The 72,089-nt window shown below is 42.0% G+C and overlaps 1 protein-coding gene and 1 long non-coding RNA gene across 4 annotated transcripts; one reads left to right on the forward strand and one right to left on the reverse strand.

Annotated features, from left to right (window-relative positions):
- Positions 1-4,921: 4,921 nt before the first annotated feature.
- Positions 4,922-34,423, forward strand: pcdh10a (protocadherin 10a). Of its 3 annotated transcripts, none has more exons than XM_037765058.1 (5): positions 4,922-8,125; positions 9,734-9,792; positions 10,785-10,891; positions 29,105-29,488; positions 32,697-34,423. In XM_037765058.1, exons 1-5 carry the CDS (start codon positions 5,552-5,554, stop codon positions 32,714-32,716), a joined length of 3,144 nt encoding a protein of 1,047 aa, XP_037620986.1. In that variant the 5' UTR covers positions 4,922-5,551; the 3' UTR covers positions 32,717-34,423. The 3 variants fall into 3 exon arrangements, with proteins under 3 accessions (XP_037620986.1, XP_037620987.1, XP_037620985.1); XM_037765059.1 differs by having other exon boundaries at positions 29,105-29,265; XM_037765057.1 differs by lacking the exon at positions 32,697-34,423 and having other exon boundaries at positions 29,105-30,499.
- A 1,457-nt stretch (positions 34,424-35,880) lies between these two features.
- LOC119484536 lies at positions 35,881-42,852 on the reverse strand. Its single transcript, XR_005206039.1, has 3 exons — positions 42,814-42,852; positions 40,261-40,262; positions 35,881-35,891 (listed from the first exon to the last, which is right to left on the reverse strand). It is a non-coding gene; the product is annotated as an uncharacterized LOC119484536 (long non-coding RNA).
- Positions 42,853-72,089: the final 29,237 nt, after the last annotated feature.

Raw genomic sequence — 72,089 nt, forward strand, 5'->3', positions numbered from 1 at the left:
GAACATTTTCCAAGAACCCCCTCATAATCGTAACACTGATTAAGCATATTGGTTATTATCATTTGTACTCTTAGGTGCCATTGGAACTATTTGTATTCTAAAACTTTCCAACCTAAATATGTCAGACCTGTTTCATAGTGATAAACAGAAACAGATTTCAATTTGAATCATGTTAATACCACTTTGTCTTGCCCTGACATTCCGGGTGCTTTTTTTTAATCAAATATCACTTTAGCTTAGTCGGCTTCATGGCTTCGTTCGCTAGCACCTGAAGACACATGACGCATTTTAGTCTCTCGTCACTGTTCTGGATATAACCAAACTTGATGTAACTTTCGTCATATTTTCTCAATTTAGCTAGCTTGGGCTTAGCGTAACTTGACGAAGTGGACTGACTCAAATATTTCTCTGTGCTCGCCAGCTAGTTGGCTAATAAGCTAAGCTAAGTAGCAGCAGGAACGGTTTGTTGCTCCCAGAGTGAAGTGACTGATTCATGACTTGACATGATGTGTCACAATCTTATCAGAGTTTCTATTGGCCCTAAGCTAACATGCGTGGGAGTAATGTAAAAAAAAAATGTTTTATTGGCGCAAATGGTCCCCATCTGTAAAAATGCAGTTTTTAATACAGAACAATTTAATAATTTATGGCAAATTATCCCACGGACCCCCTGACAGATTGCCATTGACCCCTTGAGAATCACTGCTTTAATGAGATAGCTCAACATTTGTATTAGCATTTGAGTTCTTGCCGAGAATTACATGAGAGTATCGATACCACTCTCATATCTGTACGTTAAATATGCTACAGCCAGCAGCCGGTTAGCTTAGCATAGCATAAAGACAGAAAACAGCTTAGCCTTGCTCTGTCCAAATGCAAAACACTCTGCCTACCAGCACCTGTGAAGCTCACTAATGCACCTTTTTTCACAGTAGACATGTTTGCTTGTCATAGCAGAAAAAGCACAGGTGCTACTTGATAACTTCAAAAAGGACTGCATTCCATTTAGGTGAACTCGTTCCAGGATTGCTGTCACGGTCAACGCTTATTGGGACAAACCGAAATGCAACGGTCTACCAAACAAAGTTGTTCTATATACTACAAGTGTTGCGGGAGTTTTTACCTCTTATTACCGGGCAGGGTGGTCTCATACACCGTTCGTAGGTATAACTATGAAAAGTAATGCACTTTAATTTGTGTACATGCCACAAAACCGATTTGTGTGTAATTCACGTAATCGTGAACCAGGATGTATGAAGAACGGCGAAGAGAGGAGGTCGGGGTGGATGGGTGGGTCAAAAAATACTGGACTTTCGCCCAGCAGACTGGCGTTCGTGTCCCCTGTGAAACCAGAAGTCAACGTTTATGTATTTGTCACGTCACTGACCTACTTAAGTAACGCCACTTTCACAGTTATTCTAAGCCAGAACCCAATCTTTTCCTAAACCTAACTAAGTCGTTTTTATTGCTTAATCCTAACCAAGTCGATCTTTTTCTAAACCTAAGTAGTTTTCTTGCTTAAACCTAACTAAATCAATCTTTTCCTAAGCCTAACTAAATAGCGTTCTTGCTAAACCTAAGGAAGTTGTTTCCTGTGAAGACAGAAGTTTATTTTGAAAAGACTGTGTGCATGTAACAAGCGGAAATTGCCACATGTTGCTGGACATTTGTAGGAAAATGAACAAAAAAGTATACAAACCGTTGGAGAATGTGTACTAAAACTAAAAATATCTGCTGTAAAAAAGGGTCCATTAACATGCTGGTAGGCAGATTTTTTCCTCGCTTCCTTTATGCTAATTAAGCTAAGCTAACTTGCTCCAGGCTAAAGCTTAATTTTTAACAGACAGATATGAGAGTGGTGTCAATCATCTCATCTAACTCTCATTAACTATGCAAATAAGTGTATTCACCAACATTTAAAATGGTTTCTTTAAGTGTGTAAACCAATAATGTGAAAGGACTACAGTTGGTTATTTGTTAATATAGTGTCTATTTCAGTGTTCTGTTTACATATCTTTCTTTTTTTAACATAACTGTGAACAGTCTTAAAAGCCCCGCACACTCACAGTACACCCACACAGGTGTTTCCACATATTTCGGTTGATTAGATGTCCTCTCAGGACTGTGTACAGACTGTTGTTGATTGACATGTCCTTCACTTTGCCTGGGAAATATTACACCTTTATTATTCTTATAGGGCTTTTTAATTGAAGCCATTTTGACATGTCACAGTAGAAGAAGAAAAAAACAGGTTTAGGTAATAAAATTAACAACGACTGAATTCCATTTAGCTGCTTCGTATTTCACAGTGCTTGCTCCCTGCCACGCTGTCACCGAGACATTGTTAATGCTATTAGTAACACCTGTGCTTTTCCCACTATTAACTCGACATGTCTGCTGTGAAAAAGGCGCTGTTTGTTCAAAGAGTTTGGTGACGTAATTCCCAGTGTAGCTCCACCTAAAATCAATCTGAGCCAAGGTCTAACCGGCCACAGTGATTGAGAACGCCTGCGGGCGAGGGCAGGGCCTTTTTACCACACGTGTACACTGCGAAAAAGTACAACTAGAGGTTACGAATAACAAGCGCACATATTTATATATTAGCTAAATTTTTTTCAGAGTGTGCAGGCTCAACTTATTAGAAGGTAATTAGTGTCAGAGGTTGTGCACAAAAACAGAACAATTAAACACCATCAAAATAGGCCATAGCTACCACCAAGGACACCAAAGTCACATCATCTGCAGTTTATCTGATATTTTTGTTATTTTAACGACCTGAGGAGGAGTGTACAATCTACAGTTACAGACAAGTGTATGCATATGTATGCATGTATATGTATATGTATATGCATATGTAGGTATATATACATACATACAGTACATACATACATACATACACTACACTTACATTATTAAAAATAGATTTAATTTACTAAAACAAATACATATTTAAATATCTATATTTTTTATAAATTATACTTTATATTTCATTTCTGTTTTTGTAATATTTGTTCTCTTTTGGCATATATATATATATATATACTTATATACTTATATACGTGTATATACATACATTTACATTATATTTACAATATTTAATTTATTAAAATAAATACAAATTAAAATATCTTATATAAATTAAATTAAATTTATGTATAAAAATGTATGTATAAAAACAAAAAAATATACTTTACATATTTTTTCTGTTTTTGTAATATTATTTTTTCTCTTTCAGACTTGTTGATGTACACTGGTGGAAGAAGTATTCAGAAGCAATTTAGTGTATGAATGTACAAAAAAAGAACCTAAATGAGAACTAAGTAACGTCATAACTATTTAACATGCTGTGTTTTTTGTCAACTGAAATTAGCTCTTGCACTGATGAGTGTCAAAAGCAGTATCGAAGTTCTCTCTCTTCATCTCCAGGAATTTGGGAAAAAAGAGAGAGAGAGGGCAGACGCGAGGGGGCGACGTTGGTCTCTGTAACACCCTAACGGAGAGAGAGAGAGAGAGAGAGAGAGAGAGAGAAAGACAGAGTCACAGAGTCAGAGAGAGAGAGAGGAGCTGCTGCTGTGCGCTCTGCTCTGCTCTGCTCTGAGATCCGACTCCAGTGTCAGCTCCATTCAGTCACACAGCTCCGGCTCAGACACGGGCTGGAAATTCATCTAACGTCTCCTCTTTGTTTCTTCTGACTTGTATGGCGAGATGCAGAATCGCGGATCGCTCGCTGTTTAATCCGCCGCACAATGGCCACGTCGCTTTGCATTACGGCCGATATTGTTGCGCACCCGTCTATTACATTTGGAATTTAGAGACTTATGCTAATTACCTTCAATTACGCTCTTTTTCATCTTTTTGTCATCATCCTCCAAAGCACTTAGACCCCCACTATTTGCGTCTCTCCCCTCACTCGCAAACTATCTACCACATTTGCATGTTTTAATTTATGCGTTATGAATTAAATTAGCGCATGATGCAACTAACTGCGGTATATACAGTGGAGGCCGGGCATGCGAGGGGGTTAATGATAAGAATGAGGAAAGATAGGAGGAAACTAATAGACTCCAGGCTATTAGCAACACGGTAGGACTGAAAGTATGACGCTTCATTACACTGAATTAAAGTAGCTCATGTGTGATCCTGCTCTGATGGAACCCTTGGATCACACTGATGCTCACCACCAAACAACACTGGAGATATTACTTTATTTAAAATGCTTTCCCCCCCCCCTCCCTATTGTGGGTTCATCAGAGAGAGATGGAGAGAGAGACAGAGAGAGAGAGAGAGAGAGATGAGAGGATGGCCATGGCACGGTGGGGGTATTGCGTCACTAGCTATCTGTACTTGCGCAGGCTCTTTTTACATGGTGGTCTTTGGCTGTGGGCATCCTTGTGTTCATTTCTGACTCATGCATTGCTATCAGAGCAGAGATTTTAATACCATACTGTTTAAATAATTGCTTCAAGGGCAACCTCATGAGGGTCATGGTGCTTTTTTTTGTTGCATGTTGATGTCACTCTGGGGGGTGAAAAAGAAAGGAAAAAAAATCCTGATCATAATAAATAAAGTCAGTTTCCCCACCCCAATAGGATATTTCAGAAATACCAGCACTACTCCACAGCTGCAATCTTATCTGCGCAGAGCTCCAACTGTCACCCACTATTTATTCGACTTTCTTAATTCACTGGATGTGTAAAAACATTTAATTTCCCTGCTACAACTGAGGCTGGGCCTGGAGGAGAGATGGGGAGAAGAGAAGAAGAGGAGAGGAGCGCAGCGGCACTTAACTGGTTTTGTTATGAGGGCCCGATTGTGTGCTCGTGGCTGGCGTCGCGGAGCCCCAATCAGGTGCCATTACACCCGGTGTTTGAGAATACCATTGGCTGGTGGGGAAAGGAGCTGTGCGCAAAACCAACCCCGCTGCTCACACTCGCCTTACAGAAGCCGAGCTGCAAACATCATCCGCTTTGAGCGCTTAGGCGCAGTGATTACATCCTCTCAGAGAGAGAAGAGAGAGAAAGTCCTGTTATTCGCACCGGTTCTTTATTTATAAGAAGTTGCGTTTGTGGTCGATTCCGCCTGCGCGTAAAAGAGGACTTTTTTTTTTTGCTGCCTCCTTTTTTTTCTTGTGGAATTTCTTATGTTGTTTTTGGTGACTTTGTGTGCTGAAGAAAGGGGCTGTCTGTTCTGAGCACAGAGGAGTGTGTTGGCTGGCTGTCTATGCGTCCTGGCTCCTCCAGCAGCCTTGCAATGTTTGCGCTGACGCCAAAAACTCACAGACGACCGGTGCAGAATTGATTAAAAACAAGAGAGAAAGCTCGGGATCAAATGGCTGTGCTTCTCACAGCTGAAACGACACAATGTTCCACTGACCCGAGGCAGAGGAGAGGAATTTCACAATCGGGTGTTGCTGTTTATTTCACTGCCTTTTTACGGACAGAGGAAATGGGAAATGATAATTTCTTGTAAGAAAAAGGAATAACACTTTTTTTTATTTTTTTTTAATTTTATCATCATCTTTGAAGTGCACTTTTAGCGGAGAGGAGAGGAGATGATTTGGTTAATATTCCTGCTGCTCTCCATCCTGCTGGATGGAGCGGTCTCTCAGCTCCACTACTCCGTGCCAGAGGAGCAGGAGCCCGGCTCAGTGGTTGGGAATATCGCTGAGGATCTGGGTCTGGACATTACTAAACTTTCCGCTCGCCGCTTCCAGACGGTGCCCAGCTCGCGGACACCTTACCTGGAGGTGAACCTGGAGAACGGCGCGCTCGTGGTGAAGGAGAAAATCGACCGAGAAGAGATCTGCAAGCAGACCATCCCGTGCCTACTGCACCTGGAGGTGTTTCTGGAGAACCCGCTGGAGCTTTTCCGCGTCGAAATCGAGGTGATGGATATCAACGACAACCCGCCCGGTTTCCCCGAGACCGACATCTCCGTGGAGATATCCGAGAGCGCCATCCCCGGGACCCGGTTCCCGGTGGAGAACGCCTTCGACCCGGACGTGGGCACCAACGCGCTCAGCACCTACGCCATCACCAACAACAACTACTTCTACCTGGACGTGCAGACGCAGAGCGACGGGAACAAATTCGCGGAGCTGGTGCTGGAGAAGCCGCTGGACCGGGAGCAGCAGGCGGTGCACCGGTACGTGCTCACGGCGGTGGACGGCGGGGTCCCGCAGAGGACCGGCACGGCTCTCCTGGTCGTTAAAGTCCTGGACTCGAACGACAACGCGCCCACTTTTGACCAGTCCGTGTACTCCGTTAACCTGAGAGAAAACTCTCCAGTGGGCACTCTGGTCATCCAGCTCAACGCTACGGATGTCGACGAGGGACAAAACGGGGAAATAGTTTATTCTTTCAGCTCCCACAACACCCCGCGCGTAAAGGACTTATTCAATATCGACGCCAGGACCGGGAGAATAGAGGTGGCGGGTGAGGTGGACTACGAGGAGAGCAACACGCACCAGATATACGTCCAGGCTAAAGATTTAGGTGCCAACGCGGTGCCAGCGCACTGCAAAGTGCTCGTGAAACTCGTGGACGTGAACGACAACACGCCGGAGATCGGGTTCAGCACCGTGACCGAGTCCGTGAGTGAGCAGGACGCTCCCGGCACCGTCATCGCACTTTTCAGCGTCTCCGACCGGGACTCTGGCGAGAACGGCCACATGAGCTGCGAGATTCTCGGAGACGTTCCTTTCAAGCTCAAATCGTCCTTTAAGAACTACTACACCATCGTGACGGACGCACCGCTGGACCGAGAGAACACGGACTCCTACACCGTCACCGTGGTGGCCAAAGACAAAGGTCAGCCGTCGCTCGCCACCAGCAAGTCCATCAAAGTGCACGTCTCCGACGAGAACGACAACGCGCCCCGCTTTACGCAGACGGTTTACGACGTATACGTGACCGAAAACAACGTGCCCGGTGCTTTCATTCACGCCGTGAGCGCTCTGGACCCCGATATAGGACAAAACGCTCTCATTACCTACTCCATATTGGAGTGTGACATCCAGGGCATGTCCGTGGACACGTATGTGTCCATAAACCAGGACACCGGCTACCTTTACGCGCTGCGCTCTTTCGACTACGAGCAGCTGAAGGAGTTTAACTTCATGGTCCAGGCTAAGGACTCCGGTGCTGTTGAGCTCTTCTCCAACGCCACCGTAAATGTCATCATAGTGGACCAAAATGACAACGCGCCCTCTGTAATAGCCCCAATTGGGAAGAACGGCACAGCCAAAGAGCACCTGCCGCGCTCCGCTGAGCCGGGCTACCTGGTGACGCGCGTCGTTGCTATGGACGCGGATGATGGAGAGAACGCGCGGCTGTCCTACAGCATCCTGCGGGGCAACGAGATGGGGATGTTCAGAATGGACTGGAGGACTGGGGAGCTGAGGACGGCGCGCAGGATCTCACCCAAGAGGGACCCGCAGGGCTACTACGACCTGCTGATCGAGGTGAGGGACCACGGGCAGCCTCCTCTGTCCTCCTCTGCGAGCGTGAGCGTGATGTTAGTGGACAGCGTGGTGGAAGGCCGCAGCAGTGGAGACCGCGGCTCGGCCTCCTCCAAGGCCAAGGAGACCTCCCTGGACCTCACCCTCATCCTCATCATCGCCCTGGGCTCCGTGTCCTTCGTTTTCCTCCTGGCCATGATCGTGCTGGCCGTGCGCTGCCAGAAGGACAAGAAGCTCAACCTGTACACGTGCCTGATGTCGGGCGACTGCTGCCTTTGCTGCAGCTCGTGCTGCAGCAGGCAGGCGCGCGGGAGGAAACAGAAGAAGCTGAGCAAGTCCGACATCATGTTGGTTCAGAGCACCAACGTGACGTCAGGGGTCGGGCCCGTGGGGCAGGTGCCCGTGGAGGAGTCTGGAGTGGGAGGAGTGGGTGTGGGTGGTGTGGGGGGGTTCGGTTCACATCATCACCACCAGAACCAGAACTCCTACTGCTACCAGGTGTGTCTGACACCGGAGTCGGCCAAAACGGATCTGATGTTCCTGAAGCCGTGCAGCCCGTCACGCAGCACCGACGCGGATCACAGCAACCCCTGCGGCGCCATAGTCACGGGTTATAGTGACCAACAACCGGACATCATATCCAACGGCAGCATTCTCTCTAACGAGGTAAGAAGGAGGCCGGAATAAAGCTGCAGGGCTCCACTTCAGATGCATTAATAATAAAAAAAAAGTGCACAAATGGTAAATGGATTTGCGTTTATATAGCAGCTTTTCTAGTCTTCCGACCACTCAAAGCGCTTTTTACACTACATGTCAGCATTCACATATTCACACACACATTCATACACTGATGGCAGAGGCTGCTAAGGTGCCAACTTTGCCCATCAGGATCTAATCTAAATAATCATTCGCACACCGATGGTTAAGCCTTCGGGAGCAATTTGGGGTTAAGTGTCTTGCTCAAGGACACATCGACATGTGACCCGGAGGAGCCGGGGATCGAACCACCAACCTTCCGATTGGTGGACAAACCTGCTCTACACTCTGAGCCACAGCCCCCCACAAAGCCGTGATTTAAAGGGTTAACCTCATAAATCAGCAGCTGTGCCTGCTCCACGTCAAAAGTATATGTTATCCACCCCGGTCACGCGCAACACACAAAGTCCCCGAGAGGATGGATGGAATTGGTATCTGCTGCTATTGACTCGGCTGTTCTGCTCAGTGGCCTTTTAATCATCGTCAAGCGTGTAATGCTGATTGAACGTGTCAATTGTTGAATCTCATGTGGGTTTCTTTTTTTAGTTTCGTTTTTATTCACAACAAACAGACCGCTATCAGATAAACCTTCAGATTGTGCGCACATATTTACACAGTAAGAGTGAGTGACAAGGATTTTGACTTTGGGGCGTATAAAGTGCTTTTCATTTCCACAGTGAAACCACGAAAGTTGGAAGACACTGGGTGATATTTATCTGACTCGAGTTATTCATCCGGAGATTTTTAATCAGCAGCTTTTGAATATTTGAGTTACCTGGAAGGAAAAGGTGTGGCTCCTATCATAGTAAGTCCAAATTATAATCACAGTGAACACAAGAAATACATAAATGCATCAGAGACTTTGTAGAAAACGCCCACCAAAGAGAGCATTTCCCGTGCGTAAAAGTCACACCAGCAGCCTTCTTACGCACAGAAAAACCTTCTTCAGCACAGATAATGTGAGTTGATTCATCCTTATTATAAAGTCTGGGTGCCAAACATTAAAAAAATATCAGGAGAAGAAGGTAGGAGGTGACATTGACGGCCCTCTGTTTTGGAGAAGCTGTGGATTAGTTTGGTGGCCCTATTTTCTGTTGATTGCGGTGTGTGTGTGTGTGTGTGTGTGCCGTTCTGGAGCGGAGCCAGACAGCCAGTCACAGCCTTGCATTTGCTGCGCGTTAAGTATTCCACGCACGGCCAGGCACGGCAGCACCGTGAACAAAGGTTGTTCAGTTTCAGCATCGGGCGGCTCAATCATTTACGCATTCAATCGCCTCCCTAACCCACTCTCCTCTCCACTGCTCTACTCTCTCGCCCACTCACTCACTCACCGAGTGGATGCGCGCACTGTCGATTCCCCCTTTGCCTCGTGCTGCCTCTTCTATTACAGTTGACATGTTGACAACCAATGTATATGAATATGTTATCAGTTATGTTATCCTCCTTCTTGTGCATTCATTAATGCGCCTGTTTAGCATTAAGACATGATCAAATTGTGTGTTTCTGTGGCTTTTCTAGACAAAACACCAACGACAAGAACTCAGCTATCTGGTGGACAGACCCAGACGTGTCAACAGGTACACACACACACACACACACACACACCTCAGCACTATCTCACACACACACTTCCTTCCTTCCTTAGTCCTTGTTGCGCCTGGTGGCACATAGGGCAAGGACTAAGGATCTCCACTCATCTCTGTTGTTTGCTTTCTTCATTTATCCTTTGATGGTTCGCCTCCAGGTTGTTTTGGGCCTCCCTCTTTTGCGTTTTCCCCTCTGGTGTCCAACGCAATACCACTTTTGTCATGTCATCAGATGGTTTCCTTAATACATGTCCAAGCCATCTCCATCTTCTTCTTATCAATATTGTTTCCATGTCCAAGCACACTGTCGTTTTGTGTAGTTCACGGTTTGTGATCTTCCTAAAGGCCAGAATATCCTCATGACCTTTCTGAGGCGGGTATTGTGAAAGCTGGAAAGCTTGCCTATGTCTCTTTATTCAGTCATTATCTCTCTCTCACACACACACACACACACACACACACACTCACCATATTATTACCAATGTGCAAAGCCTAGTGAGCCGCACACCATCCACCATCAGAGGACCTGTAACATCTAAATAGGCCTCATGGAACCAAGGTTATTCACACATCTATAAAAACTGAATATTGCATCCATCAGTGTGTGAGTCTCGTATATTCCGCGCCGTTAATCGTGGCTTCGAGAGGCTACACGGTTCCCAATGTATCCATAACGCTCATCTTCAATTTGGCATCAGGCCCATAACTGGCAGAGCAGCGCCTATTACAGCTCCTAATGCTGGATTTCATTACATGCCATGTGTAACATCCAATTTAGCCTCTTGACGGCCACCGTGACTGTATTAACGCGGTGTTGATTCCTGATTCTTCTTTCTCTTTCTCTCTCTGTGTCTCATTTAATCCTCCTCTCCTCTCTGTCTCCCCCCCTTCTCAATATTGCACCTCGACCTCTCTCTCTGACCCCCTTCCATTATTTTCGTCTCCTTTTCTGTGCACACTCCCTCTCTCCCTGCCTCTCACAGCTCGGCATTCCAAGAGGCAGACATCGTCAGCTCCAAAGACAGTGGTCATGGCGACAGCGAGCAGGGCGACAGTGACCACGATGCCACCAACCGGGGTCATTCTGCCGGTGAGTCCCTCTCCACCACCACCACCACCACCACATCACATAATTACACTGTCCTTTCAGTGCTCACACACCACCCCTTCAATCCCCTGTTTCCATAGTGTGTGTGTTTGCGATTGTGAATGGGATAATGCTGAATTGTTGGTGCGGACTGGTGACTTTTAATTTCCTTAATTTGAGAGTGTGCGGAGGCCCGGGCTTCGGTGTTGCTGGCTGGCTGGCTGGCATGAGCAGGGCCCCAGAGGTGTTGATTGTATTTCACACCCGGGTGAAAGGGAGGAATATTTGGGGGGTGAAATCGCTTTTCTTTCCCTGCCTTCTCGCTGTTCTCCCTCCCCTCCTTCTAACGCCGAGCGGTGCTGAAAGGACAGCGACTCGCAGCAGAGGCAGTTTGAGGCCTATAGTGCTTTAGTGGCACAAATCAATAGGTTCACTCAAGTGAGAGGGAAAAGGCACGGGAGCTAAATTGATATAATGAGATGCATTTCAATCAGCCTCGCAGTCGGTGTATTGTACTGCATTTGTCGGTTATAGATCCAGCCGATCAAGGACGTTAGCAGCTTTTGCAATTCTTTGTTTTTGTCGGCCAAATCTTTGTAGTTAAAGGGGATGTATCATGCTCAGTTCCAGGTTCATATTTGTATTTTGGGTTTTCTACTAGAACATGTTTACATGCTTTAATGTTGAGAAAACACGTTATTTTTCTCATACTGTCTGTCTGAATATGGAACCCGGGATCACGCAAAAGCATGTGACTTACCACGTCTGTCCACCAGAGGACAATGTGTCAGTGTCACGTTTTACCTCATAGCAACGTGCATATCACACACCTGTATCAACATGCAGCACCTGCAGGGGACAACAAAGCCACTCACTTAGGTTCAGGCAAGAAAACCATTTAGTTAGGTTAAGGGAAAACGTCATGGTTAGGCTTTAAATAAGTACTGTATGTAAACTAAGTAAAACACGTACGGAAACAATATGACGCCGGTACGCAAAATCATTAATGTAACTTGCAAACCAAAACACTGGTCTCGAACACGAGTTTCCTGGTTGAAAGTCATGTGTTTGTCATTTTTTTCATACTGTCTGTCTGAATATAGAATCCCGGTATCACCCCAAAGCTTGTAATAGACCCGCCTGTCCACCAGAGGATAGCGTGTCAGTGTCACGTTTTGCCTCGCAGAGATGTAAATATTACACACCTGTATGAACGTGCAGTACCAGCAGGGGGCAACAAAGCCACTGATTTAGGTTAAAAAAAACACTTAGTTAGGTTAAGGAGAAACGTAATGGTTAAGCTTGAAGTAAGTACGTAAACTAAGTAAAACACGTACAGAAACAATGTAACGTCAGTACGGAAAACACGTGACAACCTCCACTGCAAAACATGTGACAAACGTTATTAACGTAACTTGCAAAACAAAACACCAGTCTCGAACACGGATGTCCCAGTTGAAAGTCCTGTTTGTTGGACCCATCCACCTAAGTACGTAAACTAAGTAAAACACGTCTGGTAACAACGTAACGTCAATACGGAAAACTCGTGACTACCGTCACTACAAAACAAGATCGACAAGATCGTCACAGACATGTGACAAACGTCATTAACATAACTTGCAAAACAAAACACCGGTCTCAAACACGGATCTCCCGGCTGAAAGTCGTGTTTGTTGACTTAAAATAAGTATGTAAACTAAGTAAAACTAATACAGAAACAACGTAATGTCTGTAGAGAAAACACGTGATAACTGTCACTACAAAACACGTGATAAATGTCATTAACGTAACTTGCAAGCCAAAACACCGGTCTCAAACACGGGTCTCCCGGTTGAAAGTCCTGTTTGTTGGACCCATTCAATTAAGTACGTAAACTATTCAAAACACGTCCGGTAACAATGTAACGTCAGTACGGAAAACACGTGATAACCGTCACGTGGAGATGGGGGGCGGGATATTGTAATGAGTCTGCATGTGACATAGGAAGAGGAGCCTAATTTGAATGGCTTGTTGAATCAAATGTTTTCCGATCCAGGCAGCCCACAAAAAACTGACTGGGTTGTCTTATTTCAAAGTTTCTGGGTTGGTAGGCGCTCCAGATACCCACATTTATGTATACAAACACTGGCAAAGTGTGTTTTTCAAGATCCGTCCCCTTTAAGGCAAGAATTAGAGAACATTTCCCTTCACTTCAGCTTTATTTACCGGCTCTTATCTCTTTTCTGCATTTTACAGTGCAGTAGATTTTTTTAGACAAGGCTTTAGGTCTTATCATAAGCCTTGGCTTGTTCTCTCTCAAATTCCATTAGGTTAGTACCTGTTTATTGATCAAAGTGGAGTCAGACAAAAAGTGGAGCGATACAAAATCTCATTTCATATTGAATTGCCCTTTCCTTCTGAGGGATTGTTCCACGCGGCTCGTGTAAGACCCCTGTCTAGACCGGGGCCTGCCAAATATCATATCAGTGCTGGGAATACAAATAGAGCAGATTAGATAGGTGTTGTAGGATAGTGAATGATCCTCATCAGGCTCCACGGTGTTTGGCATTATTAATGAACAGAGCCAAAATAGAGAGCCAATATGCAGCAGTGGTGGTGTCACTGCCAGACCCCCGCTGATGAAACGGGCTGGGAAGGTCAATCTGTGCGAGACTAAAATGCAGAACTGGATAAAATCCAAAGGCTCACTTCTTTATTTGTCAAGAATGCATTGTGTTTTGAGATAAATATTAATGTTTAAACTTACATTCTGAGTTGGATGTGTATGAGTTGTTCTTTAAACTTTTTTTTTTTTATTAAATCCTACTCAAGAGACCAGAGATAGATATACAAGAAAGAGGAGGAATAACAAGGAACATGGATTTTATGAATATGTGAAGGCTTTTCTCATACAACATTCGTAGCAATACCTACGAAAAGTAATGCACTGTAATTTAAATATATCTCACAAAATCAATTTGTGTGTAATTCATGCAATCGTGAACCAGGAAGTAAAAAGCAACAAACGCCACGTAAGGAGGAGGTTGGGGTGGATGGAGGGGTCAAAAAAACTGGAATTTTGCCCGGGAGACAGGTGTTTTTGTCCCGTGTGAAACCAGGAATCAACGTTGAATTATTCATTGCGTAACTTCCTAGTAACACCACTTCCGTAGTAATTTCAACCCAAACCAAGATCTATTCCTAAACCTAACTAAGTAGTTGTATTGCCTAAAGCTAAACAAGTATTTCAAGTGTAGTTATTGTAACCCTAACCACTATTGTTTCCTAAACCTAACTAAGTAGGATTGTTGCCTAAACCTAACTAAGTAGTTATGTTGCCTAAACCTAACTAAGTAGGTTCGTTGCCTAAACCTAACTTAGTAGGTTTGATGCCTAAACCTAACTTAGTAGGTTCGTTCCCTTAACGTAACCAAGTAGGTTTGTTGCCTAAACCTAACTAAGTCGATCTTTTCCTAAACCTAAGTAGATTTTTTGCCTAATCCTAACCAATTTGTTTCCTGTGAAGATGGAAGTTTACTTTGAAAAGACTGTATGCATGTACCAAGCGGAAATTGACACATGTTGCTGGACATTCGTAGGAAAACGCACAAAAAACGAAAAATAATTCTTTGTAAGATATCATACGACCCGAATATGACCCGTTAATATGTAAAATACATCTTCAGCTATTCAGCTGGTAACCTCCTTCAGTGCGGAGTCAGCCCTGACATGATGTACTGTATTTCAAAATACACTGCCTTGAGCTCCTTCTTGCCGGTTTGCTCGCACAGTCAAAGGAGCACATTTATGCACCAATAACATGTTTCCTCAGCTTCGTTTGGCTCGGATTGTGCTCATTTGGCACCGGCTTGGGAGTGTACCCAGTCGGTTCTGTACTCTCTACGAGGAAACCAACATTTGTTCCTCATGTTGAATTTAGAAGGGAACAGCTTACCACTCCATGGGAGGTAATATCACACGAGTGGTATTTGGAGAGAGGGACACTTGAGTTTCACAGACTTCTGTAAACAACAAAACCAGATGGTTGGTGTGTGTGTGAGTGTAAAGGTATACCATTGTCTGATTTAATATGTAGGCGGATACATGATACCTGTATGTAATCCGCTAGTGCGTGTGTGTTTTGTGCCTGGAGAAAACGAGGCGGGGTGATGATGTCTGTATTGAAAAGGAGTTTTCCTTTGAGGCGGTGCTCTGGAAAGCTTAAATGAGATTCAGTTTAAGAAGAGAGAGTGGTAGCTAGTGCTTGGCACTCTGCCAGGTGTATAATGCCTCTATACAGGCATACCAACTGCTCATTTCCCTCTATGTATATCTGAGACTTCTTTTATATAGGGGTGAGAATATTATTGGTTGTCTCATGTGGGTTGTATGCTGTTTGTGCCGATAACAGCTTTATGCGGATTGCAAAAGACGGTACAGAGCAGAACTGAAGAAGCCTGAGCCAAGACTATGTATAGTCCACGTGTATTTGTTATGCATTTCTGCAGCGTTTGTGTGCATAAGCAAATCCGTACCCACACATATGTTTAGCATGCGCAGACAGTATGTACTGTATACTCGCGTTCTGCATGTGTGTTTGTGTGTGTGTGTTTGACACACACATATTCTTATCCATGGTTTTGTGGCAGGGTCTCATCCTTCATTCTGTCTCCCCAACACGTTGGCTCTCCGCAACACTCGGCTGATCAGTAATTCATTTCTAGAACCTTTGCATAGCAATTATCAAAGGGGGGTTAGAGGCAAGGTTTCCTCGTGGGACCGCGCGGCAACACTCTCCCTTTTGGTGCGCCTCGGAATATTTCAAATCAAGGGAAAACCATTTCCAGTTGGCATATCATCAACTACACCTGCCGTATAGCTTCCCGCTCGGCCGCTCGTCTGACACTTTAGCAAATAAGTCTCCTGACGTGGTTTTAAATCAAAGGGACAGTGCCTGTGAGGCTGGGATACCTTTAAAAAGTGGGCAAATGGCTTTTTCTGAAAGCAGCGTGTCTGGAGCGAGGCAACCGCTGCGTTAGGAGCCAAAGCACTATTGATTGACTACCACGCCTCCCCACATATTTTATTTTAGGTTGTTTGATTCAAATTAGACACTACTTTCCGTCATTATTTCCCTCATCATCCTAATACGAGATGGCGGCGAGAGTGAATAAGCAGAACAAAAAAAAAGGTGACAGATAAGAGAGGATTAAATATTCATCAGTGAAAAAAATTTGGCATCTCAGAAACGTTCGATCAGCTGTGGAAGGCTGCGTGACGGGTGGGAGACTGGAAACGATCATTATCATGACGTTTGTTTTGGTGGGAACAACAGCCGTGACAAATGGGACAATTAAATCACTGTGGCAACGGTGTATTAGATGGCTGATTATGAATTAGTGGCGGGCACCGTGTTGCAGTTTCCCATGTCAGCGAGCTGTCAGAGGAATTTAGCACACAGGGTTTTGAAACACCTCCTCTCGGGCCGTAGATGCTGACAAAACCGGAGGCTGTGAGTCTATGATCCACGAGGCCAAATATAATGGCTCGGGTTCATTACAAAAGCTCACAGGATGACAAAAAAATAGAGACCTTGCTCACTGTGAAGGACAAGAAGTTGAAAAAAGGGCTGAATGCTTACAAAAGACAATAATGTTGCTTACATGGTGATACAATGGCAAAAGCAAAGCAAAAAACGGTCACAGCAGATATCCTTTCAGACAGGAAAACATCTTCAGTTATGTTGTCAAACGAGTTATATCAGACTAAAGGCCTTTGCACACAAAGTTTGTATTTTTCATCCGAAATTGCCCCACATTTAAAAATCACGCTTAGACACCGACTCTTTCGTCCGTCATTAAAGTTTTTGGAACAGGTTTGATTTTCTGCATTTTTCGCATCTGCCAAAAGGCAAAGAGAGTTGTTTGACCACAAACTGAAGGATTTTACAATAAATAAATAAAAGAATATAGAGATGCAGCATTTAAAGATAGATTCAGAGACTCCGATTCCCTCACCATATTCCAGTCCCGCCTCAAAACACATCTTTTCTCATCTGCTTACCCGTAGGCCCCTCCCTCCCCCTACCCATCAGTCCGTGTGTATGTATGTGATTGTGCCTGTGTATGTCGCCTGTTTTTGTTTTTCGTCTCCTGTCTGTCTCACACCGTTTTCCCCCCGAATATGTTAAGCGTCTTTGAGATCCTTAAAAAGCGCTATATAAGTCTAATATATTATTATTATTAGATTGTGGCAGGTGATTGCAGAACAGCTCAGTTGCCAAACAAAGGATGTATGAAAGATTAGACAGTAGTGATTGAGCTCTAGGCAGCTAAACGATAGCTTCTTGCTAATGTGATTCATTCATTAGCCCCGTTTGGGACTGGTGCTATCCATTGCGCCCACGTAATTAACTCAGTGTTGTCTTCTACTGAGAATTTTCACAACAAATAGAATAAATGCATCGGACTCAGTGTGCAAGGTTTCTGTGCTTAGCGTTGTTTATCGGATGACGAACTTGGTGTACAAAGATGTTAAGGTTGCAACCAGCGATTATTTGCATCATTAATTTGTCCGCGGATTATTTTCTCAATGTTTTGCCTCTTGTGTCAGCAAATAGTTAAAAATGCTTCAGAGAGTTGAAAGTAATGTCTCAAAACTGCTTGTTTTGTCCAACCAACGTGTCCAAAACCCAAAGATATTCAGTTTACTATCATGTAAGAGAAAGAAAAGCCACAAATCCTTGTATTGGAATAACTGGAACCAGCAAATGTTCGGAAAATTAAAGGGGACATGTCATGCTCATTTTCAGGTTCATACTTGTATTTTGGGTTTCTACTAGAACATGTTGACATGCTTTAATGTTCAAAAAACACTTTATTTTTCTCATACTGTCTGTCTGAATATACCTGTATTCACCCTCTGCCTGAAACGCTCCATTTTAGCGCCTGTCTCTTTAAGCCCCCTCCAGAGAAAGCTCAGTTTGCTCTGATTGGCTTGAGAGAAAAATATGGTGCACATTTGCAAAGGTAGTTCTCAAACCGTGGGCGATATATTCTAATGAGCCTGCATGGGATGTAGGAAGGGGAGCTAAATCTGAATGGCTTGTAGTTTGTGGGTTTGTAGGCACTCCAGAGACAGCCCAGTCGGCAGGAAAAAAATGTTGGCATTGGACGTTTGAGTAAACCAGGGATATGTTGAATGTCGACATTTTGCATTCGGTCAGAGCAAGTGAGCTAGTTTATATAGTGAAAAGACACACGCCAAGCGGGCGGGACGTTGTTACGTTACGTTGTTACGTTACGTTGTTACGTTACGTTGTTACGTTACGTTGTTACGTTACGTTGTTATACGTTGTTACGTTACGTTGTTACGTTATTATTTGAACACAAACCACGATTTTTTTTCTAACCTTAACCAAGTAGTTTTGTTGCCTAAGCCTAATGCATCATTTCACATTAACCACGTGGCATTGCCTTTCTGCAAGCTTGATACGAGGCTGATATAAAACATATTTATGAAACATATTTTTGGTTCAGAAACGTCACCATTCAACGTATTCACAGTTTGCAGAAATGTCCAATGCCAACATTACCAGTACATTACAATAGACCCAAATGTATGTGCACAAGCACTGAAAAAGTGAGTTTTCATGATATGTCCCCTTTAACTTGAAGAATGACACAATCATTCAATAGTAGTAGAAGTAATGAGACTAGAACAGCTTAAATGTACAACCTCTGAGGGCGCTGTTAAAATGCACAGGAAGTACAATATATGTTCACACTCAAGCCTTCAAAAGCCCACTAGCAGAGAGCAATGCAAAGAAGAGGAATGTATCTCAATGTGACATGAAAAAGTAAAAATCTATTACAGCAGATAGGATAAAAACATTGCCTCATTAAAAAAATCAATTTGCATTTAGCCTGTAACAGGTGGAGATGTCACCACTTCTTCTAAGCCGAGTGGCTCGTTGAATATCAATAAAAGTCATAGCAGAGGAAAGGAGACGATCAATCAATTTGATTAACTAATCGGCAAGCCTACTTCCTGCAACACGTCTTTCTTATCTCAAACTGAGCATTTAAAAAAAAATTCTTGGATGACCTTTTTATAACACGATTAAGGTCAATGGAGGAGTGGATTCACTTCGACTTACTGAGTTCTGTGTGGAAATGAATCTAAACCAAAATAAGAAGTGGTAATGTAATGATTACCGGTACACTGAAACATCTCGTCGAGTGTCTTGATGAATATGTGCTCGGTATGAATAGGCTGTGCATTCTGAAAGAAATTAATAGCATTAAGTGTTCCCAACCCTGAAATGGATGAAAGAGAGGACACAAGCCTACTTGAATATGCCTAATTATCCGCTGAAAACACAGATCAAAAAGTGAAAAAGGGGCCTTGGACTTTTAGCTTAACATGACGCTCTGAGCTTAACAGAAATCTCACAGGTGTCATAAACCTGCTTTGACCATGAGTAGTACACATATCCTTTCTGCTCAGAGATTTGACCCTCAGTGAACATCTGCCGTAGCAAGGCTGCAATGCTAAACGTCCTACAGAAAAACACTAAATCAAGATATGCGTCGATAATGCTCAACGTAACCTCAGGCAGGATCAGAAATTGGCACCCACAGTGGCGGGTAAAATCGTCAGACAGGGAAATCGCTAGGGACGGGCATAGAGAACCAGTTCCCGTTGAGAACCGGTTCCTAGTTGTCCGATTCCTTGGTATCTCATGCCTCCCTGACTATCGATTCCTCTGTATTGAAGCAGATTGATAAACATGCAAAATGACGCAGACATACGCAAGCTGTATCATGTTTCGGAGCTATGGCGGAGAGAAAAAAAAACACTTAAAAGCATGGCGCTACTACTTAACCTGAGGGGACACACCCTGTTTTTTCCCTGATAATGTTACACTGTGGACAACAAACCTGTGTTGAAGTCAACAGGAAGTGATCTAGTAGCGTTACCTGTTAGTAGTCGGTGGGCAGCACAGTCCTGCTTGGCTTAATAACGGAGCTACTAACGTTAACGGAAGTTCCGTTGAGTTCCATTATGGTTCCTTCAGGCTCTGTTCAGTAAAAATGACTATTGGGTGGAGGTATATTCTAACTTTATCATGATGTGTTCAATTGTTATCTCTAAAATTACGTTTTTGGAGAGAAACTTGAATAAATCCAGTTGATTAAAGATGTTTTCACATCAATATAAAATAGATAATAGAGAGGGAATTATGACCTGGGTAACTTCTTGACACTACTTGTAAGTGGGTTATTAAAACTACTGATGCCAAGATTTTTTTTAATCAAAGCAAATATTTAAATAAAAATACCATCATGTATTGCTTAATCATTTTAACTGTTTTTATGAAAACCACCACTATAGATGACAATAGCAAAGTACAGTACTGTGTACAGTACCCACCCAACCCCGTAAAATAGGGCTCCCCCAGACGATAAGATATAATTCGAACACAGTAATTTACCATGCATAAAATGTTTTTTATGTAAAATATATCAAACACTGAATGACATCAGATCTAGAATGTTATTCCTTTACTTAGCGCATATATTTCAAACGTGGCAGACAAAAAAATAGTTCCCTGCAACGGTGGCAGGCAGTGAAACAAGTTAATTTCAGACCCTGAGCTCAGGTGTTGGATAATCTGATCTGTGACCAGTAGCTTCAATTACACTGCTCTCTAACGTGATACAGAACACAAACTGCATCACTTTTGTGCACATTTGCGCCGCATAAATACTTGAGTATGCATTCTGGCAACAGGTTGAAAGGACAATTCCACTTTATTACAACCAGCGTTGCCAGATGGGAAATGTTAAACTATCACAGCAGAGGCTTAAAATGATCGCATTTTGAGGAAAATGATCATACATGAGTCATAGCGATGGGAACAAATAGGCGTAAATGTGTAATTTTACAAAACATATCTGTAAACGACTTTTTGACGTGCCTACAAATCTACCCACATCACTTTTTTTGTTTTTTTAAAGCAAGCTGATGGGAAAAGGGGGTATGTTTCCATAAGTCCATCAGTTTGACAGTTTTTGTGATAGCCTACTATTACAAAATTAAATTACAAGACAGTACGACTGGAAGCCTGTTCATATTCTGCATGAAAACAGTTAGGGCCATCAGCTAAGCTAATTAAAAAAAATAAATGGGCTTACTTTCTGATCCAGGCAACCCACAAAAAAACTGACTGGGTTGTCTTATTTCACAGTTTGTGGGTTGGTATAGGCACTCCAGATGCTCAAATGGATGTGCACAAGCACTGAAAAAGTGAATTTGATATCATGACATGTCCCCTTTAAACGGTGAAGTCAGGAGGTCTCGGTGAATGTCGAAGTCAAAGTCTGGTCAAGACTAAGTGATGAAAAGCGAACAAACCAGAGATCAATAATCAGTGGTCATCCAGAACCTTTGCTCTAACAATACAAGGGGCGTTATTAATCAAACGGACACTGTTATGGCAAGCGGCCATCTTGGCTCTCCCTGCCAGCCCGGTTGCCATTTGACAAACATGGAAAATGGTAGCTGCCTCTCAGAGACTCAGAGAACAATTTCTCTGTCTGTCATTACTGGATATGGTGGGAGCCGTCTCGCTCTGTTTTGGCCCTGGGAGGTCTCTGGTTTACTCATCACGGCCTCACTGGCCAAACCCTGTAAGGAAGCTACGCTGCTCCCATCCTGTCCTGACTGGCTGTCCAAATATTGACGGTTTATGTCTGTATTCTCTCCGGAACAGTGGAGGACAAGATGAAAAACAGAGGTATGAATAGAATACACCCTCTACCTGGGGGAAGAGGAGTGTTTTTTTCTGAGAGAAAAGGAGATAAAGCGAGGAAGAAAGGGGGCAGAGAGGATTAGATGTGAGAGGAAATAACAAGAGGGACTAATAGAGACAGACAGACGGATGAGCACGGGGAGGGAACGACGGCGGACCTGAGTGCAGCGGATATATACCCGCGGAGTGAATTCAAACACGGGACTCATGTTTTCCCAGGATTTGTTTTCCTCCATTTCCCCACTCCCAGATGCTGGATGTATGTCAGGCAGCGCAATTAGTCAAATCACACCGACGTGGGATTTCGGAAACACTCAGAGATGTAGTGAAAAAAAACAAAACAGAAGTGCTGATTGCTTATTAGCAAGAAGATTGTGTTTGCATTGTGTTGCGCCGTTTACATCTCCCCGTGTGTGTGTGTGTGTGCGTGTGTTTGTCTTCCTGCCTGATGAGGTCATGATGAGAGATAGGGCTGCTGGCAGGGCCTGTCATTGCCAGTCACTGTTTTGGTTGTTGTTTTGCTTTCTGCCCGAGGAAGAAAAAGGTGCTCCGCGGGAATCAACAGCCACTGGGTGTCATGTGCGCACGGCCCGCCTGTCTATTTACTTGTGTACATTTACATATCTCCGCGTTAAGAGGAGTATTTTTAAGCACGCGTGTGTTTGCAAACATATGTGTCGCTGTTTTTTAAGAGTGAGCCGGCAGGCGAAAAAAATCACTGAGTAGTTTGGAAGCCAGTGACAAGAGCCTTCTCCGAGCCTGATATAAGGGTAAACAGTGACTGCTGCAGACTTTATTTATACAGCATCTCCGGAGTACAATACGCCCCTGTGCCTGCTTAATAATACACTGAGATATGGAACAAACACTTAATCCTTCAACATTAACTCTGTATCTTTATCTGTAGGCACACGTGCTTGCTGCAAATTGCATACACATTTGGTTTTTGCACCTGTGCTTCAGTCTTCAGGCTGATTTGTTTGTACATTTAGAATCGTGTGGCTTACCGACCCGTTTTATCTTGCACAACGGCACAGAGATGATTGGAGGGCCTGAGGTCAACACCCACGTGTGTCCGAGGAGGAAATTAATTTGCCAGAAGTCCATTAAAAGGCTAAAGGCTAACTGTAAGGTGGGGATTAACAGAAACACTATGATTTATATGCCCCCAACCTTTAAAGACAGACATAAATATACATTAGTTTCCAGGGGTGAATTGGAGGGTAAATGCCAGCCAACGCCACTCAAGATCTCAATTAGCATTTACACAGATGTCCCGGAGTAGTTCTGCTGCACTGTTTTTAGTTTTGTTCCCAACCCGACACGGTCTCTTCTCTTGAGTACAGAGCTACAATTGACCCACAACCTGCACCTGCTAGGAGGTGATAAAAACAAACAAACCCTTTGGCAGCAAAAGCACTGACTGGTGCTGATTGTGTGGGCCAGAGAGACGAGACAGAGTTAAGCAGACCAAACAGACATATTTAAAGTAGGGTTGTCAATCGATTCAAATATATAATCGCGATTAGTCACAAATTAATTGCACATGTTTTATCTGTTAAATAAAGATTAGTTAGATTTGTCAAGCATTTAATACTCTTATCACACAGGAGTGGGCAAATATGCTGCTTTATGCAAATGTATGTATATATTTATTACTGGAAATTAATTAACAACACAAAACAATGACAAATATTACATAAAATGTTTTCAGAAACATCTTGTAGTGTACTAGTTTGTGACCCAGCAGCCATGTTGAGATCAGTTGAGGATATACCGCCCACCAGTCAGAGCAAACTTTCTCATTTTACAGCTAAACAGTACACTACAAGATGTTTCTGAAAACATTTTAGGCAAAAAATAGGCATCACAGTAACAGATTATTGATTCATATTTGATCAGCGCTGCCTAGTTTGACCGTTTGATCGGAGTTCGCGAGTGACTGACACCTGCCTCTGTTGAATGAACAGCTAATAGGAACGCTCTCTCTCTGAAATGACCTGTGATTGGCCAAAGTCTCCCGTCACGGGCTAGATTTTTTAAAGCCTGAAAACAGAGCCATGAGGAGGAGCAGAAGTCTAGTTTTCTCTCAGAACACTTGAATTCCAATATGCTGAAAGGTTATTATGGAATTTTTGCCAAATGATGCCAAACATATTCTGCCTACTGCCCCTTTAAAGAGACATGCGCTAAAACGGAGCGTACAAGTATGAACCTAGAAATGAGCATGATATGTCCCTTTTAAAACTTGCTGAATCGAACGCAATCCGTGAAATGAAATAGAAAGAAAAAAACGCCCCTTAAAGGCAGCTATTTTCCCTCAGTCCCTGTTTGTCTGCAATTTTACTCACATGAATAACCCAGAACAGTTTGAAAGCAGGTTATATGCTCCATTGATCCCACAGGAAAATAAGATTGTGCCGTTAATCCTCAGTTAATATATTAACTCCATCAAAGTTTAAGCATCAAGTATTGTTTTCACATATTTCTACATTTTCTACATTTATTCTTAGTCATTATTAAAGCGGGATAGCCTCCAGCCCCACATGACCCTGACTAGATAGATAAGAGAGTACAATTACCCTATCATGTTTACATATGATGGGGTTAAAGTACATGAAAGATAATGTTTAAGTGAAGATTTTTTTCATTTCCGGTACTTAAGGTACCCTCTCTGCCCACCTCCATCTAATCCCTCTCCTGTCTCCATCTGCGAGGCCCGGGTCTCCCCCTGTCTTTTCTGGCCATTGCTCTCTCCATCTGCGATTGCCCGGGTCTCCCCTCTCCTTCCTTATGGTTCCTGCAGTCTTGCTGCTTCTCCTGCCTGCTGTCTCTGTCTGTGAAATCTGCGACTCCCCCGTCTGTTTGGCCCTCGCTGTCCCTTGTCTGTGGGCCTCGCGTCTCCTCTGGCTCTCTGGCCACGGAGCAGTCTTTGTTGCCTGTCTCGCTCCCCGTGAGGCCTGAATTAGCAACACGATTAGATCCACACAATGCACACCAATACAAAAAATAGAATGGGCCGCAGTGGTAGGTCCTAGACAATGTGTTGACAGTGCTGTCGTTAATAATACACGGTATTTACATGTGCACTGGCCTGGATGACATAATACAGTGACAGATGACAAAATAGTAGATTAAGTCAAAGCTGTTCTGGTATTGTATTATATTTAGAAGGCTTCTGAAATGTTGCGGTCTTTGACGAGTTGAACACAAAGCACAACATTTTTCTGCCTGTTTTCTTTTTCTTTCGGTAAAAAAAATAAAACATTAATCTGTATCCTTATACACAGTTAGACAATAAACTATGATGAAATGTTGATCACACTTTCCATATTAAATACAAAAAATATTAAAACAGAGGTAAAAAAACTCAACATTCTATGTAACTTTTCTGCTGTGCTGTTAATACACTAATCCTACCCAAATTTATGTTCAGTTTCCTTGATAGAAACAATAGAAAATGCTGTATTTGCATCTTTACTACAAGGAACACTGCCTTATTTTTGATAGATGTTCCACTCAGGCATCTGTTTAGGGAAATATTAAAGGGGATCTATTATGCTTTTCCCCCTTCCTTTAGTGCGTTATATAGTTTCATGTGCATGTAAAAGGTTTGCAAAGTTACAAAGTCCAAAGTCCAAGCCAAAGGGAGTTACTCTCACTGCTCCTGAACTGCCTGAAACGCCTCGCTTGAAGTCCCGCCTTTTCTTTCGTAACTAGGTGATGTCACCAAGTAACACATTTGCATAACGACTAGTTTGGTACGCCCTCAAACAAAGCTAGTTATGGAGAAGCTGGAGCGGAGTCTGAAGAGTTTGGTTCGGTTGACCAATCATAACAGAGTGGGCCAGCTGACCAATCAGAGCGGCCTGAGTTTTTCGGGACAGCGGGGCAAGAGCTAAAACAGAGCATTTCAGACAGAGGGTGAAATGAGGTTTGGCAGCACAGCCAGTTTGAGAAAAGTAAAGCGTTTTTTGAACATTAAAGCTTGTAAACATATTCTAGTACAAACCCAAAATACAAGTATGCACCTGAAGATAAGCATAAAAGGTCCTCTTTAACAGTGACAGTGAAAAATACAGATTCCATTATATATACTTTGACAATGAGCATGACAATAAAGACATTCTATTCTATTCTAACCAAATGTTTAAACTGTTTAAAACAGTCATTGAATCCGGGAGAAAATATGTTTACCTCAAAACGTAATTGAGAATGCAGTTTAGTTGTATGGAAGCATAATTTTGTACGAGACAAGGATGGATCTTACCACGGTAATTTAGTGTTTCCCATACACAGGTTTTTATGTATTTCTTTGCAATGCTTTAGTCTTAGGCTTGATAAATTCACGTCATATTGAAAGAACATATCTGAAATGCACAGACCAGTAGAGCAGGGGCATCCTATCTGACAGAAAAAAACTAAACAAAATAAATGAGCACTATCGTTTTTATGACCAGTGACACTGTCTCTGTACTCGCCTCTTTCACTTCATGTAAAGATAATCCATAATCTGCGACAGGCTGATATTTTGAGATGGAGTCTTAATATGCAGGGGGAGAATATGGACAGGGAATGGAAAGTTATTTTTCTTTCCTTAAAGCTGCAGGTAAAGTGGAAGCTGCAATAGAACATTCAGCTCTATACTATATTATGGCAAATTATACAGTATATATATACCTCATATGTGTCAATCGATTAAAATATTTAATTGCAATTAATTGCATGATTGGCCACAGTTAATCAAGATTAATCGCAAATTAATTCACATTTCTCATCCGTTCAAAATGTAATTTAAAGGGAGATTTGTCAAGTATTTTCACTCAAGATCTCTATTAGCATTTACACAGATGTCCCGGAGTAGTTCTGTTGCACTGTTCTTAGTTTTGTTCTCAACCCGATCACGGTCTCTTCTCTTGAGTACAGAGCTACAATTGACCCACAACCTGCACCTGCTAGGTGGTGATAAAAACAAACAAACCCTTTGGCAGCAAAAGCACTGACTGGTGCTGATTATGTGGGCCAGAGAGGCGAGACAGAGCTAAGCAGACCCAACAGACATATTTAAAGTAGGGCTGTCAATCGATTAAAATATCTGTAATCATAAATGAATTACACATTTTTTATCTGTCAAAAATGTACCTCAAAGGTGAGGTGTCAAGTATTTAATACTCTTATCATCATGGAAGTGGGCAAATATGCTGCTTTATGCAAATGTATGTATATATTTATTTTTGTAAATCAATTAACAACACAAAACAATGACAAATATTGTCCAGAAACCCTCACAGGTACTACATTTAGCATAAACAATATGCTCAAATCATAACATGGCAAACTGCAGCCCAACAGGCAACAACAGCTGTCAGTGTGTCAGTGTGCTGACTTGACTATGACTTGCCCCAAACTGCATGTGATTATCATAAAGTGGGTATGTCTGTAAAGGGGAGACTCGTGGGTACCCATAGAACCCATTTTCATTCACATAACCTGAGGTCAGAGGTCAAGGGACCCCTTTGAAAATGGCCATGCTAGTTTTTCCTCGCCAAAATTTAGCGCAAGTTTGGAGTGTTATTCAACCTCTTTCGCGATGAGCGAGTATGACGTGGTTGGTACCAATGGATTCATGAGGTTTTATAGTTTCACCTGATGCCAGTATATTCAGTCTAGCTTTAAAACTGAACCCGCTACAACCTCTGAAAAACATCTGAAAAATCGATTGATTGGGCTGTCAAATGATTAAAATATTTAATTGTGATTAATATGCATGATCGTCCATAGTTAATTGAGATTAAATTAATCACACATTTTTTTATCCATTCAAAATGCACCGTAAAGGCATATTTTTCAAGTATTTAATACTCTTATCAACCTTTCTTGAGGGTCCGCTTTGAAATAGGCCATATCAGTTTTTTCTGTGCAAAATTTTGCTCAAATTTGGAGCGTTATTTATCCTCCTTCGCGACGAGTGAGTATAACCTGGTTTGTACCAATGGATTCCTGAGGTTTCCTAGTTTCATGATACCAATATCTTCCTTCTAGCTATCAAATAAATATAAATAAATAATATAAATTGAGCCTGAAAGCTCGGCGACCCGTCTGATTTTTAAGAGGTTAATTAAATAACGCAAGTTGCATTAATGCGTTAAATAAATTAGTTATATATACTCTTCATGGGGTATCTTATTCAGTTATAAAAATCAAAATATCTATTGATCCGTCTATTCTTACATTCCATTGTTTGTGTGTGGCGTGCACGCCTGCTTTTAGTAGTAGAGGAACAGTGGCATTATCAGTGGGATGGATCAGTAGAATAGATTTGTGTAAGTGGACCCTTTGATCTGAAGCCCTCTCAGCCTCGGGGGATAACAGATTGTCCGCTCTCTGTGTTTCTGTCTCTCCCTTTTTCTGCCTCTTTGCTGATGTATCGCTTTCCTCCTCTGACCCTAAACTGCTCGTCTCGCCCTTTGATCCCGCCATTCCAGCGTTTCCCCCTCGTGGCGTTTCGCTGGAAACCCGGGAAAACTCCAAATCCAATCTGCACACGAGGGGGAGAATGGCTGCAGAGTCTCATTACAGTGATGACTCTGTTCATGTCTCTTGTTCTTCCTTTCTCTTCCCGTTTATAATCTCTCTCGTAACCCCCTCCACCCCACACACACACACACGCACACACTCTTCTCTTTAGAAAGAAAGTAATTAGCATAACTGGTACCTCTTTCATGCTGATCGTGTGTTTGCGGGACTGCGTGCGTTATTCTATTATATCATTTCAGATGTTAATTTAATCTTTTTCTTATGTTGATGTTTTGTTTTGGGCTGTATGTCTGTGTCAATTACACACTTTGTCGCTTTCTATAGGGATGATTGACATTAGAGTGTGATTAAGCAGCCAGTGAATATCTTTTTCGCTTTTTGTGGCGCGTTTCTTAAGATAATTGTCATTTTTTGTGTGCGAGGATGATGGAATATGGATTCACATTTTGTCTCTTGGTGTTTGGGAATCAATTGTGAGTCTGAGGATGTTGATGTGGAGAGGGGGGTGGGAGGGGTGAAATGTTTTCGCAACACCACATCACTTTGATTGCACATTTCATTCGGAATGAATGAGGTGAGGAGGAAAACAAACAATTCGCTTCATCAATGTTGGCCTTGTCTCTTTGATGAATAGCTTTTGCTGCACTTTTTCTCCTCGCGACATTGGCAAATGATTGCTAACTTGTGTTCTCTCTTCTGGTCTCTTTCTCTCATCTCCTCCTCCATCTCGCCTTTCCACTCCAAATATCCGTACCGCTACTCCCTTCTCCTATTTTTTTTTTCCCCCTCTTACTTATCGTCCCTTACATCTCTGTAATCTTCCATTCACATTTCCATCTTTCCATCTCTCCCTCCAACCACCCTGATCTGTATCCACTCCGTAGGCGCCGACCTGTTCTCCAACTGCACGGAGGAGTGCAAGGCCCTGGGCCACTCCGACCGCTGCTGGATGCCGTCCTTCGTGCCGTCCGACGGGCGCCAGGGGCCGGACTACCGCAGCAACCTGCACGTCCCCGGCATGGACGCCACGCTGCCCGACACTGAGGTACCCTCCTCCGTCATCCTCTCCGACCAACTCACCATGACCTCGTCCGCCGCCTCGTCCAGCGATAGGTCATTCTCCACCTTTGGCAAGGACGGTCAAAGGTCACAGTCACACCACAGCCTTCACCATCACCTCCATCAGCAACAGCAGCAGTACAGCTCCAGCACGCTAGAGAGGAAAGAGTATGATAGGGGGACCCTACCGTACAAACCCACCTTTCACTGTGAGTATCAGTATGAAAGTTCCCTGGGACCCTATGACTTTGGTCTGGTCCAGTACAGATACTAAAAGGGGGACGATTAATCTGCCTTTTGATTCTGATCGGGACTTTTTTTATGATGTTGTTCATCAACTTTTATTGCTTCTATTTTTTTAAGGAGTTTTAAAAGCTTTTGTTGTATTGTTTTTTTTTTTGTAAATTATAATTTGTCGAATGTAAAATGTAATCTATTACTGCTAACTCCCCCCTCCTCCAAAACCCACTTTGAAAAATTCAATCTAACCCCATCCTAACCCCTAACTAATGTCTGTAAACATGTGACTTATTATAAAATAAACACAGTTTTAATTTGAGTCATGTGAAACTGCTGTGGCCCCTTTTTCTTTCTTTTTTCTCTAAATTTCCCCTCAAAATCCTCCCTAACCAGCCTTTTTATCTGATGCTCATATAATGAAAGGTCACCGACACAAGCACACTTCACGTTGCCATCATCACACGCCTACAATTAAGTGCCGTTTATGCTTTAAAGCATAATTTGAGTGCATAGAGAGGAAATGAAAAGGTAGATCATCTCATGTTGGAAAGGACATCTTTTTTTTCTCCCATTTGCTCAGCTCTGCTCGAGCAGCACGATGGCTTCCCTACTGAATAGCTCGAAAGGTGAAACACACAACCCACGCTGCTTCTTTTACACGAGGACTGAAGTCCATTTTGTTCTAAAAAGGAAGTGTCGAGTATCTATACCCGCTCGCTTGTGGATCGATACCTGACATAAAGAAGGGTGGGTGAGGTGCGCTGTCAACCCTGAGGTCGAGAAATCTTCAGCTGGAGGAGTCATGCACACAAGTTTGTGTGCAGGAAAGGAAGGGAACTATTACAGCATGAGGAATTTGGCAAATGGAAGATATTGCTATTAGGGCTGTCAAAGTTACCACGATAATAACGCATACAGTTTTAACGCCACTAATTTCTTTAACGCTTTCATGCAACTTGTGATTTTTAGGTTACTTTATACTTCTACTCCACTACATATCAGAGGGAAATATTATACTTTTAACTCCACTACATTTCTTTGACAGATATAGTTACTAGTTACTACTGAAAAACAAACATATGATCAGTTTATAAAATACAATTTGTTAAAAATTAAACGAGCGGCCGCACTAGTTTGGCCCCCCAAATTGTCAAATTGTTTCATTTAAATAACATTGAATCCCAACATTTCACTAAAAATCAAAGATTAGAGAAAAATATTTATAGAAATTTGTATAGCAGAACTTTTTTTTTTTCTTTTATACCGGATTAATCATCTCACAACCCCTCAAATTTATTTTGTGACCCCGTGGAGTCTGACCCCAGGGTTGGGAACCACTGAATTAAACTACTGATACAATATATCCTATAATATAAGTATAATAATTAGGGCTGTCAAAGCGCAAATTAGTTTTAACGCCACCAATTTCTTTAACGTATTAAAACAACTTGTGGTTGTTAGGTTGTAACGGGATCCGTTTCATAGATAGAGTGAAGATACAATAGATAGATGAAACTAGAAAACCTAAGGAATCCATTGGTACCAACCATGTAACCATGTCATACTAGTCTTGTCGGGAAGGAGGCTAAATAGCACTCCAATCTTACGCTAAATTTTGGCGAGGAAAACCTCATGTCATGGACATTTTCAAAGGGCTACCTTGACCTGAAAATGGGTTCTATGGGTACCCACGAGTCTCCCCTTTACTGACATGCGCACTTTATGATAATCACATGCAGTTTTGGGGCAAGTCATAGTCAAGTCAGCACACTGACAACTGTTGTTGCCTGTTGGGCTGCAGTTTACCATGTTATGATTTGAGCATATTTTTCATGCTAAATGCAGTACCTGTGAGGGTTTCTGGACAATATTTGTCATTGTTTCGTGTTGTTAATTGATTTCCGATAATAAATATATACATACATTTGCATAAAGCAAGCATATCTGCCCACTCCCATGTTGATAAGAGTATTAAATACAAGACAAATCTCCCTTTAAGGCACATTTTGAACAGATAAAAAAATGTGTGATTAATTTTCAATTAATCTTGATTAACAATGGACAATCTTGAGATTAATCGTGATTAAATATTATAATCGATTGGCAGCCCTAACTGATATCCATTGGAATAAAACTGAGTTTCCAGCTTGCACTTCTAAAGAAGCAGAATGGGAGTCTTTGGAAAGGATGGCAGGACACTTCTTGCAGATGTCAATTGCTTTCCGAGCTCCCCTCCCATTACATGAATATTCTATTAGCTCTAAGAGTAGAGAATGGATTCGATATACACATTCAGTAGAGAAGTCATTTCCAGTCACCACCATGTTAACCACACCATCCTCCATGATACTGCATGCCGACTGTGGGGCTGTCTCTCAGGTAAATGACCGGCACTATATAACCTGCTTTTTCTTCATCCCCGCCCTCTTGTTTTGCGACTTAGCAAACAGAGCCGAGCAATCTTCCTCTCTGTGTGGAAAATAATTTGTATTTTAGCCTTTAGGTGCTGGAGCCTGCTTTGCTCCAAATATAGCTGCCTGAGCGTCTGCTCATCTCGTGTGCCTCGCAGGGTTAGGATGAACGCACTCCATATTCGCTCTGTCCAAAACTTATTTTACTTTTTTGATTTACGATTCCACCCGTTTTCCCCGGTCTTTTGAAATAAATTCCTTTGCCACGGCTAAAGGTGCTGTTGTTCATCAGAGTGTAAAAAAAAAAGTGAGATGAGAACAGTCCCAGAGGCTGAGGCTCGATTAACCAATTGGCATCATGTTCTACTTTTAAAAATAGCACCGCATGCTACAACTGGATACGGCAACGCTCTGATCACCAGGGTTGCCTTGATAAAGGGTTTATAAATGTTTAATGATCCATTTATAGATAATTAATGAAGCAATTAGTGCTCTGTGTGTATTTTCTATGCATGCATTATGTAGCCACCAAATTTTTTGAACATTTATCTCCACTGACGGACACGTTTTTACCCAATTCCCACATGAGTTTTACCATTATACTGCGAGGACCAGCCTTCAGGGTATATAAATAACTTCACAGAGAGTCCTTTGTGGCATGTATCCTTCAAGAGATGGTATTTCAAGCCGATTGTGTCACTAAAGAGTCCCGAGGGACACGGGTGCCATTTGTCTTAACGAGTGTGTTCTCTTTGTCTTTTTCCAGCCCGCAAAAGGATTTGTTAGCTCGTTCCATGTGGACCTGTCAGAGACGGCGTGAATTTCTGTGCTTAGACCACCAACACTGATGCTGGAGACAGCGACATAAAACCACACAAACAGCAAACCTGGACAACAGCGACCTTGGTTAAGCTTCATTATCTTGGGTGGCGAACTGTAACAAAGCCTTGGCAGCGGCCGCCGAGGGACGAGAGGAGAACTAAATACTGAGTAGCTGTAAACCTCGAGATATCTGAGGAGCAATCCAAGGCCTTATTCCTCTCAGCAGGACTGAGACCAGGGGGCCGAATCACTCGACACGTGAAAATTATAAAGTCATCAGCAGACGGGATGAGAGGAACTGAGGAATACAAAAACAAGAAGAACTCACAGAGGTGGTTTTCTTTCTTTTTTTGGACTGAGGAGTTAGCCTCTAGAGATCTGTGTGTGCCTGTTTACATGACGAAAAAAACTAATGTTTCTGTACAAACTTCAACCAATGTCACACGGAACCCTTTAGCTATTTCTATGGTCACCACTAAGCCAACTGTACAGAGACTGTGTGGGGGGAAAAAATGGAGACTGACAGCCAGCCAGCGAGGAAGAAAGAGAGAGAGAGAAAGAGAAAGAGAGAGAGAGCAGGTGTTGTACAGGTATAAAATGACACAAAAAAAGAAGGAAAATGGGGAGGAGCAGAGGTGATGTGCAGTACTATAAATTCTGTATCTCCGGTTTTTTGACTTGACTGTCTTTATATAACTTCTCTTTTTTCGTTTCTGTTGTTCTTTCTGTGTGGTTAAAGTGTGCAGACTCTTAAAAAGTATTCCAACTTACCGTTACAGACAGGAACGCGCTGTCCGGAGCCGGGTTCAGTCCTCTTTCGAGTTTAGCCACTTCAGGAAGGAGATGTTATAACGAATACACTGCGTAGGAAAAACAAAAAAAAGCTAAATTACAACAATCCTCATGTTCAGTTTATCAATAAAATAATCACAAATGAATGTTCTCATTTCTAAACTAGTGACTAAACAGTTCTCAAGTCCCTTCCTGAGCTGACTGCGGAGAAAGTGAAATGATCCTTGACCAGGATAAGGTTCCCTTTGACGCCATTGGCCTATACATAAACAATCAGACACACTCAGTGGTTTTTATCATGTGTGCAAAGTGTTTACTGTGCTATTTTAAAAAGCTTATAAATGAATATAAATCTATATATAACTATATATATATAAATATATATATACAATATACTTTTTTCTGAAAACTGTGTAACCATTGGTTAGTTTCTACACCTCATAATGTCATTCAATCTAATAATACCAAGTGCTACAAAATCAAGACATGTATCAATTGAGACGAGGAGGAGTGCTTCAGCCTAAAAAGCAAACCCCTTCGCACCAACCAAGGATTAAGTTGATGTTCTTATTTGATTGTTACTTTTCACCGTTAACGGACGCTGGGCCTTGTTGTGTGTAGCGAAGACACCAGTTGAGTTGTTTTGGCCTGTTGTGTATTTTTACTAGCAGAATATGTGTTCATGTACAGAAAGGGGGTCTATCACAATCGAGCTAGATATCAAAGGTTTTACAATCATACAAGAGAGGCATACACAGATACATACCGACATACACAGACAATACACGGTGAGGCGCATTTAACACAAACACACACATCTGCACACACACACACACACACGCACAGGTCAAGTGGTGATAAATAAACAGTGTCATTGAAGTTCTCTATTGTGTGTTTTGTCGCGTTCACTTGGGAATAATGTCGTGTAACTGATCGGAAAACAAGTCTTATGCTGCATCCACACTAAAACGTTTTCTTTTTAAAACGCTGATCTCCGTCCAGACGAGCGTTTTAGGGCCATTTCAGAATGAATCTCCGTCCATGCTACCACGCCTGAAAACGCATATCACATGACAATTCACGTACACTGGGCATGCGTGCATCGGTGTAAACAGGAAGCAGCGCTGGACACAGGAATTTATGCAAAGTGCTCGAATACTAGCTTGTCTCCTGAGCATGTAGACAGTAGTAGCATTATAAAATGCAGAATTTAACTGCACAACAGCTGCTAGCATAGACAACAAGGTCAGCGACGATTGTAACTCGTTATCCATGTTCAAATTGACCACTGGTGGTCGAGGCTGATGTTGTTTGTTTTCTTCCGGAAAAGGGTCATGTGACGGGGCGTGACGAATCAATGAAGGACACATCATGACTGATAAGACCCAATCAAGAAGTGAACGTGGGTGTCTGCGTCGTCGTTTTCAAAAGGTCTCCGTTTCCGTCCATCCAGACTAAAACGCAACCGCAGAGTTTTAGAACTAAAACGGGGTCAGCAGCGTTTTCAAACATTTCCCTTTTTAGGGGCTCGAAAGCGCCAGAGTAGTGTGGACGCTAGGCATAAACGTAGCTCAAGTTATGCGTTTTAAAACAAAAAATATAATTTTTTATTATAGTATTAGCGTGGATGTCATGCTTGGATATCTGTGAGGCTGTAACTTAGCCCGGTCTCCTAAAAATGACATTCCCATACAATAAAACTGCATTATGAGTTAAGGTTCGAGGGATTATGTTTGTTTTTGACATATCACAAATATGTTTCTAATCATAGTACATGGAAGTTTGCGTAGGGAGGAGGTTGGGGTGGTGGACAAGTCAACAAACACCAGACTTTCGCACAGTTGTTTGTGTCCCATGTGAAACCAAAAGTCAACCAAGTTAATAATGATGTTTTTTTACTAAACCTTAACAAGTACTTTTATTGCATTTTGCTTCGTTTAAATTTACAACGTCTGTTTAAAAGTGCAAACGTAATTTGTGCGAAAATATGTTTCCATCAAAACATAATTGAGAATGCAGTTCAGTTGTATGGGAACATAATTTTGTAGGCGACAGGGTTGAAGGCACAGGTGCGTTTTGAGCCAAATGCTAAAGTTAGCATGCCAAGTTAGGCACAAGCATGCTAACATTTGCTAATTAGCAATAAACACAAAGTACAGCTGAGGTTAATGGGAATGACATTAGTTCTGCAGGTATCTGGTCATAAACCAAAGTATTAAATAAATACATAATTTGACCTGATGGTGGCGCGAGATGAAAAGCTAGGGATCAACAACGCAATTACAATTCATCCTGAGTTGGACAGGCATATGTGTACCAAATTTCCTGGCAATCCATCCAATGGTTACTGAGAAAGAAACACACAGAACTGTGAACTTCATGGTGGCACTAGCTGAAAAGTCAGAGGACCACCAAGGTCTTCACATTCATCGTCTTGGAACCACGAATGTCTGCACAAACTCTTGTGCCAATTCATCAAGTAAATGTTCAGATATTTCACAGGATAAGTTTTTCCTGCCGGTGCTAGAGGAAAAGTCAGGGGATCACCAAATGTACTAGGACTCATCCTCCGGGGATCAATAATGTATTCACCGAATTCCATGGCAATACAACCAAAAGTTGTTGAGACATTTCACTTAGAGCCAAAAAAAAACTCATGTTGGAACTAGTGGAAAAGTCACTAATGTCAGTAGGATTCATCCTCTGCGGGCCATGCATGTCCAAAAATGTACACACTTTCATTGCAATCCATCTTACAGATGTTGAAACATTTCAGTCTGGACCAAAGTGATGGATCGACCAACAGTCCTACATTGCCATCCCTAGAGCCATGCCGCTAGCATGGCTAAAAATAATGTTATAAACTTGGATTAAAGCAGCTCCTTTGTTACAGTCAGAGGAGACTTTCTGTACAAACATTCACAGCCAAAAGCTGTGAACCATTCGTCCAATCAAAGCACGAACCTGCTCCATTGCTTATAATCCTTACAGAGCACATCCACTGCTTTCACTGTTGTTTTTAGCACATGCATTTTCATGAAAAGGCATTCAGCTATCCCAAAAGAATCTCATGGACTTTCAAGATGTAGTCACCACGGTTTTGCTCTACTTTCCTCATTCCCTGACCTCAATAGCTCACCAAAAAACTTTTTTCTGGTGCCTGTCACTCTAGCCTTCTGTCCGCTTCCTTGAAAAAAAAAATCACTGATCACCATCCCCCCCCCCACATCCCAATCCCACCCCTTCACTCCAGTGCGATCTTTACATGGCCTGGCACAAGTTCATAGTCACGAGAAGAAGAAGAAGAATGCTGGAGTCCAGATGCAAAAAGTCCGGGGTCATGAGGGAGACTCAACGGTCCCTCACTTGACAGCCTAGAAACAGAGATCTGTTTGTGTATATCACAAGATGGCCTTCTTTTACGTGCAGAGATACATGAGGCCAGAGCATGTGACCGATCTGGTGGTTGCCTTTGTGAATAAATGGCCTTTGGGGTTCTGCTTAATATCTCTCCAAGAAACAATTTGGTTTTGTATAAAACTGGAAAATGGGGGATGAAAAAAAGAAAGAAAAAGAAAAAAGGTCACAGCTTGGTTAAGCTTGGTAATAACAAGGTAATACGGGAAAAATAACTTGGTGATACTGTGGAATTTGTCGATGTCAATACGTCCCAGTTATTACTCCCTACTGTGATATCACCCCGTTATTAGCGACACAATTACCCTGACATAACCTAATTATTGTGAGCAGATTATACAATGGTTAACCTGCTATTCCCTTGTTATTACTGTGATCTACGGTCCTTACCTTTCCCCAGTATGACACTCATGTTCTTGCCCTATGATTACCCTATTACCCTAACTGATAGCTGTTCTGAACCGCCACACTTGAAGTCAGTGTGAAAAGCCTGCCTTTTAAAGAGGGTCGGGATGCAATAATCATTCAAATGGGGATAATGGGGACACTTTGAGAAGGCATTCACAGTGTTGCACTCCTTTGTACATACTGACATTGACATAAGTATTTGTGTAAAGAGTAATAAAAGAGAGTAGGAGGGAGAAATTCAAACCCGGCCTACTTTTTCACCAATATAAATGTGGCCTATTGCTGTGTGAAGTGGGCATACATGTTGGAAAGGAGAGTTGCAAAACTTCTGTGCTGCAAAATTAAACTTAATTTCCAGGATTTTCTCATTGTTATTATCAAAATATGTACAATGACCGTAGCATTACCGTACTGTTACCAAGATAATCTCTTATTTCTTTGTTACCTTACGAGCTTTAAAGTACCTGAGCTTCTGTACCAAAACATATATTTTTTTCTGATACTTTAGCCTGTGGAACACAGTGTAAACATATTTTAACTAGAGCTGTCAAAGTTAACGTGATAATAATGCGTTAACGCAAAATAGTTTTAACGCCACAAATTTCTTTAACGCATTATCGCAACTTGCGTTCACTTTTAAAGCTAGAGTCATATTAGCTTGTCACAAAGGAGGCCAAATAATGCTCCAAAGTCACGCTAAATTTTGGTGAGGAAAATCTGGCATGACCATTTTCAAATGGGTCTCTTGACCTCATAGTCAAGTCAGCACACTGACACACTGACAGCTGTTGTTGCCTGTTGGCCTTGAGTTTGCCATGTTATGATTTGAGCATATCTTTATGCTAAATGCAGTACCTGTGAGGGTTTCTGGACAATATTTGTCCTTGTTTTGTGTTAATTGATTTCCAAAAATAAATATAGCCTATACATACATTTGCATAAAGCTAGCATATTTGTCCACTTCCATGTTGATAAGAGTATTAAATACTTGACAAATTTCCCTTTTAGGTAGATTTTGAACATAAAAAATGTGCAATTCATTTGCGATTAATCCCGATTGACTATGGACAATCATGCAATTAATTGCAATTCAATCTTTTAATCAATTGGCAGCCCTAATTTTAACCCATTTTTTTATTAAAAGGAACAGTGTGTAACTATGTGTTTATTAGTGTGTAATCAACCTAGACTAAGAATTGTTATTTTTGTTTGCTTAGAATGAGCCCTTCATATCTACACGGGCCTCTTCACGGAGTCCGCCATGTTACTTCGCTGTGTTTCTATAGTAGCCCAGAATGGAAAAAAACAAACACTGGCTCAAGCGAAAGCCTTTCAAGTTTTTTACCTTATCTAAAGTCTAACATAGTTCTCCCAACACGCTTGTGAAACTGCGGTAACGTGAGCCGCAGAGTGCAAAACCGTCGTACTGCCAGCCGCCGTCTGACTTCCTTTGTTCCTAAAGTAGTGTTATTATGGTAAGGATTGCCTTTGAGCGAGGCGAACAGCGTTACCACAGTTTTACACTCGGCGGCTCACAATTTCGCTGACTCGGTTGCAATCTGCAACCACACTACTAGATGCCAAATCCTACACACTGTACCTTTAACAAAATATGCCAAACTCCATCACCGATGAAGTACTTTGTTTACTGATGACCTACCACTTTGGCAAAAAAAAAAAAAACGGTTTGAAATTAGAAATATCTGTTCAAATAACAAGCGGACAAGCCTAAAAATTTGCTGAAAGCATCAAAATGACAACTTCAGATATTTCACACTTTACGGTGCCAAGGACACATTTCAGTCCGTACCTGTAAATCTGTGATTTTCTAAACTCAAGCTTCCCTTAGCAGCTTTTTTTGGAGTGAGATGAGGTCATGGACCGTGGGATATGGTTGAAAGATCAAAAATGAATCTCCATTCTTGAAATATTTTTTTTTTCGATTTGGAGGTTTGACACCCAGCTGTGGTGCTACGAAGAAAGAGAGAAAGAAAGTATAGGTAAACATGTTTACTTCGCAGGGCCAAGCCAGACGACCTGCAGGTGGAAGGCTGACATTCTATCGATGGCTGCGAGTTGACCTGATCTGTTTGTCCTTCAAGGCGCCTCCGTGGCAGACCGAGAAAATAAGAGTCATTACAACTGAATCATCTTGTCCATCTCTCCTTGTCTCTCCATACGAGGTTGAGTGAGGTGACCTAGCTGTCTGTCTGAGCCTCCGAGCCTGTCCCTCATATTCTTCCCCTGGCAGACGCACTTCATTACCCTGGCTAAATAGACTTTCAAGAGACCCCATCAGCCATCATTTACACAGGCTGGCCCTATCACCTTTCACCACGGCTACCTCATCAGACATACGCACCCCGTCCATTCACACATGCACTACATGGCACGCCCATGCAGGCACACATGTACCAACTGGACGCACACGTACTGCTCTCCTTCCTCCTTCGCCTTCTTATCCCTCGCCACCCCATCAGTCAACGCACACACACTTTCACACACACACGCACACACACACACACACACTCAGGCATCCTTGGGCTCTATTCCCCAGCCACCTCATCAGGCCAGAGCAGACAGCTATTACAGTCTGCGCTCCGATGCCCATTTCTCCTCCCATCTCTTTCCTTATCTGCCGGCCGGCTAGGTCTGCAACAACCTATTGACCTGAGACATAGCCTCGCCGCCCCGTTGACCTGGACGTACTCTGTGTGCATTTAACGGGATGCCTGCTATCTTTTCCACCCGCCAAACTCCATCCAAACAACTGCTCGTTTTTATTCATCTCACCTCACCTCGGGTATAAGGCAGGATTGACATTGTGTTTGCCACGTGGGTCAAATGGTTGTTCTGAATATTGAGATGTCAAGCCATTATAGAAAAGCAACGACTTGTCAACATGAATCAGTTTCACTTCATTTAAATCATTTCACACCTGACAGCAATGCAAGCATATTGTAGTCGCACCCATATTTATATATATATATATACATATATATATATATATACAACCTTCAAAATAAGCATCGGTTGCTGAACAGTAATTTGAATGCATAATGTGGCATCATACTGTAATAATTAAACTTCCGGAAATGACTCCTCTGAATGTGAATGTTTTCAAAGTCAGAACAAAACATTTTTAATTATGTTTTTGATTAAATACAACACGGTTAATTAATCTGCGGTTTGACTCGATGGAAAGTGAAGAGTGTCAAAGACAGACGCACTCTACTCTCATTCATGTTGTCCATAGTTTTTCTTTTCCTCAGGTCTTATTAAAGATGCTGTCGACAGCATCTTTTACAGTCTGATAACTCCACAACAGCGTGGACAGACTGTACCAGAAAGCCATCCAGGGCCAAAATTACCCTCATCTGCGCTTTTCTTATCTGTTCCCAGGAATGAATGGGACTAAGGTACTTTTTTCAGTTTCCTAAGATGACCTTCTCCAAGCCACTGAGGCCACAGTTACTTCTGTCTTCACATATTTGTTCCAAAGATGTCTGATACTCCTAAGACATAGTGTCTGTGTCTATAGCATTCATTATCTTAAGGCAAACTTAAGTAAGTGTTGAAGGACACATTTTGCATTGATTGATTTTTAAGCTGTATTAATCAATGTCTTTATATTACCAGTGGATTAATGTGAAAGGTGTTCCTCGTAGTGATGAGCTCACAGATAATTATATCTCTATTCTGTGGTTCTCTTCAGTCAGGATGGTCTAATAACACTGTCCGTAGCTATAGCTATGGAAAGAAATGCACTGTAATTTGTGTATATCGTGTGTAATTAACATAATCTTGAACCAGGAAATATAAATAGTGGCAAACGCCGCGTAGGTAGGAGGTCAGGGTGGATGGGTGAGCCAAAAAATAACAGAATTTCGCCCAGGAGACTGTGTGAAACCAGAAGTCAACTTTGATTTATTTGTCAAGTAAAATACGTAAACAAGTAACACCACTTCCGGAGTCATTTTAAGCCAAATCACAATCTTTCCCTAAACCAAACTAAGTAGTTTTGTTGCCTAATCTTAACCAAGTCGATCTTTTCTGAAGCCTAACAAATTTGCTTTCTTTGCTTAAACCTAAGGAACTTGTTTCCTGTGAAGACGGAAGTTTATTTTGAAAAGACTGTATGATTTGTAACGAGTGGAAATTCACACGCGTTGCTGGACGTTCGTAGGAAAACGAACGAAAAGGGAGGAATAACTTTTTCGTAAGATATCATACGAACCATTTCCAGCTGCAGCAGGCAGCCATTTTCAGCAAGAAAAGCTCTGATGAACACGTTTTTTACGCTACCTGCCCAGCACCGAACAGCAGACTAGCAACTAGCCTGTGAGCATAGCAGAGCATTCAGCAGCAACGCATTCGCCAGAATTTTTTTTTGGCATTGGACATTTCTGCAAACCACGGATACGTTGAATGGCGACGTTTCTGAACCAAAAACATGTTTCATAAATATGTTTCATATCAGCTTCGTATCACGCTTGCAGAAACGCAATGCCACGTGGTTAATGTAATGTTGTGAAACGATGTGTCAGGCTTAGCCAACAAAACTACTTGGTTATGGTTAGAAAAAAGATCATGGTTTGTGTTCAAATAACGTAACAACCTTAACAACGCAACACAACCATTATAGTTAGGTTGAAGAAAGAACTACATGGCTGGGCTTAAAACTACTATGTTTGTACAATGAAAATGACACTTAATGTTGTGAACACAGGACACGAAAGAACAGCTGATTGTAACATGACGCACGGGAAAACGAACAGCGGTCTCCTGGATGAAAGACTTGTGTTTGTTCAGCCCGCAAAAGAGGTGTATAAAAAAAAAAAGCTTATAAATGCCATGATAATGCGCTAGGCATTTAACATTCAATAAGTACACCTTTTTTGATTTCCAGGTATCATTTGTACGTCATGTATCCTGTATTGATTGCAATGTAAACACATCCGCATATAAATGCTATGGTAAGAGTTAGCGATGTAGTATAAAAAGCAAGAAAGAACACTTATGGTGGACAGGTGGGGAGGTGGATGGGTCCAAAAAACACCGGACTCTTAACCACGAGACCCGCGTTCGAGACCGTTGCTGAGTGGTGGTTTGTTTTGTAAGTACATTAGTTACGTTTGTCCAATGATGATTTTTTTTTTTATGGAAGTTTGTGACATGTTTTCTGTAGTTGTGTTACATTGTTTCTGTATGTGTTTTACTTCATTTACTTACTTATTTAAAGCCCAACCATGATGTTTTCCCTTACCCTAACGAAGTGGCTTTCTTGCCTTCACCTAAGTTAGGTTCAGGCAAGAAGAGGACGTTTGCGTGGCGTAAAAATGGCACGCAAAAAGACTAAAATGCGTAATCATGACACGCGGAACGTCCGTGTAATGTTGTGGTATTTATACTTCTTCCTGTGAGACCGGTTTGGTTTTTTGGACCCATCCACCTACCCTCCCGCCTGCCCTGAGTGTCTCTTTTTTGCTCTTCAAACTACGTCACATGCTCTGACCGAATGCAAAAACGACAACATTCAAATTACCCCTGGTTTGCTGAAACGTCCAAAGTCAACATTTTTTCCTGGCGATTGGGCTCGGGGTGAGAATAAACCAGAGCTGAAAGGAATATTGGACTTGCATTCACCAGGTGGAAATAAAAACAAAATAATTCTAACAACTGTCTAGCAACTGTTTGCTAACTTAGTGTCCAAAGTGCCCAAAAATATCAAATATCACTGCTTTAAGACCAATTCCCGATATTGCCTGGCTATCCAAGGCCCATACACATTGTTCTTTGTGACTGAAGATTATGTGCTGCCACAACAAAGAATACATTTTGTTTTGATTTGAAGACAAATGCCAGTGGCCAGCACGATCACATACTGTATGTAAAATGACAATTGTGAACATAAATACTGGATATGTCACTCCTCTGGGCTCTGTCGAACCAGGGCAAAAAACAAATGATTTTTCGGCCTAGATCACAATTACTCCGCTTTTCTGATAACACCACGCTCAAAGGGCCTGAAACGTCTTGCCCTCAGCCACCATCTCCTCTCATTCCATATTCTGGACAGGAAGTAGTGAGTTGGTAACCTGGGGTGACGGAATCAGGCCTCTGACTCACGCCCTGACCTCAAGGGGGGGAACAACCCAGTGGAGGACAGACCTCAGCCTCCAGCGGTATAGGCTAACGCAACATGGCTGACGGAGACAAACAAGCCAACCGCAGAGCCAGGATGACTACTATAAAAGAACAAACATCACTGAGAGCAATAGCTGCTAGCACGCAGGGCGAAAAAAAGAAAGAAAAGAGGGCTGGGTTAATGTTGGTGAGCTATGGTGGAACAAGAAAACAGCATCCATGGATGCAAGAGGGAAAACAAATTGTTGTTAAAACTGAATTTCAAAATTACATGAGGTTTGCGACTTGACTGCAGAACGCACAGCTGCTTAATAAGACAAAAACCAATAGAAAGTGTGCAAGCGTAGGTAAATAACAGTCCACGATAAAACAACAGAGAATATCTGCCACGTTCCCTGCTGTCAGGAAAAACAGCTAAAAACAGTAACAGAAAATACCTGACCAGATGGAAAAAAAAAGAAGAGTTTGGTGTGAGGAAAGAGAAACGCTTGAGTTGCTGACTCAAAGCCTGGCATTCATTTCAAGGAGATGTGTCAGGCGGAGGGAGAGGCCGTCGGTGGGGGCAAAGAGGTCTGCTATAGGGTGGTGTAACAACAAAGCTAGTCTCTAGAGACCAGCCTTATCTGACGCCCTGTCTCTGCACCCCCCCTTCCTCACCTCCCAACCCTACAGATGCAGGTGCAGAAATGCTGAGTGAAACATGAGGGTAAGGTTTTTTTCCTCTTTCCAGCCATGCCCCCTCAGAAGGAGAACACCTGGTCCCCAAAGAGGGGAAGCTAGGGAGGTGGGGGGGGGGGGTGCGATCTCGCGATAGCCACTCCCTCTGTGTGTCTACCTCTTTGCCCTCTGTCTCATTTCTTTCCACCCTCCTCAAATTCAAGCCTTGCCTCTCCTCTCCTCTCCTCGCCCTCCCTCCCTCTCTCTCCCCACACTCCCTCCCTCCATCCCCTCTCGTTCCGCTGTCTAGCTCTCAGCTGTCAGACTGAGAAATGGCAGGCGAGACAGGGGTCTTCTGCCTGGGGAGATGGGCAAGAGAGGACAGAGGCCTCCAGACACACATGTGCTGACACACACACACACACACAAATAAATGTAATGCGTGTACCAGTCCGCACCTGCCAACCTGCGCACAACACGTTGTGTAACACGTCCATATGTTGAAATTACACATGAGTTTTCACCTTAAAAGGGCCCAAAAAAGAACTTCAATTAAATAGAGAGAATTGTAGCTAGAAGCTGTAGACGTTTGTGGATTTTTACAGCCAATCAGCGCTTCTGATTTTGCCGTATGCCTGCTCCTCAGAGTGGCCCCACATTTGCATGTATATGGAAACATTAGAAAAACAAACTTCCTACAGAGATGTTTTATGTTGATTGCAATCAAAATTGGATGATGAGGTTGAAACAGCAGAGGAAGTTGCGACCCAAGTTATCTAATTGTGCTGCAGTGACGAGCTCCTTCTCAGGGCGGCAAAATGAAAGAATCGCATTTCATTTCAGTAAGAAATATGCAGCAAACACTGTGTTGGTAAAATAGTATGATATGTAGCCTATTTGTATATAAAAATGCAGTTTTATTACATATTTAGATGTATTTTGCCATGGGCCATAAGTTCCAAAGGGGCCGTTAATTTTTTGCGTCAAAAACAACACATTCATACTCCCAACTCGTCAAATACCGCCGCTTGGACGGACCAGTGATGGCGTGTCAATATCGCTTGTTTACTTGCTGCCTTTTAAACTTTTTTTTTATCTCGGGGCACAGTCGTTGCACCCTGAAAAATAGGCACTTGGGAAGGCTTGGCGCTGCTTTGCTTTGCGCTCACTTTTGAGCGCGCCTACCACGTGTCTACATTGGCAACAATGGATTTGAGGGTGCAAAAAAACGCGGCATGTGAACGGCCCCTATCAATCCATCCATCCATTATCTGTAATTGCTTATCCTATTCAGGGCCAGCGTGGGGTTGGAGCCGATCCCAGCTGACATTGGGCGAAGGCGGGGTACACCCTGGACAGGTCGCCAGACTATCACAGGGCTGACACATAGAGACACAAAACCATTCACACTCACATTCACACCTACGGGGCAATTTAGAGTCAACAATTAGGGTGATAGTCTGGCTCTGTCCAAAGGTGAACAATCTGCCTATAAGCATCTATGTATTGTGGTTTTACAAGGAGTTACATGGTGGAACTATGCAAATCCTTATATTTCTTTTTTACTTCGGACAGAGCCAAGCTAGCTGTTTCCTCCTGCTTCCATTCTTTATGCTAAGCTAAGCTAATCAGCCCCTGACTTCATATTTTCTGCACATGGGAGTGGTTTTGGTTTTGTCATCTATATCTAGGCAAGAAAGTGAATACGCATATTTCCCACAAGGTCAAACCATTCCTTCAATTATCTACCAAAAATGTTCATTGATGCAACGATGCATAAACATGGATTATAAACCATAAATGAACTACCCGTGACTCTGCTGTTTTTCTGATAAATGATAGACTGAGACTCATTAGATCAAATGGAAATATCTAACCAGCGGCACACAGCCCCTTCATTATCAGCGTGATATGCTGACAAGATCAAAGAAAATATGCACACTGACTCTGAACTTTGTTCCGCAACTTTTTTCCGTCTCGGTGTGGAAAGTTCAGTCAGTGTGCGTTAGCCAGACTACTTACTTGTTACTCCCTCATCAAAAACAGACCTATGCTATTGATGATATGGCCCTGTCAAAAACTGATGTAACCCAAAACCAAAATATATGCCTCACAGCTGATCAAAGTCTTTATATGCACAGCTAACAATATGCTGTATTACTGAAGCTGCTTAACTGGGAGCATTACAAGAGAAACAACTGTGAGGCTGAGTTATTATATGCTCACTTTTACTGGCTGTTAATTTGCTCGAGGCTTTCATCCAGGAGATCGCTGTTGGTGTCCCATGCGTTATGCTTCACTTTCACTTTACAATCAGCTGTTTGTTCGTGTCCTGTGTTCTACAACGTCAAGTCACATTTGCACTGTAAAAACGGAGTAGTTTTAAGCCCAACAATATTGTTTTTCTTTCCTTGACCTAAGTGGTTTTGTTGCCTAAACCTAAGCCATTTGGTCAAGTTGCAGTTTATTGTTTTATTTTTTTATTTTATTTTTATTTTTTTATAAATTAATTCATTTTTTTCTCCTTTCTTTTCCAATATGGATATTTTTGGGTGTGGGGAATTGACGGCTGATGCTGTTTGTATTGATTGTATTGTATCTCTTGTTGTGGAAACATTGAAAATCTTAATGTTTAAAAAAGAAAGCGAATGAGCGCATTTCCCAAAATGTCGAACCGTTAAACTCTCTGCACTTTCCTCAAATGTTGCTCTACAGAAGCTCGGTGTGGTATTTGGAGAAATACTATCACAATCCAATATTTTTATAAGCCAGAAATCTCCCTTGTAATGATATTAGATTCCTTGAAATTATTTTAGCAAAATCTCACACCAACAGTAAAATGAAAGGCACCTCACTGTGGTATTAGCATATTGTTTCTTTCTTATGTCAGAGTCATTCCCTTTTATGGATAGAATCCCACTCTTGAAATACTTAAATCCAGTGACAGGGCTGTGCAACAGTAATGTTCAATTCCTCGCGGACTACTAGGCTTTTGGCTCAGGGCCCTTTCTTTCCTTCCCGATGGGTTGCCAGTCGGCCTTTGATGGAAAAGTGCTTGCAAAAAGGTAATAGAAAGGGACCAAATGAGCATGATTACTATATTTCCGACGAGCATTGTAATGTTAAGAAACGCTAATGAGAGATCAAGTCGGGGTCTTTGTTCAGGGAAACATTCTTTCAGATCTTGTTTATTTACTGTAGCGTCCATGTTGAGGAGGAATAAATTCGTCTTTGACAACTGTCTCTGAAAGAAAAGTGTATTTGTACACAGAGGCAAGGTACATCTACTGAAAATGTATACATGAAAGAAGAGTGAGACAGTGGCAGTGGAGGGAAACCCCTTGTGTGACACCCGTGTGGCACTTTCATCCGACACTGCATGTGGAGACAAGAGGAGACAAGCCCACGTCTGCCCTCAGAGAGGAAAGGCACGGCTGGTCCTTGGTTGGCAAGTGATGCTGCAGGTGTGAACGGAAAATGACACAGGAAACAAACAACACATGAAGACACGCAGCAAACATGCTTGTGGAAAATGTTAAGAGTGCACACACCAATCTGTTGCACGCTATTACATCATTGTCTATGATCCGTGATGCATCTGCAAAAAAAAAAAAGAAGCAGATCAGGAAGTTCCCTGCTGCTCGGCAAGTTCTGGCATATCAGCCCGTTTGCACGAAAAGGCGTATATATGCCAAGATAGTGGACAAAGCATTTAGCGTTCAATGAGTACGCCTTTCTTGATTTCCGCATGTCATTTATACGCCATGTATCCTGTACTGACTGCAAACACACCCACGTATAAAGGCTACGGTAAGAGTTGGTAACGTAGTATAACAAAGCAAGTAAGACCACCTTTGGTGGGTGGCTGGGGAGGTGGCTACAGTGTATGGGTCCAACAAACACCAAACTTTTAACCAGGAGACCCGTTGTCGGTGTTTTATTTTGTAAGTTATGTTAGTGACGTTTGTCACGGAGAGATTGCAACAGATTTTTTATTTACGTTTGTGACGTGTTTTCTGTAGTTGTGTTACGTTGTTTCTGTACGTTTTACTTGGTTTACTTACTTACCCACAAACACCAGACTTTTAACCAGGAGACCCATGTTGGAGACCATTGTTGACTGGTGCTTTGTTTTGCAAATTCCATAAGTGACGTTTGTCACATGTTTTTTATTGATGATTGTGATGTGTTGTCTGTAGTTTTGTTACATTGTTTCCATACGTGTTTTACTTAGTTTACTTACTTACCAACAAACACCATACTTTTAACCAGGAGACCCATGTTTGAAACCATTGTTGACCGGTGTTTTGTTTTGTAAGTTACGTAAGTGACGTTTGTCACCTGACAATTATCACTGGTTATTTATTGACATTTGTGACGTGTTTTCTGTAGTTGTGTTACGTTGTTTCCATACGTGTTTTACTTAGTTTACTTACTTACCCGCAAACACCAACTTTTAACCAAGTGACCTGTGTTCAAGATAGTTGTTGACTGGTGTTTTGTTTTGTACGTTACATTAGTGACATTTGTCATGTATTTTTTATTGATGTTTGTGACGTGTTTTCTGTAGATGTGTTACGTTGTTTCCGTACATGTTTTACTTAGTTTACTTACTTACCAACAAACACCAAACTTTTAACCAGGAGACCCATGTTGGAGACCATTGTTGACCGAAGTTTTGTTTTGTAAGTTACTTAAATGACGTTTATCCGGTGTTCTTTATTGACGTTTGTGACATGTATACTGTGGTTGTGTTACGTTTTTTCCTTACATGTTTTACTTAGTTTACTTACTTATTTTAAGCCCAACCATTTTCCCTTACCCTAACTAAGTGGTTTTCTTGCCTGAACCTAACTGCGGATGTTTGTGTGGCGTACAAATGAAACGCGAAAAGCCACATAAAAAAGGCTTAAATGCGTACACAAGACACAAGGAATTTCCGTGTAATGTTTTACACCTTCCCATGAGACAGGGTTGGCAATATACAGCGGTTTAAATACCCTTTCTACCTCATACACACACATGCACACAAGGCCAGACCCTGTTTTATTAATGGGATGACATCCACCATGACCTGCATGAGAGGAATTAAAAAAACACAATATGCAGGTTCTTTTATTTACACAGCGACACACACATACACACACACACACACACACAAAGAAACTACTAGAGTACATGCACAATGAATAAATCACATCTCTAAGGTCTCATCTTGTAAGAGGTCTCAAATGGAGTGTTTATTCAGTGAGACACTGTGCGCTCGGTGTGTGGGGGCATACTCAGCTGCTTGGTTTACTTCAGAGAGTGCATCGTGCAGTATTTCATCCACAGTACAGAGCCAGTAATTTCATACTGAAGGCTACGGCCATCTACTGCTATATTATATTCCCTGCACCCTTTCTTACGCCCTCTTTCTCACACACACACACACACAAAATTCACTGGTTTTATATACACCACCATTCAGTGTGACTTGCAGTTAACGCTGTGAAAAATGAGACTTCCTCCTACTTATTAACACTGACTAGCATCAGAGGTGATGGAGTGAGTGGAAGCAGCTCGACATTAAAGGTAATGCTTTCAAACAAGGCTCCCCAGACCCCAGTCAAATGGAGTCATTATATCAAAAGACTCCCCATTGCAGTAACTATACATCTCCCGCTGTGTCCTCTCACTGTAATGCCACTTAAAATATATAGTAACCAGGAACAGGGTGAGAAAGCCAGTCTCTGGATCTCGAAGAAGCTCTTTGAAGGGAGTTTGTTTTCATTAGAATCATGGTTTCGTACAAAAATAAGGGCCAGAAAAGATGAATTGATTCTCTTAGTATTCTTGTGAAAGTGAGAGAAAATGGGCTCTAGGTGCGTTTTTTTTTTTTTTTCTGGCTTTGTCTATGTTTTTTAGTCCAGAATCTGTTTTGATACGGAGTTGAAAAAGAAACGCACAACCTCTCCCTTATTCCTCCCTGTATTTAATTTCACTCTGCCTTTGAGGTCCTGATGAGTGAATAATGGGGAGAGAGAAGAAAAGAAAGTGGTGTGCGTCAAACGTGTCCTTACCTGGGTGGCAGAATTGGAACGGCATGGTTCAGCCTTTTCAGCATAATCAAGCATTCTAGGTTTTATCGACAAAACACGAGAGCACAAACAACAAACAACCCCACAGGCGCACCGAGAGCGAAAATGTTTCAGCCAACCAGAGGCGGGTCTCCAAGGTTACATGTTGTATTTAATCCCCTGAACCCCCCATAGGTCTGATGCTGGAAGAATTTTGTTGATGTCTTGGGTTGTCTGCATGCTGTGTGTGTGTGTGTGTGTGTGTGTGCGTGTGTGTGTGTGTGTGTGTGTGTGTATGTTGTGCTTGTGTGCATGCATCTTCCTCCCTCGAGCCACAGTTAAACCCCAGTGACATCAGCAGCCATGTCTTATTTCCCTATTACAAAGGTTCCACTGTAACGTAGTGTGTCAGAGCAGGGACTACTGTCTCATGCACAAACACAAACACACACACACACACACACACACACACACACTCATTAGGACACATGCCGGGTCTCTCTCTCTCTCTCTCTCTCTCACGCACAAGCACACACACCAGAGGGAGGGAGCAAGAGTGCAGAAAAAAGGCACAGAAACAAATTAAACCGAGTGCAAGATAGGCCTTTCATTATAATTACCATATTCAATAAAACACAGATTAGATAAAGGAAGAGAAGCTCTGGGAAAGAGGAAAGGGGTGTGTGTGTGTGAGTGTGTGTGTGTGTGTGTGTGTGTGTGTGTGTGTGTATTTGAGCATATTTCTCCATGAACTTGAAAGATGAGTAGAGGATTGTGCATAATTTACACTGTAGTTTTCAAAGAGGCCGCTACGCCGCAGATGGTACAAATTATGGTCGCTCCTCCACTCGGTTTTACTCAAGCATCTAAAGTCTCTCTAAAGTACTGAACCTGAAGTAATTATAACATCCAATCAATTTTAAACTAATTTTAGGTTTGGCAGTTAGCTGCCCGTCTCGTGTCGGTACATTATTTGTGAGTTTAGCGAGCGCGTCTAGTTATTCACACCCATGCAGAAGCAGTCGGCGTTGCTGAATGTTGCACTTGTTTTTTAGCATATTCAGTTGGGATTCGATTGAACGCTGAATCATATCTCCCAAAGGACTCAAACACTGTCATTTGCATTTGTTAAAATAGCTTCTTTATTACATTTGATTACCATGCACTTAAGAAGTTCTTTGGGATATGAAGATGTTGGCTGGGCTGCACCTCAGTGACAGCATCGTCAAGTTCTGATTCCCTATACATCTGATATTTTGGTGTAAAAACATCTTTCATTACGCTTGAATGGGTTAGAACATAGTATGCTGTCTTGTGCTGGGCTGAAATTACCATTTTGTATTGAGTCTTTTTACTTGTTGATGGACAATGTTTCCTCCCAGCTACCGACAGCTGAGAAGAAAATGAACAAAAGTGTGCATGGAGGTGTGATAGCTCTGGCGGTAGCTGAGAAAAAAAAAAAAAAAAGCAATGCAGCCTTTTACTCGCTATTCCTTCAAGCGTTAAAACTAATGATTACTTCCATTAATACTTAACCTGTCTAGATTTTGTTTGATTAGTCATTTAGTCTATGAAATGACCCAATTTCCCAGAACACAAGGTGACGTCTTTAAATTGTTTGTTGTGTTCAACAAAAAGTCTAAAGCCCAGAAAAGAAAAGCAGCAAATTCTCACACTTGAGAGGGCGGAACCAGCGAATGTTTGCTGTGTTTGCTTGATAAATGATTTAAACAATGAATCCATTATCAAAATTGTTGTTGGCTAATGTTCTATTAATTGACTAATCAATCAATCTGCAATTTTAGTGTACAGTGTCTTTGAGTATTTTGAAAAGCTCACTATAAATAAAATGTATTACCATATTGTTATTAATTGTTTCAACACTAAGTTTTGGAATTTGGAATTGGCACTGGTGCACTTTCTGTATAGCCTACCAGCCAAAACAGTGCACTAATGTGTACATATAATTATACTGTAGTGCTGCAGTGCCATTAGGTTGTAACATTATGCAACAAAGTATTGTATATAGAGTACTTCATTGCTGCCCAGTGTAAAACATGTATCTCTAAATTTGGTGAATTTAAACTGAAGGACTGGACTCGGGTGGGGGGGGGGGGGGGGGGGGGGGGGGGGGGATTAGAAAAAACACAGAAAGTTTCCTCTTGGATGCCTAGATAAAACGTGAGGTGCCCTCTATGGTAGCCCAGTGTGCAAGAAGGCTTGATAGAGGTTCCTCTAGGGTGCCTTTTCAGTGGAGAAAATGTGATGAATAGCCCTCTAGAGTGCCCTTCTAGTGGAGACAACGTGATGAAGTGCCCTCTAGGATGCCATTCTAGTGTAGAAAACATAATGAGGTGCTCTCTCGGGTGTCATTCCAGTGGAGAAAACATGATGTAGTTCCCTCGAGGGTGCCCTTCCAGTGGAGAAAACATGATGAAGTGCCGTCTAGGGTGCCCTTCCAGTGGAGAAAACGGGATGAAGTTCCCTCAAGGGAGCATTTTCAGTGGAGAAGATATAATGAATTGCCCTTGAGGGTGACCTTCCAGTGGAGAAATTGTGATGAAGTTCCCTCTCGGGTGCCCTTGTAGTGGAGAAAACTTGATGAGTGCCCTCTAGGGCGCCCTTTCAGTGGAGATAACGTGATTAAGTGCCCTCTAGGGTTAACTTCTAGTGGAGAAAACTTGATGGAGTGCCCTCTAGGGTAAGAAAAGTAGTCAGCCTCTACATACTCCCATGTGCGAGACAATGTGCCATCATGTGATTCATATAATTATGCCTAAATAGGTAATAATTCCCTCTGTGTTATTATTACAGAGGTGTAGTACATTTTAAATCACATAATAAAACGATTTTAATCTTAACCAACTGTGGAACTATTTCACCATAAATGCATCACAACTTTCTTTGCACTGGTGCCCCATGCAGTTGGAGCCATTTTTAGTCCGCCACTGACTGAAGGATTACCTGTTCTTTTAGGGGTTGAGGAAATCCCCCTACTTCACAGGCTAAATGAACAATTCAAAACAATGATTATCTGAAAAAAAAATAGAGCTGGAAACTGTTTTTCTTAGTCCTCAAACTGATTTTGTGGTGATACACGGCTTTCATAGGAGAGCAAAGTCTCAAGGTAGAGCAGCGGTGCAGCAGTGTTCAGTACTATAGTTCATTATTAAACCCTGATTTAGGCCTACACCTTTTCTACAGAAATGAATGTTAGCAATTTAATCATATCCCTTTGTTACTTTTCGGTTGCACAAAAGACTGTGGTTTATAATCTATGTGAAACACAAGACAAGTCAGTGAATATCACGGCTACACTGCGCTAGTGAAGTCTCACATATGTGGAATCTGTGCTGCCAAAGAAACATTTTAGCTAATGGGCTAATACTGAGAGACAGCTAATGCAGTGAAGTGTAGCTGGATAGCAGAGTGCATCTCTTTTTCAGTGTCTGGTTACAGATTCATGCTGCACACCAAGTTGGGCACTGTGGGACTGAACAGCATCTGGACGGTCTGTGTATTTAAAGCGCTATGAGTAAAACAAGACAGCTCTTTCCGTTTTGGCGAACGTTAAATCAGTTCTGCACACCTCTCTCCAAATTATCCCCATGTGGACAAACAGGAAAATATCAGAGAAAACAACTCATACGGAAACCGTTTTTTTTAAAGTAATGACCTCATTCTTTTTCTACAGCTATTACTGAGCGTTCAAACTTAATTTTTCTTCATGATATATCAATGTTAATAGTCTACACACACAGGGCAATACACATTTAAAAGTTAAGCCATTTATTGAGAAACTGTTCTGTGTGTTGAAGTCAAGGTTAAGTTGAAATGATGTTTGAGGGGGGAAAAAAAAGTATTGCACAGTTTAAGCTAGAAAGACCCTGAACGAGAAGGACAGTTTGAGTTTTAAAGGGAGCGTTAGGACACAAGGACCACATTCACAAAGAGAGATGCTGTATTAAAGAGTCCTTGATGCAAATGAAGGAAGAAAAAAGGAGGAAGGTAAGAAGTTAACACAGTATGACTAAAAGCCTTTTCACACCAAGCATAGATTTTCGTCCGACAAATTTGCACAGCAATTTATAAAAACTGATTTTGTGGGTTCTTATGAATGCTTGCACACCACTGTGAAACATCCTTGACCGGGAAAAAATATTCGGACGGACCTTGACTTCAGCGGATTTCCGCCTGTGAAAATATATGTTTCACCAATGAAATCCTTGTTCCAACTGATCGTGGTCATTCTGCATAATAATTAGCCATGTGCTTCTGTTTGTTGCACGTAGAGTGTGTATTTTCGGGGCCTTGGAACAATGGCCGTATGTTTTCACAGGAATGAACTGTCGAACAAATTAACTTTTTTCTGTCCAGTGAGACATTTTTCGGTCATTGGTGTTTCGGAATAACGTTGGGCCGTCCCCTTCTCAACACCCAATAACATACAACAAACACTACTACCTTGAGATCGCCCAGCATCTGGGATACGATGAAGATGGTAATGTAGCTGATATTCGCTTGCTAACGTTATATGTTGGTCATTGAACGGGGCTAGCCACAACAGCAAACGTTGGCATTAGCATCACATTTGGGATCTGAGTAGTTTATGTATTGTCTAGTTAATGTTAGCCCCTTTGACATTATTTGTGCGGATAGGATGTGTTGTGTGGAGTGGACCCGGTGCTATTTAGGAGGAAACTCATTGCGAAAATGGAAAACGGTACTATGGTGTGCATAGTTGACATTTTTTTTGCATTCCGGCAACACATTTTCGCATCTCGCTGATGAGAAACGGCTTTAAATGTGCAAGAAACATGAGCTTTGTCTAATAATGGAATCGCTAGCAACGCTTACTGGCTCGGCATTGTTGGAAACTTCGAAATATGTCATTTTCTTCATTATTTGTACTCGCTCAAACAACTAAGCTAGGACACAATTAGGGTTGGGGTTTGATTGGTGGGAAACAAATCCATTATCAAGTCCAGTTTAATTCAGCTTTCAACAGTTGCAAGAAATGGTAACATTACTTGAAGAGGCACTCCATTTAATTACATATCGAGTAAAGTTTACTCGTCATGGTGGTACTCAGGTAAAGCATAATGTCTTCTGTGGCTCTATGGGGAGCTTTTGGGGGGTTTTGGAACATTTTGGTGGCGATAGTCTAACAAAAGATGCGATCAAGTTGCATTATTGGAAGTGTAGGATCCAGGCTTTTTTAGCTTGACCAATACTAGGGAGCAGAAGTCAGAATATCTCGCTGTCTGCTGCTTTGATTTTGACCATGCTTTTTGTAACCTGTTCCTTGCCAGCCCTATTTTACGGAAGTGCAATACTGAAGGTTTAACTGTTCTCACTTAGAGAAAACCCACCACTCTGTTGCTCTTGTTGGACTGCAAAAAACACAGTCCACTTGTGACTGTGAATTGGTGTTTTTCTAACAAACAATCTTTGGAAAGGTACAGACGCCGTTTTGTAGAGAGAGCACAATATCTGGACAACAGCCAAGAGTTTCATTTTGGAAATCACTTTTCCTTTTATCGAGTTGCTTACAGTATGAAGGAAACGTTAATTCACAACAGCTAATATAATCTGCCACTGGCGATGTTTTAATTCCAACCAGCTAAAGCAACAGTTAGAAATGAGAAGCCTCTTTGCTATTAAACAAGACAGAGAACAGATACCAGCTTTGTTAAACCTCATAAATCCAGGTATTTTATCAACCTAGCTGTCTGAAACTAATCCTAGACACAACACCCTCAAATTCTAGAGTTCCGCATTTTGTATTTACTCGTGCCTCTCTGTGTGTGTGTGTGTGTGTATGTGTGTGCTTATGCATTACTCCCCTGCAGTGTTGCAATCCAAGCCGATTTATTTATTTGCTCCTTAATTTGTCAAACAAGGTCAAACACCCCGGTGACATTTTATCGAGACTCCTTTAGCCATTGTTTACACCGCAACCAGACACGCAGATTTCTTCACACTGACAGACACACGGGCGCACAGACACACAGCCTTTTATCTCCCAAACATTTACAAAGCTGTCGGTGCCCCCCCGCCAGCTGAAACCCAGCATGCCCTCCTTATAAAGTCAATGAATTTCATGCAACAGCCGCTGCGACATCTGACTATCAGGTAGAAAGGCTGTACAGTCCCATACTAATAAACCTTAATCATCTCCCTGAAAAACATTCACAGCGAGACACTCGAATCCACGCTTAGGTATGCCAAACCGTTTCCACATATCCGTTCCAGAAATACTCATCCCCACATCTCAACCGCCTCCCAAGAATACACCTGCACAGACCCACACAGAGAGACACCGACGCCATTGTTAAAAGCAAACACGCGTGTATGCACAGATTCAGAAAACACACGAAAACACAGATTTCTCTCGCAACGCACAAAAAATTGTGATCAGAGGTAAACACCGTTGATCGCTCGCTCTCCCCTGGGTGGCTCATTGCAGCTAAGTCTCTTCCTCTGTGGGGTCTCAAACTGTCACTGAGGCAGAACTAATGCAGTTAGCCACGGAAGTCTGGCAGACAGAGCCATGAACGGTACGCTGTTCCATACCTGTGTGCGGGCCCCCCCCTCTGTGTGCATCCCATCAATTTCCCTGGCACTAATGGCTAAGCATGTCTGGAAATGGCAACAGGACACTGCATTGAAAAAGAACATGTTGAGAGATTTTTTCCTGAGATGTGTGTGGTGAATTTTAGTTTAGTCACGACTGCAAGAATTCAGCTGGGATGATTTTTCAAACTTATATGGAAATGCATGAATACAGACCATACATAGACTGGGGGCCAGTGGTGTGCACAGACTCGCGAAGCAGCAAAAATAAAAAAAAAAGGGCACCTCTTATCGGTGCAGGATTAGGGGAAGGGTTATTTTGTTTGCCCAAAGGTCACACAAGAACACTTGAACTAACAAGAAGGGCACTTGGTCCAACGAAAAGAGCACTTTCAGGCATTTTTGCGCCGATCATGTGGGTGCTCCGGTGCTTGAGCACCCACCGAAAAGGTTGAGCACCCACTGGGGAGACTGATAAAAAAAATATATATATATGAATACATAAATAAATATAAATGCATCTTAAAAAATAATCATCTATTTATACTACTATTACTGTATTATGAATTGCCATCCAATTAAAAGTATTACAGCTTTGAGCAACTTAGTTTTATGCTGTGGCCAATGTGTATGTAAATAGCGTACTGCCCCCTCAAGTCTGTGTGCTGGTGTGGTGTAGCCCAGTGTTTCCTGTTAATCATCTAGACTCGCCACAGTTTCAAAATGAACCGAAAATATTTGTATGCTTCTCAACAGATGGGTTCCACGTCTGCCTGGGGAATTCAACTCAGCAGGTCAGAGACGGCAGCTCGGTGTGGAAGATGAGGATCCCCTCGTGGGATCTCTCAGCGGCACCGCAGTTTTGATACAAGGGCTTACCGGGGCCCAAGCCCCAGAGCACGATGACGAAAAGGGGCCCATGAGGCTCGCGGGGAAAACAAATATAAATAAAATTCCAGGGCGCGCAACGGGATGATCTGCGCGTAAAGATGCAAAACGGCAGCAGGGTTTTTACTCTGACACAAGTTGCTGGGAGGGAAAAAAAAACCCTTTTTCTAGCATCTGTTTATGTGAGAGGCGACTGATGCGACTGATGAGGAGGAGGTTCTCCATTGACACGGTAACATAGACTCTCTCTCTTCTCTCCTCGCTCTCAAAGTGCACCAGATTGATGCATTTAACTTAAAAATTTACAAATTGTATTGCATGCCTCCGGACCCCCCTAGAGGGTTCTGAGGTCCACCCACCACAGTCTCACAAAATCCATGGGAAACGTAGCCTGTTGTAATTTGTAGCAGAGCAGTGTCACATTTAATTAATAATTACTAAAGCAAGTGCAATGAATGGGGTTTGGTGACAATTATCACCTTAGTGAGATTCACAAAATTTGGGCACCCACGGGCACAAACATAAATCGGCACGTATGGTTTCAGGGTACTTAGCCTGACCACGCCAGGTGACCCTCAACCTTCTGGTGTGATATTAAAGCAAAATTGAAGCATGGAAGTGTCACATGAGGACACAAACTTGCCTAATAAATGAAGGTTTTAAAAAACAGGCGATTTGGCACTTAGAGCAAAAGGGTGGCAATCCTCCGTCCCCTGTGCACACCACTGATGGACAACATGTTTAAAGCAATTAGAAGACCCCCCTTAAAAGGGTACTCCAGCAATTTAGTAATGCAGTTTTATAAAGTTCGGGGGTCTCACAGGAGACGGCTTGAAAAAAAAAGATTGGTCAAAATCAACGCAGCACAGCCATGTCTTAAAGCCTGGATCCTACATTTCAGATAATGCAACAATTGCATCTCTCCATAAGACAGTTCCTGTCTGGTAAAAAAAAACACTACTTTTGAATTCCACCCTCCCAGTTTGTAACTGCAGGCCTTTTTGTTACAAATTTGTAGTCTCCAAGCCCAGGCTGAGATAACTTTGATGACATCATCAGGGTTATTTCCTCAGACTTCTCCTCTGCAGCCACAGAAGACATCATACAACTGTTTTCACAGGCTACACATGGCGAGTAAGTGGACCTTTGAGTATGAAATCGCAGGAGGATTAGGGCCCGTTTAAATTGTTGAATATGGATACAAGATAAAATAGAACAAAAATAAAAATAAATAAAAAGCTTTAGTTGTTAACCATATTCAAAACCCAATAATTTGGTCCAAAGAGACCTGCCTCAAATGGAAACGCAATAGGGAAAAAAGTTTCTACAAATATTTCAATGCTCAAGAGAAGATAAAACCAATAATAGAACTGGGAAGGAGGAGGGCATCAAAACAACCCAATAGCAAACCTCGATAATACAGGACCAGTTCACCATAAAGAGAAAAATAATTCAGAAGAGGAAAAGAGAGTACAAAGCACTATTTATATTTTGCTTATTCATATTTTTTCATTTGTTCATTCGAAACGTTTCTAGTGAATAGAACTTTCTATTCTAAGTAACATTTATAACTGCATGTCCTTCAAATGGATGAATTCATCCAGGCTTGCAGTGTCTCTCTTCTCAATAGGAACCAACACATTCAATCCAATCCAATGTAAGTTTACTGGAAGCCATTTTACAATGAGCACTGATTTTCATCTGAAAAAAATTGCATGGAAATGTCTAAGAACTAATTCTGTGGGTTCTTATGAATGCTTGCACACCCCTGGGGAACAAAATATTCGGATGGACCTCAATTTCAGCAGAATAATGCCTAAGGGAATATATCTTTCAACAATGAAATCCTTTGATCGCCATCGTTATGCATAATAATTAGCCATGTGCACCTGTTTGTTGCACGGAGGGTGTGTATTTTCAGAGCCTTGGATTAATGGCCGTTTGTTTTCAGGCTAACGGACTGTTGGGAAATGGGCTTTTTTTGGAATAACAATGGGTCGTCCCCTTCTCAACACCCAATAATGTAAGACTACTACCTCAACAACCAAATAAAAGTAAATATATGGCTTGAGATCGCCCAGCTGCTGGGATACGATGAAGATGGTAATGTAGCTGATATGCACTTGCTAACGTCATATGTTGGTCAAGGAATGGGGCTAACCACAACAGCTAACGTTAGAGTTAACATCACATTTAGGGTCCAATTTGTTTATGTATTGTGTAGTTAGCCCCTTAGACATTCTCTGTCTGTGTCTTTGTTTTGTGGAGTGGACACAGCACTATTTAAGCGGAAACTCATTGCGAAAATTTGCATGCAGATTTTTTCACATTTTCGCACCGCATTTTTGCAATGCCCTGGTGAGAAACAGCTTTTAAGCAACAAAACAACTTGCTTGGGTTTAGGAAAAGATTGTGGTTTGGGCTAAAATAAGTGTGTTTGTTACTTAACTGGTGTTCGTAAAGTATGGAAGTTCCATAACAAAACTACGGTAAAATAACTCAATGGTCCTTGGTCAAAGTCCTGTGTTTGTTTGACCCATCCAACCTCTACTCCCACCTGCCTGACGTAGACTTTGAACTACGTCAGTTGCTCTGACAGTCTAAAAATGTACATTGGAGCTGGTTGAAAGTCCGGTGTGTCTCAAACAGACGCTAAAGGATGCCTCGGTGCGTCGATATCAAACGCCAACGGGCACTGACCAGCACGTGATGTAAGGAGTCCTGTGCTGAAAATTTCCCACAAAACAACTGTGAACAATTTGTGCAATTCTATAATAATGCTAGAAATGAAAAAAAAAAAAAAAAAAAAAAAAAGCACCATTCCAATCTGTGATGTGATATGACAAATTACATTAAGGACACCGCCAGTTCTAAACCAGAAAATCTTCCCTTTATATTTGTATAGATTTATATCAGCTTCTGATGGATTTTCAAAGAATTGTGCTGGTAAGGCATTTGAGTCTAAAAATGGAATAAAATACCTAAACTTCTGGAGTCATTGTTTTGAAGTACCTGTGAGAGGCACAGGGTACAGTGTAAAAGTGACTCTAATACACTGCCAGTTTGAAGAAGTGTCTATTTGAAAAAGGAAAAAAAAAACATTCAAATTCAGAAAAGCTCCACGTAACTGGATTTCAAGCACATAGACCTTGCTTTCACAATCCCTCCAGCTCTGAGTTGAAAACAGCAGAAACCTCGCTCTAAGCCTCGTGGTTATGCAAGAGGAGAAGTCAGGGGATCCTGAAAGTCATTAGGAAACATCATTTGCAACACGTTCTCATCCTAACTCGTCACGTACCGCCGCTTTGTCACGCCCTTTGGCGTCACTTTAGGATTAGGCAATAAAACCACTATAATTAGGTTTAGGAAAGAAGTACATGGTTTGTCTTAAAACTACTATGTTTGTACAGTGAAAATGACACTGAACGTTGTGAACACAAGACACAAATGGACCGCTGATTGTAACGTAATGCATGGGACAAGAACAGCGGTATCCAGGATGAAAACCTTGTGTTTGTTGGACCAATTCACCTCCCATCCCGCCGGCCCTGTGTGTCTTTCGCATTTTAAACTATGTCACCAAACTCCCGACGCACTTTCTTTTCTTTTCTTTTTTTGTTTACTGTTGCCGCGGATGGATTTACATTACTGTTAATGGAACAGTGCGTTTCAAACCGACGTTAAAGGGTGTTGTGTGTGGCGGTACCCTATGCCGACAGCCGTGACAAAGCCTCGATATTTAACGCCCTGAGAATGAAAAAGGCTGTCATTTGGGGACCATGAATTTCTATACCAAATTTAGTGCAAATCCATTTTGTAGATATTGACATATTTCATAGGATACATTAAACATTGGACCTTCTGGAGATGTTAGATTAAAAAGTCAGGGCATCACCAAAGTCAGTAGGATTCTTCCTCTGGGAACCATGAATGGCTGTACCAAATTTCAAGGCAATTCGTCTTTTTGAGATGTTTCAGTCTTGTCCAAAGTGCCGGACCGACTGACTGACATTACCATCCCTGGAGACATGCCGCCAGCAAGGCTAAAATTGTTATTTTTCTCATCTATGGAACTTCAACAACCTAATTCCTATTCCTGTCTGGTGTCACAACAAAGTCACCGAAGCTCTCACTCTCATACACCTTTAATTGGAATTTATATTTACAGTCTGACAATCTGTTCTGCTTGGGACATAAGTATTTATCACTGGCGCGCTTCCGTAGAGCATGCGAACAAATCACTTTGGAAGCGAGTTTAATTAATGACTTGTACTACGTGAGACAAAATGAGTGTTTCCACACTCTATTAGCATGTATGATAAATATACCTGTCCCAGTACTGCTGAGGACATTTCACATTATATATCATTATATACTGGTGTTACTGTGGAGGAAGATATGCATCCGGAGTGGGATCCTACCTAATGCTACAGCAAAAGTAGGCATATTGGTGTGCTCACTGGGTTGACATGTTCACAAATATGATGCAGCAAGGCAGTTAACCCTCTGAGACCCACAGTAGACCCGTTTTTGTCTTTTTTAGGGAGGGACAGGGGGGGGTTTAGGGGGAGATAGCATGTCAGCAGTAGATGTCACATAGAAGTGGTGTACATCATCTGAAAGCTGAGAACCTGAAGATTAAATTTGAGATGCAGCTAAGCACTGTGTATCAAGTCATAAATCAGAAATAAACACAAATGAATGAATGAATTAAAATAAATTGTGAAAGTGTATAAGAGCATAGGACATGATGATATAAGTATATGATAGCAATTCCCATGCTCGCTCGTGTCTCATAAATTGTTGCAGCCATTTTTGGGTTGATACCATTTGTTAAACAGATTTAGTGCTGAATTTAAAAAAAAAATGTACCACTCGAGAATTAATAAAAATGATCAATAATCCCTCTAAAATACCACATTAAGACACCAAGACCTTGAGGAACACCACAGAAAAAGCCATGTTGTGATTTGGTATCAAAAACTTTTGACACTTTGAGATTTCAGCAAGAATTGCATTTTTCAGTGATAGGATGGCGAGCACTTCTGTTCTGGAAACTGCTGAGAAACCCCCTAATTGTCAATAAAGCTAGGAAATGCATCCATCCTCTGAATGCCGTAGGTTTAAAGACTGTTTAGGGACCCCAGTATGCAGACATATTCAAAATGCATCATTTTAGAATGGGTGAAAACAACACATTCATACTGCATTCCAAAACGTGGAGCATCATTTAGCTCTTTTCCGAGAAGATGGCATGACATTGTTGTTGAGTTCATTTTAGTCTAGTGATATCTGTGCCTTTACTCTGGCTTTAAAACTGATCATGCTACAGCCTCTGAAAGACAGTAAAGTCGGTCGGGTTCCGGGTCTCAGAAGGTTAATTTAGTTAGCACAAAGAAACAGTTCTTTGTAAGTTAATTTGTATTTGCATGTAAGTCCTTTGGCTGGATGGAACGCAAGAAAGAGAGATAGAACTTGGAATAAAACACCTAAAAACACCTTCATCAGGTATGTTTTATTTTTGCACTAGGTACCTGTTTCAATGCCAAGCAGCACAAAAGCAAACAAACAAGCTGGCAAAATAACTCTATATTTTCTGGGCTGGAGTTTCAAAGACACAATCAATATGTGAATTCAAAATGCACTCTATGCAAGAGTTTGCCTCATCGTAAAGAAAACAATGTGCCAATAACAATATCTGCCTACTGTTGTTTGCGCTCGCATGTCTCTTCGAATGAAAAAAAGCTTTTGGCCAAATGCAGAGAACAAAGACACGCAAATTATAGTATACCAATGGGCTGCCTAGAGGGATCTATAACAGAAGAGCAATAAGGAGAAAACCAATAGCCTGACTTGGAAAAGCCAGATTGCCTCTATCCAGATAGTTTACAGTGCTAATAATCTAAGAATAGAGCATTTCAGTGAAGTGTCTATCATTACGCTTGCACACAGAAGAATGGCCACCCTTGGCTATCCTCAGTGGCATCAGCCATTATGGCCATTATCAAGATGGATCACTGTCATTGTCTTTTAATGGACAGGTGACCCATGTAACATGTGTGTGCATATATGTGTGTGTGTGTGTGCGTGTGTTTCTGCACAGACCCAAGGCCTGTTGAAACTCATCAAGGCCCATTGCTGGTCCCATGATTAGCAGAAGTTTCATGGCAAATCACGGAGCTCCATATAACACAAGCATTCTTTCTCCCGAATTAATTAGCTTAAATTAGATGTCAAAATGGTTAATTATTATGATGAATGTTTTATTGCAATAATAGTGAGAGGAATTAGAACAATGTTAAATCGGGGCGCGCACACTCAATGCAGAGTTGTCAGAGAGAGTAATGGGTATAATTCATTTAATGGGAACAAAAATACCCACAGATTTTAATAGCAAGGACAGAGAGTGTGTGAGAGAGAGAGAGAGGGAGAGGGAGAGGGAGAGAGAAAGAGAGACAGAGGAGGAATAATGAATGCATCCAGAAATGCAACTCATCTCCCTTTGTCGTATAGAGCTAAATGAAGAGAGGCTGGAGAGTCTCTCTCAGCTCGGCTGTGTTTGCCTTGCTGAACACAGAAGCCCACTTTGAATAGAAATGAAGACAAAGCCCTCTCATAGCAGAGCTATGAATTGATAATAAATTACGTGAATGCTTTGACAACAGACGTAATGGTAAGAGGTAGTAATGACTGAGGCTTTCTCAAATCAAGTGCAGCTGAGTTTGATATTTGTTACAGTCACTTTCCAACTCTCAGATGTGTCAACGTCTCAGCTCTGGAACCCGACTTTATTCTAATGGAAATATCTAATCAAGTAAAGTAGCACATCCCACTGTTAGACATATACACCTAAAACATTTCAGCTGCCAACCGCTGAGCTTAACCCACCAATCAAAGATTCAACCGGGCTTATTTAAAGGACAATACAAGTGTGTTGGCATGTTTCACTTCCTCAACTTTTAATCATGAATATTTCCAGACGGGTTTTATACACCATTAGTAGCTATACCTACGAAAAGTAATGCACTGTAATGTGTGTACATCCCAAGAAACCAATTTGTTTGTAATTCACGTAATTGTGAACCAGGAAATATAAAGAGCGGCGAACGCCACGTAGGGAAGACTTGCCTAGAAGACCGGCATTCTTGTCCCGTGTGAAACCTGAAGTCAACATTGATTTATTTGTCACGTAAGTAATGCCACTTCCAGAGTTATTTAACGCCAAACCACAAGCTTTTCGTAAACCTAACTACGTAGTTTTGGTTCCTAATCCTAACCAAGTCAATATTTTCCTAAACACAACTAAGTAGTTTTATTCCTAATCCTAACCAAGTCAATCTTTTCCTAAACCTAACTACGCAGTTTTGATGCCTAATCCTAACCAAATCGATCTTTTCCTAAACCTTAATAGTTTTCTTGCCTAAACCTAAGAAAGTTGTTTCCTGTGAAGACAGAAGTTTATTTTGAAAAGACTGTTTGCATGTAACAGAAATTGACATGCATTGCTGGATATTCGTAGGAAAACGAACAAAAAAGGAGATAACTTTTGCGTTTTGTTGCCTAAACCTAACCAAGTTGTTTCCTGTGAAGACCGAAGTTCATTTTTGAAAGTGGAGCGTAAACTGACGCTGGACATCCATAGGAAAATGCACAAAAATTAGGAATAACTTTTCGTAAGATATCATAAAAACTGTTTTATGAGAATACGTTGCATTCACTAGCACCAGGATAATTTAATCAAATAGTATGGGAAGAAACTTGATCAATACTGTCAGCAATACGTACAGTAGGTCAGTTAGACTTTAGCCAGCCACAACCTTCACCTGATGCCTCATCACATAATCAGCCATCATGCTGTCATCCGCTTTCCCTGATCGCTTCACACCCAGAAGATTGCAACGTGGCCTCACTTCCGCTCAGAAAGTCCTTAAAGTCTTAGCTTGTCAGACGCAGCCTTGAGGTGATTGACAACTCTGAAGTCTGCCACCATCCATTAGTTCAGTTTCACTCCGCTGTTAACAGGTCTGTGTGTGGTGCACGGACAGTGTGCATAGTGCCGTACAGTCCATTGACTGGGTTCAGTAATCATCTTTGTTTGTTCTAATCCAATTACTGAACGAATAGAGAAAATCCAGTAGCAATGAGCTCCTGTGATTAAAACTGTTCTCTGTACTGGAGAGCAATAAACACTTGCATTCTGAATGTGGGAGTACATGTAAACAACTGACAATATGGCCATTTTGCAGCATGGCACAGGATGTCTTCCAATTATTAAATCATGCACATGATATGTAGAGTGAGCCTCAGGTTGCATTACTGCTCTGCTTCATTTCTAATACAGAATAGGCAGATTAAAACAACTTCATCCAATTGTAATGTAATCTTTAATTACATTTGCAATAGACTGCAATTAACTAATGCAATTACTTATCCCCTTAACACTCTGACGACCCGAAGGAGGGCCCAGCTGCTATTCTGTCTTTCAGAGGTTGTTGTGGGAATTTTCAAGCTTTGAAGATACCGGTATCATATGAAACTACAAAAACCTAAGGAAACCATTGGTACCATGTCATGCTAGCTTGTCGGCAAGAACACTAAATGATGCTACGAAGTTACGCTAAATTTAGGCGAGGAAAAACTGGCATGGCCATTTTCACAGGGGTCCCTTGACCTCTGACCTCAAGATATGTGCATGAAAATGGGTTCTATGGGTACCCATGATTCCCCCCTTTACATCCATGCACATTTATGATAATCCCATGCAGTTTAGGGCAAAAACCATGCAGTTTTTTGAATGCAGTATATATGTGTTATTGTTGCCTATACTAAAATGATGCATTTGAATATTTCTGCATGCTGGGGTCCCTAAACTGTCTTGGAAATGTATAAATTGGATATGAATGGAAAGCTGAGACTCTTGTGGATCCAATGAGCCCAATTGCATTAATTTGTGATGACGTTAGTCCCCATGGTAACCATCTCATTGTATACACCATTTTTTAAAACCTGACCTCACTGTATAAAATGACCTGTGGTGACCTCTAGGATAATCACAGCCTCACAAAACTTACCAATCACAAATTACAGACCTAGGGCATTCAGAGGATGGATGGCTTTCCTAGCTATACAGACATTAAGGGGGTTTCTGAGCAGTTTCCAGAACAGAAGCGCTCGCCATCTAATCACCGAAAAATGCAATTCTTGCAGAAATCTCCAATGTCAAAAGTTTTTGAAACCAAATCACAGCATGGCTTTTTATGGTGTTCCTCAAAGCCTTGGTGTCTTAATGTAGTATTTTGGAGGGATTATTAATAATTTTTATCAGTTTTCGAGTGGTAAAAAATGATTAAATTTAGCAGCAAATCTGTGTAACAAATGGCATCAACCCAAATATATGACATGAGTGAGCATGGGAATGGCCTTCATATATTTCTATCATCATGTTCTATGCTCTTATACACTTTCACAATGTATTTTAATTTATTAATTTATAAATTAATTTTAATTTCTTATCAATGTCAACTTGACACAATGTGCTGCATCTCAAATTAATCTTCAGGTTTCCAGCTTTCAGATGATGTACACCTCTTCTATGTGACATCTACTGTTGACTTTTTATCTACCCCTGAACATCCCCTGTTCCCCACCTTTACCCGGCTAAAAAAAAAAGAGGGCAGGATGGTAAAGGGTTAATAAAATTAAAAGCACGCAGTTGTAGACATGCATGCATGCATGTCAACGGTGTTTCATCTTAAACCAGCATTAAGACAACTTAAAACCTCATCCGATTTGTCTGATCCCAGTCATCTGTGGAAACAAAAGTTCATGTCAGGCCTTCAAATCCTGCATATGACAATAACACCTGTGTTTGGTGGCTGTTTTAAGTACACAGTGCTGAATACAACAGCTCATTTGATGCAGTGTTTGTCTGTGTGTGTGTGTGTGTGTGGAGGGAGCGGGGGATGTGAGGGGTGCACGCAAGTCAGGATCATCTGTTCCTCAGGTCATGTCAGCACAATCTTTGTGCTTGGGCTGCCTGACCTGACTTGTACTCCTTTACTGGTCCAAATAGGGTCTAAGCTGTCTGGCCTCACCATATGCTGGCTAACAACACCACCTCTGCCATCAAGGACCCGCTCACCCCTGCCTCACAATCCAGACCTGCAGTCGACATAGCTATGACTTTGAAATTCAGTGCATGGCGTCTGCTCTCAAAACATTATCACATCAATTTATACTGAGCAGCACAACACATCATTTGTCCTGCAAAAAGGCCGTCACTCGCTCAAAACATTTATCTCGTCTGTCAGAAGTAAATAACTTCATCAACAAACTCATCACTGTCACCAGAGTGACACATACCTTTGTCATTGCTTAGGTCAAGACAGTCAAATGACTGGCGAGCTGTGTCAGCCAACCTAATCTCATGGGAAGTAGGGATGTGAAAATTTTGGAACGATACGGTACAACATTTAAAATAACAATTTGGCCAGTAGCTAATACCAATGTTTTTATTTATTCTGTTTGTGATGTTATTTATTCCCCTATTGTGTTAGGGAAATAAAAGACTTCTAAGAACTCTAAAACAAAGTTATGTTAAATTTTGACGAGGAAAAACTGGCATGGCCGTTTTCATAGGCATATTTATTCCCTTTTTGTGCCAGGGAAATAAAAGACTTCTTCATTATAAAAAATAATGGAGCTGATTAAAAGTCATTCAGCATTTCATTACTTTGAATGTGCACAAATTAAATCGTACAAATTTATGAAACAACCTTTAATATAACCTTATTTCACAAGAAAAATAGTATTTTTTTCTTTTTTTTTAATAACTGCTACAAAGCCTTATTAGCTGCTGTGCAACTACCTACTCAATGAGAAGAATGTTTCAGTACTTACATAGCCCAATAAACACATTTGTTTTGTGAAAAATAAATTAAATGGAAATGTAAAAGCAACTAGAAAATTTCGCAAGAAATTTGACCAGTGTGCCCGGTGCTGGGGGGATGGGTGGGGGCTAGGGGTGGTGTGTGTGTGGAGGGGGGGTGGGGGGGGAGGGGGGGGGTGGGGCAGAATTCAGACTGTCTGTCCATAGTGAGGTCATAACTGTAGGCCCTTTCGCTGCGTGCGTGTCTGTCAGTGGTTGCCATGGTGATTGGGGGGCCGAGAGGAGTGTTTAGTTTCCTGTTATTATAAAGTAAGAGTTGAGGGCTTTTATTTTGAAAAGTAAGAGAATACCTAGTTTCCTGTTGTCATACAATGAGAGTTGGGGGCTTTTAATCACAGGTGTAATTAATAACATTAATTATGGCCCTAATCCATTGAAGCCCTGGTTTAGAGCATGCCGGCTCACTGAAAGTGAGTGATACAGTAAATAGTGTGTGTGTGTGTGTGTGTGTGTGTGTGTGTGTGTGTGTTAGTCAGCCTGCTCTGATTGGCTAATGTGAATCAGCTGTCTAGCAGCAATCGAAAGTTGCCGTGGTGATTAGCCACTGCTGCAGTGGGGCAGTTTATAATAGGAGTTAACCAGAGACGTACATGTCATAAAAGTGCTTCTACGACAGAAACCGTGACTCCTATCGCTTAGATTGTTCATGAGACCAGGTAGGAGTCTCTGATGAACAAATGGTGCGACATTTGGGTCTGTAGTTTCAAAAATGTGACCTCGGCGGCAGTTTCGAAAAGTAGTAACTTTTTTCTCTGATCCAAAACATTCTGTGAAATTTAATATGGGGCCCTATGGGAGCGAAGCCTGCAGTTGCTCTCACGTTCAGGCATGTGTCGCCAAATGTGTAAGTCCGACTGATTCCATAGCTACATGTTTGCGACCGGCACAAAAATACCTACGTTTTGATGTATTAATTGTGTATGAGGAGTGGACGTTGTGGGCTACAGAGCAATTTGTTCGGAAAATTTTCAAAAGATTTCAAAGCTTTCCCGCACTCTAGCGATGATGTCACGCTCTCTAGCCCTTAACGACCCACGCAATACACACCCATTATAAAATCTGAAACGGTCTGAAAATTTCACAAAACGTAAACTGCGATTTCGTGAAAACCGTGCCAGCTATCAAAAAATTTCCATTTGGCCAAATAAAGTCCCATGTCTCGTGACCCGTTTAAACTTTTAATCACGTTTCTACATTAAAGTATGGCGACTCTGTATGGCCCCAAAGAGGAGTGTTTATGAGCACTCTTCACGTTGATTTTCATAGCACACGATTCCCGATCATTCCGCACGTTTCGATGTACTTTTTGTACCTGTGCTGGCAACGCTGCCGGAGGAGTAGCGCGGCAAAGTTTAGGCAGAAGTCTGAATAAGAAATAAACGCGTCGAATAATAGACCAGTGTGCTTTGCACAAGGCTTTGCCTTGTGCTTCTAGGCACACTGGAATTAGAAACATAAGCAGTGTTTCTCACACAGACTTTACTTGGGAGGGACGCCCATATACAGTATGCCTATTAACAGCCGTCCAGGTATATCTGGCAACCCATTTTAGGACTTCTCATTGTTTTTTTTTTATCCATCCAAGAGAATGACGCCATCCGCGATCAATTAACTAGTGGATTAGTAGCGGCAATACGCTGCTAAGGAGCGGATGAAGAGCCACGCTCTGCTGGTGCAGCCTCGGGCCTCGCTACCGCAGCTGTCCGAGCCGGACGGAGCCGAGGCGGGGCAGCGGGACTACAATGCGGCGTCCTCAACGTACTGCTGCACTCTGTTCGGCACGGCATGGAAGATGTTCCCTGTATAACGTACTGGGTGCTGCGGCACCCCTCTTTAGACTGACAGGCTTCTAGTGACACATTACCCACAGCAGGTTCATTCCCATCCAGAATGCAGTGATTGTTTTTTCAGAAATCTTGTAAGCCGTTGTTTTACTGCTTAATGTTTTGTTAAACATATTGTTCTTGATGCTGATCTTTGTCCGAGACAGTGTAATACTCCCACACGGCCAACTTTTTCTTTCACTCTTATTTGTAAACAAACCACACGGCAGCCACCAGCATGCCAGAGTCTTCTCCAGCTAGTGGCTTCTTCTCTGAATCAGCAGCTGATTACTGTTGTCCCAGACCGGCCGCTAATAAAAAAAACAGCATTTAGCCGGAGCAAAACTGATGCAACACAGATAAACATTGGCCACTGCCATCAGCGAATGTCATCTTATTTGCCGATAGGCAGATGGCAGTCAACAAGGCGAATATCGGTCGATAAATAGGCGCATCCCTAATGGGAAGGCTTATAAATCGCATAACAATTTTGCGTGTCATGAAAACGTATTTTAGGCTTTTAGTGTGCCATTTACAGACGTAGGCAAAGTTGTTGGTAACATTCCGTTAAAGAGAGAAAAACCCACAATGGTCACTGAAATAACTTGAAACTGACAAAAGTAATAATAAATAAAAATTCACTGAAAATGAACTAATGAAAATCCGATATTGTTTTTGAATTATGGTTCAGCAGAATCATTTAAAAAAACAAACTAATGAAACTGGCCTATACAAAAATGATGGTACTCTTAACTTAATATTTTGTTGCACAACCTTTTGAGGCAATCACTGCAATCAAGTGATTTCTGTAACTCTCAATGAGACTTCTGCACCTGTCGACAGGTATGTTGGCCCACTCCTCGTGAGCAAACTGCTCCAGCTGTCTCAGGTTTGAAGGGTGCCTTCTCCGAATGCATGTTTCAGCTCCTTCCACAGATGTTCAATAGGATTTAGATCAGGGCTCATAGAAGGCCACTTCAGAATAGTCCAATGTTTTGTTCTTAGCCATTCTTGGGTGTTTTTAGCTGTGTTTTGGGTCATTATCCTGTTGGAGGACCCATGACCTGCAACTGAGACCAAGCTTTCTGACACTGGGCAGCACATTTCGCTCCAGAATGCCTTGATAGTCTTGAGATTTCATTGCACCCTGCACAGATTCAAGACACCCTGTGCCAGATGCAACAAAGCAGCCCCATAACATAACCGAGCCTCCTCCATGTTTCACATTAGGTACAGTGTTCTTTTCTTTGGATGCTTCATCTCTTTGTCTGTGAACATAGAGCTGATGTGACTTGCCAAAAAGCTCCAGTTTTGTCTCATCTGTCCAAAGGACATTCTCCCAGAAGCTTTGTGGCTTGTCAATATGCATTTTGGAAAATTCCAGTCTCGCTTTTTTATGATTTGGTGTCCTCCTGGGTCGTCTTCCATTAAGTCCACTTTGGCTCAAACAGTGACGGATGGTGCGATCTGACACTGATGTACCTTGACCTTGGAGTTCACCTCTAATCTCTTTGGAAGTTGTTCTGGGCTCTTTGGTTACCATTCGTATTATCCGTCTCTTCAATATGTCATCAATTTTCCCCTTGCGGCCACGTCCAGGGAGGTAGGCTACAGTCCCATGG

Source organism: Sebastes umbrosus, chromosome 3, assembly GCF_015220745.1.
Source record: "Sebastes umbrosus isolate fSebUmb1 chromosome 3, fSebUmb1.pri, whole genome shotgun sequence".
Classification (NCBI taxonomy): domain Eukaryota; kingdom Metazoa; phylum Chordata; class Actinopteri; order Perciformes; family Sebastidae; genus Sebastes; species Sebastes umbrosus.

Bases quoted from the DNA above. Each gene is read 5' to 3' on its own strand.
- pcdh10a (XM_037765057.1), top strand. From the start codon at position 5,552: ATGATTTGGTTAATATTCCTGCTGCTCTCCATCCTGCTGGATGGAGCG. The intron at 8,126-9,733 runs GTAAGAAGGAGG...TGGCTTTTCTAG, and splicing joins GCAGCATTCTCTCTAACGAG to ACAAAACACCAACGACAAGA. The intron at 9,793-10,784 runs GTACACACACAC...TGCCTCTCACAG, and splicing joins AGACCCAGACGTGTCAACAG to CTCGGCATTCCAAGAGGCAG.